The following is a 66,430-nucleotide window of genomic DNA, read 5'->3' as shown; positions in this document are numbered from 1 at the left end:
CCTTGTCAGGAGCATAACTTGAAAACTACTGGTTGGAATTTAAAACAACTTCATACAATGGTCAAGCACAAGAACTTTAACTGTGTCCAGAGTAATTATAGAGTTATTGCCCTTTGTTACTTTTCCATTGCTTTTTTCTTGTCCAGAGTATAACTTAAAAACTGCTAGTTGGAATTCAAAACTATTTCATACAATGGTCAAGTATATTGAGAGGAAGTGCAGTGCACAGAAACCATAACTCTTTTTTGACTAATTCAAAAGTTTTTGCCCTTTGTTACTTTTTATTGTCCAGTGCATAACTTGAAAATGAATGGTTGGAATTCAATGAAACTTTATACAATGGTCAAGGGCAGTGAGATGAAGTGCAGTGCACAAGAACAATAACTCTATTTGGACTTATTACAGTTATTGCCTTTGTTACTTTTTTTGTCCAGTGCATAACTTGAAAACTAGTAGTTGGAATTCAATACAGCTTCATACAATGGTCAAGCGCAATGAGAGGAAGTGCAGTGTACAATTACCATAAAACTCAATCTTCAGTATTTATAGAGTTATTGCCCTTTGTTCCTTTTCCTTGTCTTTCTTATTACAGAGTAATCCAATAAAACTTCATCAATGGCAAACCACATTGAAAGGAAATGCAACATACAAGAACCATAACTATCTTTAATTGCCCACAACCATAACTCTATTTCAATTCCTTACAAGGTTACTGTTACTAGTAACATCCTCATTTCCGAAGCAGTCTTGCGGGGGGTATTAATCACATTATGTGATAGTTCTAGTTGGCTTTCCTTTTATAGTTTTGTATTCCTTACTGCGTCCAGAATTTAATTTTGCCCCCGCCATATAATGGTCGTGGCATATAGTGTTACCCTGTTCCGTCCTTCCGTCCTTCTGTCATTCCGTCCTTCCGTCATTCTGTCATCATCAGTTTCCGTTCATTATCTTAGTAACGGTTGCACACATTCAACTCAAACTTGACAGGTTGATATGTCATGAGAAAATTTAGGTTTAGTTCAAATTTATTCATGGTTCGATTTTTTTTGGCAGAGTTATGCCCCTTTCACTTTGAAAATAATATGAAATTTTCAGTTTCCGTTCATTATCTCCCCAACGGTACAACACATTTAACTCAAACTTGACATATGGATACGTCAAAGGAATGCGCAGGTCAATTTCAAATTTGGTCATGGTTCGATGATTTTTGGCAGAGTTATGCCCCTTTCACTTTGAAAATAATATGAAACTTTCAGTGTCTGTTTATTATCTCCCCAACAGTGTTACATATTCAACTCAAATTTGACATATGGATATGTCAAAGGAATGCGCTGGTCAAGTTTGAATTTGGTCATGTTTCGATTATTGTTTGGCAGTTATGTCCCTTTTACTTTGAAAATAATATGAAATTTTCAGTTTCCGTTCATTATTTCCTCTAGGGTTTATAACACATTCAACTCAAATTTGACATATGGATACATCAAAGAAATGTGCAGGTCAAGTTTGAATTTTGTCATGGTTTGATGATTTTTGGCAGAGTTATGCCCCTTTAACTTTGAAAAAAAGGAAATTTTCAGTTTCCATCAGAATTTATTAATAACTATTACGTATCTTTCAATAAATAGCAAATAATTTGCATTGAAAGTGCATTATGCTGCATATGAGACGGTATGGCTATCATAATTCTATACCAAAATTTAACTATTCGAATTTTGAATAGGAAATCTGTACAAGTACTGCCGAAGTTGCGGACGAACGCCTAAAACTTGTTTTAAGAATTTTAAGTGAACTTTATTAATATCAGGTGAGTTATGAAAGCCCAACATATGTCAAAATTGGTAAAATCATAGTATCGAAAAGCCTAAGCTTTTCAGATACATTCAATGGAATATAATCAAATGAAGAATTCAACGAAAACAATGCTTTTAATGCTTGGTTGGATAAAGATTTTTGAACTTGATAAAAATTCCCATTAGATGACAAGGTAACAACTTTAAGACGTTCGTTATTATAATAGACCACTAAATCATCATTTCACCGGTTTTGAAGGTCATAGCAACAGTTTTATGTACATTAACAACAATTCCGCAATTGTTGCATACAATTTGTTTAAAAGATGTTGTAGTCCTTCTTTAGAATAGTAAAATAACACTGTGTCATCAGCAAATAATAAAAGAAATATTTGTCAATCGTCTATTGTGAAAGAGCCAACAGTGTCATTAGCAAGTCGCTGTGCATATCATTGACGAAAAATATGAATAAGAGAGGTGAGAGTGGCTCCCCTTGTTTTAAACCCACATAACTTATAGTAACTGGTCTGAAATGATGCGACCGGTAGACCGTTGATTTTTTTTATTTGTTTCTTTATTATTTTTTTATTTTGTTACGCATTTTGAACAAAATCTAAAATGTGGGGTGCCTTGATTTAGCGATTTAAATTTTGTTATGAATCATTCGTTTAATATTATTATTTGAATGCAGAAAATTTGCAAATTAAGGCGACAACAGACACTTTCCGTGGTACTACCATAAATTTTAAACCAACTTATTTTGGTAATTATTGTTATTTATATAAACCTTATGCATTAAATGTCTTTGATCTTCATAAAAAAATAACATATTTGAAAAAATGCCTTTGTAAATTATTGATTTTGATTTATTTCATGCTTTCCAGTGTTTTATTACAATATATCAGATGATTATATAGAGGATATTGAATGAGTGTAGGTTTAATACTAAATTTATTGAACGAGTTGAATAAAATCATATTATGCGAGCCTCTGGCGAGCATAATATTGTTTTATTGAACGAGTTCAATAGATTTAGTATTGAATCTACACGAATATAATATTCTATTTATCACATATATAAAATAAGAACGGTAAACTGTTAACAAGAGTCATTTTTCTTTGACGCGCCTACAGTGTAGCGCTAACATTAGCGCGCTTTAACGCTATGTTTATAGTGCAAATGACGTGACGTCAAAGTGTTATTACACTAGTGTAATATCGTCCAGTGTAATATCGTTTTTATTAAATGGCTTTATTACACTCCTGCGCCGCGGTTTAAACCACTAGTGAAATTTATAAAATATAATTTTCACTGTAGCCGGACTAAATCTGAATGCGGATGAAAAGAAAATCATAACCAAATGGAATAACAGGCAGAAAGAAATGCCGTCATACGTAAATTTTGCTTCTTTAAGGAAAAGAAAGTCGATGTCATCATACATCATGTTAAAAATTTAACAAAATTAGAGAAATTTAACAGAACTATATTTCAAAACTTATGATGTAACGTCATGATATAATGACGTCAGAAAGGAAAATGCGCGACGTTACGCGGGAAATCAGTAAAAAAAATACTTAAAATCACTTAAAAAACATAAAATAAAAAGAAAATTTATTTGTTTTACATAAAAGATTGAAATATATTTCATTCGTGAACACCAGCTATTATATTTTCACTCGTGGCTACGCCACTCGTGAAAATATTGCATCTGGTACTCAGTGAAATTATATTTCAATCTTACATGCAAAACAAACAAATATCCTCTATATAAAAAAATTCTATAATTTTAAATCGTTATATCAAAGTCATTTTTTTAATTTTTCTCTTGGAATATAAACATAATTATAATCATTATTATTATAATATTATATCAGTTTCACTCTGCCTGGGTATTCATGTATGAAAATCCGTTAAAATATAAATTAAATAGAGGGTATTTGTTTGTTTTGCATGTAAGATTGAAATATAATTTCACTGAGTGAACACCAGATGCAATATTTTCACGAGTGGCGTAGCCACGAGTGAAAATATAATAGCTGGTGTTCACGAATGAAATATATTTCAATCTTATATGTAAAACAAATAAATTTTCTTTTTATTTCATGCTTTTTAAGTGATTTTAAGTATTTTTTACTGATTTTGCCGCGTAACGTGGCGCATTCTCCTTTGTGACGTCATCACATCATGACGTCACATCATCAATTTTGAAATATAGTTCTGTTAGATTTCTCTTATTTTGTTACATTTTAACCATGATTTATGGTGACATCGACTTTCTTTTCCTAAAGAAGCAAAATTTACGTATGACGGCATTTATTTCTGCCTGTTATTCCATTTAGTTATGATTTTCTTTTCATCCGCATTCAGATATAGTCCGGCTGCACTGAAAATTATATTTTATAAATTTCACTAGTGGTTTATCAGAATATTATCACCTGATATATTACAATAAAACACTGGTAAGCATGAAATAAAAAACGATAAACTGTGCTCCTGACAGAATTTTAAAGTCCGTGCATGTACAAATAAGAACGGGATATTATATATTTTTGCCCGACCAATTCATATAAATGCTTGACATAATTTAATAGAAATAAAAGGTATTTCTCGATCAATGACGTTCTTGACTTATTATCCCGAATTTTATCTCTTGTCTAATTGGGAGAAGATGAGAAAGATTTGCAATGTTTATTAAAATGCACTGAATAATTGTTGTAGCACCAACAATATGTAGAACATTGTTCAGTTTTATGTGTAGTGTTCACACACTTAATATCGTTAATAGATATATGTATTTGGAATTAATGCTGCAAGAAATGTCGCGACAAAGGTTGTAGCTCAAAGTGCAAGTTGGGCTTTTGGCATTCTTATTGCTTAATGTAAATCGGCTGGTGGTCTTCTGTACAATGTATACGGTTTGTCGAACAATCAGTTACGGTTCTGATATCTGAGGTTATCGCTCTTACTGTGCAGTTTTGCGCCATGCCCTTCTTTTTAAAGTGTCTGTAGATAAACGTCGCGGTTTCCGATAAAATGGGATGGATACCCCCAGAAATCAGACAGTGGATCCTTTTATCTAGAATGTATAATATGCTTGATTTTTGAGTAAACAAACTAGTTGCACTTTGATCAATCTGCATCTGCAGCAAATTGGTCATGTTAAAATTGTTTTTTCTATATTATTAACATGTTAATGATGTTAAAAAATTGTAATGCACACCTATATTAGAGAACTAAGAATTTCCATTCCATTCAATAGTGAATTTTGAAACAAGTAAATTGTTTTAAACTGGCTCGAATCTTTAATTAGTGTCACAGGTCCTTCTGGTCGTGGTGGCAACAAGTTGCGTACATATCGACTATTTAAAAAAGGATTGTATTGTACACTTTATTATTCCTCAACTTCATCGCACTGCATTTAGCAAGTTTCGTTGTGATGTGGCGCCTTTACGCATAGAAACTGGGCGTTGTACCACCACAATGCCACATTATGTCGCAATCAACGCTATATGTCACGATATGCATTATGTCGCAATCAACACGATATGTTGTAATCGTCTACCGCTATATGTCGCAACGCTTACGCAAAATGTCGAAAAATTTCGACTAATGCAATATATCGCTACCCTTAACGCTAAATGTTACATATCATATCTTAAAAACATATAAATGCAAATAAACAAAAATAAGCAAACTACAACATACAAAGTACATACGTATGTATCTGTGAATATCAGACCGATGATGCACCTGAGGAAACTTAATCTTAAGTGTATGGAAGCTTGAATTGACCCCCTAGATGCCGTGTTCGTAATTACTCATGTGCCGTCATGTCGACTTATATTGATATAAGCTATCCATACACCAAGTTTGGTGTGAATAGGCCAAAGCAAACTCAAGTTATTGAGTGGAAACTGAATTTCTATTTTTAGTAACAGTGACCTTGACCTTGATCACAGACCCCTGGGTAACATTCCCAAGCTGCATCTTGATATAAGCTATCCATACACCAAGTTTGGTGTGAATAGGCCAAAGCAAACTAAAGTTATTGAGCGGAAACCAAAAGTTGACGCCTGCCCGACCGGCCCGCCCGCCCGCCGGCCCGCCGACTTCGGGCAATAACCCGACAATAACTTCGACAATAACCCGGTTTTCGTTGAAAACATGGTTAAAAACCTTTAGACATCTTCTACTTCAGAACCAATTGATGGATGATCACCAAACTTTATCTGTAGCATTGCTCGGTACTATTTTACCAAGTTTGCCTATACTAATTTAATTAGCCCCTTTTAGCTAAAAACAAGAAAAAAACCTTTGAACATCATTTCCTACTGAAATAATTGATAGATGATCACCGAACTTTGTAGCATTCTTAGGTAGTCTTTCATCAAGTTTGCTCATATTAAGCTAAAGCTAATACCCCAGGTTATGGCATTTCTTCAAATTCTATGCTCAAATTTAGTAATAGAAAATATTGACAATCCAACACTGAAAAGCAGTTGTTTCTGGTGAGCGACTCAGAGTCATCATGGCCCTCTTGTTTAATATTTTTTTGCCAGATGCCATACATTAAACTCCTTCCCTTAAACATGCCTATCAGTTGCCATAACTTCTATGACGAAACCTTCATCTAAAAGAAAGTTCATGCACCTACGGAAACCTTCTGCTTCCATTCTCCCAGAACTGCCTGTTTCAGTAACTTGTACTACAACATATGTTAATATGGCACTTGTTTCTAAGTCCATAACGGAATAAGTACAGTATTTAGCATTATATCCAGGACTGTCACATCTTCCATCACCAGATAAACGAAGTGGCCTACCAGAATCTTTGACACTTTGCAGAAGTTCAGACTGAATCTGTTGCCAAGTATCCAACACAACAGGCATCACTTGATCACGTTGTATCCTATAGAAAGTTGTGTCAGACATAAATCCAAGATTCATGAATTTAGCAAACTCAGCTATATGCGTGTATGTCTGTCCACAAAATAATAATGCAGCACTACATAAAAGATTACTTGCCGGCATCTTACCCAGCATAGGTTGAGACTTCCAGTTCATGATAGTATGACCAGCTGTACAGATTATTTCACATGACAGGAAACTGCCTTCAATATGAGTTCTTTTAATGTCATCTGGGTCAATCGGGCACTTGCAATGGGACACAGGACACTTTAATGCAAGAAATAATTGTTCAAGGGCTGACTCAAACACTATGTACTTCTTTTCACTAACAATTGTATTTTCACTGTCTGTTTCCTCTTGGTCACTGTCTGACTCTGAATCTGATAAACAAGTAAAAGTTGAATCAGAATCATCTCTGAATGAGGCTTCTAATGTTGAAAGATCTCTCAATTCAGAATCGTCAAGACCTATGCTGATTGATGGGATGCTCAGTGCAACTGCAGCATCTTTCTTTTTCGGTGTTGAGAAGAGTACCTTACTACAAACATTCTCATTGGTAATGTCCTCAGTCTGCGTACCAACAGATACGGTACTTATTTTGGCACAGTAATTATGATCCTCAGAAATAGCGTCTTTAATTTTAGAACAATACACACAAGGATGACCACACGTGTTTTTGTAAATCTCCCCATTGCTGTTTTGGCAGGAAGTCTGAAAATGTAAAAGACATACAATAACACATTATAAAAAGAATAAAAACCTACCAGAGCTGTCACAGGAGACAGCGAAGCTTGACTAACTAGAAATGTGTCATCATGCCACGGATGCCCCCGCATGCAACCAAAATTTCAGATGTAATAATATTTAGTTCTAAATTTGTTTGCACAAATTATTTCGAAATTCGAAATTGACCAATGCATTCTTATCATATTTTGAGAAATTTGAGTTGAATATTTACAACTGTTGGGGAGATAATGAATAAGGTTGATCCTACGAAAACAACGACAACTTTGTAAACATAAAAAATTGCTGACTATGGATTATTCGCAGTTGTTTCAAGTAAAGCACCACTGCATATTCTGCACATATAGTGTCAATACATATACACAATAAAAAATATTAAAGATTGAATTTGGATTTAAATTCTGTGTTTACTTCTCGCATTTACTCGATATTAATAGCCAATACTCGTTACACTAATAAGCAATACTCGTGACACCGGCGCAATACTCGGTTCACTGACATGTGTATTTATTCTCAAAATGCGTTGTTGTGCATTTATATGAAATGAATTTGGAAATAAAAAAATTTAAAAAAAAATTTGGTTTCAAAAGCAGCTTCAAATGTCAGAAAGCTAATTTCAGCAAGTCTCCTCATTAGGTCCAGTGACGGAACCAAAAAAGCAGCATGTCTAGAAAATAATCGGCTTTCTAGTGAAGATTTGAGCCTTAGCAACGGTAGATCTACGCCTCCAAAAAAAGAACGGTCCGCTTCCCAGAAAAGAAGGATGCCCAAGGAGTGCAGCAAGTCCAAGAAGCGCAGCAAGTCTAAAGAAGCGTAGCTAGTTCAATAGAGCAGCAAGTCCAAGGTGCGCAGCAAGTATAAGAAGCGAAGCTAATCCAATAGTGCAGCAAGTCCAAAGGAGCGCAGCAAGTTGCTTGTCCAAAAGTGCAGCAAGTCCAATAGTGTAGCATGTCCAATACTGCAGCAAGACAAATACTGCAGCAAGTGAAACCAAAGTTGACAATAATCAACACCAATACAGCAAGATTATTTTGTTATAATTGACGCAGGCCTCGACATTAGCGGTGGTCCGTTGTTCCGAGACCACTTGATTTTGGCAAGGACCACCTTATTTTAAAACCCACTGGTCCGTCGGACCACTTGAATTTTCTGGTTGATGCAAGGCTCATTTGGGAGAATGGCGATTTGGTCAAAAACATGTTATATAATTTTGTTTAAAATCTATGTCCGATGTACATGTATATGGTTCATTAATCTCTGATTAGTTAAAGAAGTTCTTAAGTCATCAATTACTTTCATTTTAAGTCGCTAAAATTTTGTTTATGCAAGTTAAAAGAGTTAAGAATTTGTGATATTAATTTAGCTATAAAATTCATTCAAATGGTGCTAGTAATTATGCATTGGCTGATAACCACGGCGGAACCATTAACATTTATGTTATGTTACATGTTAATCAACCGTGAGTATCCGATGATGGAAATGATATGATATTGGGTAAACTTAAATTTCAGATTCTTGAATAACGGCAGCAAACGAAAGGAACTGGAAAAAAATTCATCTAGTAATTCTATGCTATTTATCTTTATTTTAACTGTTTAATGATAAGAGATCTGTTTCTTCTAGAGTTAAAATTATTTTAATAGGTTAACAATACCCAATGTCAAAAATGAATATCAACCAACAAGCAACAAGGAGGTTAAATTCTGTATTATAAATCTGTGAGAAAAGTAGAAAATAATAACGTTGTCATTATTTAAATAATTTAGATAATAAGAATAAGATAATTTATTCGTTCCATTAAAAATGTTAATCTATAAAAGATGCTATGTTATTATCATGATTATAAGACGTACCACGTATCAGCAATGAATATTTGAATAACAGTAAGAAAATAACAGACACAAATGGTTTCACTATTCCCTAACTAGAGTTGAGGGTGAAATCACTTCAATATAAAAGTTAACATAAATAAGAGCTATGTTGTGTATTTTTGAACGAGATGAAAACAAACAAACAAATAACTCTACGATAGAATACCTACTGACTTGCTCTCCCTTTTCTGATAAGATGAAAAATATATATATCTAAAAATATCTGTTTTCTTTAAAGGTTAATAATACATCTTTGTCATAAAGTATAAACATTTCTTTCTACATTTGCAGTAAAATGATATAATAATAATTGACCACCTGACTTCTTGAAGGACCACCTAACTTTCAAATCTAGTGGTCCGGCGTACCACCTGCTAAAAAAGTTAGTGTCGAGGCCTGTTGACGTAATCCAGACTTAACAGTAAATCAGTCAGTATGTTTGGAGATAATTCTACAGAATCATATAAAGATTGTACAGCACACAACATTTTACCTTTATGCCATACAAATTTTCCATAGTAAATCTTTATTTATATAATCAAGTGGCTTCTTAAAATCAATAAAAGAAGCACATGTAGACAGTTTACGTTTTTTTTCCTATTATCAATTATGTTTGTTGGTGTTATATTATCGAAAGTGCTTCATTTCTTTCTAAACATATTCTGTCAACAATTATATCTCGATTTGCAGCCCAGTTATTTAAAATAGCATACACCAGTTTTATAAACAGAACAAGTTAAAGAAATTTCTTCTATATAATTGTTTTGGCAATTCAGTGGTCATTAGCCTTTCGACGTGCCCGAAAATATCCGAATGAACCCAACATAATTGTGGTATCACACAAAAATTTGTGTTCACTTCTGAATATTATGACCTCTACACCGAAACATTATCAGCTGAACTGAACATAATAATAGTAACACAAAAACACTGAACATAAAGACCTTTGCAACGAAGAACACATTGATTGACTGAAGAAGATATCAGCACACAAGATAATGAAGTAACATTTACCAGTTCTATTTCATGACTGAACTCACCCAACAGCATGTCATTACAACTTAAAATAACGAAAGTATCACCAAATAATACACTGCCTCAACCTAACAAAATGATTGCTACCACTCAACTGTTCATTTTCATGATTAATTTTTTCATTGATGAATTAGCTGTGGCCCTCTGTTGTGGTGGTCGTGTGGGTGTTGCGTTCATTGCATGCTACCATTTCTTTGTTGATCTTGTTTTTATCGTATGTTTGTTCTGGTGATAAGGTGGGTGGTACACCTAATACTAAGATTTATAAGAGTATTAAAAGCCTGTGTCAATTGTTTCGGAAATACTGCATATCGTTTTGAAAATTTATAGAGCTTCTTTAGTATTTAAACACATGAACGAAAAATATCTACAGGCATTACAATTAATTCCTAAGTATTTCGGTTATAGTGATTATATAGAGGATATTTGTTAAGTTCAGTGAAAGATCGGAATATATTTCACCGAGTGAGCACCAAAAGGTATATTTCACGAGTGGCGCAGCCACGAGTGAAATGTGAACTTTTGGTGTTCACGAGGTGAAATATATTTCGATCTTACACTAAACTAAACAAATTTTCTTTTTATTATATGCAAACAAATGTTAAAAAGGACATTTTTACCTAATACTAAATGAATAGCGCGCCAAATAATTATACAACGTGACGTCATTTACGACGTCACGTTATTAAGATGGTTTCCAGTTCTGTGTACACTGGTATTTCACTGAAACAACGTAAAGGGCTTAAATTTAAAACAGTGAAATTATCAAATTGATAATTTCACTGTTTGAAAACAGTGAAATTATCAGTTTTAATTCACTAATATATTTCTATAAACCATCGAAAAGCATGTAATAAACCGTAATCAAATGTTAAAGGTCCCCTAAGAACTTTTCTTTGGAATTTAATACTAAGTGTTAGCACATTTATGAAAGAGAAATCGGGGATGCTACTTATTAAATTATTTGCCCCTAAAAGGGGGTTTTATTTTAATCCTTATTTTCAAAAGCAAAGGTATACATTAAACCTGACAGAATTCATCTACCTGTGAAACTGGATTGAAAATGTGTTATTTAAAGTTGCTAGTTTAGCCTGTTGGTACCCAGTACTGTGCACGCTGGTATTTCACTGAAACAACGTGAGGGGCTTCAATTCAAAACATTGAAATTATCAGTTTTATATCACTGATATATTTCTATAAACCACCGAAAAGTATAATAAAGTATAAATATCACCGATGCACTATTTTCGTCTTCATCCATTTCTTCAAAATATTGAAATTGAAACTTTTCAATATACACCAAAACAAACTTCTTAACAGATATTTTTACTTTGGTTGAATATAGGTATAAATGAACTAAAATAATTTAAAAATCTCAAAGAAAATATTTAGATATAATATCTTTCCGTTTTGTCTAGAAATGTCCGCTTCACTGGCGTTTAATTTTTCAAGGCATCAAAATTGCTATTTTGAATAGCTTCTATACATTTTTTCTTCGTTGTACTCCAGTTATACAAACATGACAGATTATTAAGTGTTCAGAAAAATCAATAGACATTTTGCCCCGTTTACACCGTTGTACCAAAAATCTCCATACCCGATGAATTTTGGGTAACTTCTGTACATGCCTGGGAAAACTTGAATCAAAAGCTTTTGTGAAAACTGCATTTTCTAGCGTAATTGTTGATAAAGGGTTGGTTAAAATGTAGGTTATTGTTATCATAGTTGTGTAATATTGTGATTTGTGGAAAAGATTTTTTTTGGACGCATAATTTACCTGTCGGACCTCAATGGAGCTCCTTTAAAAGGCTTCCGTAGGTTTTCCATCTACGTCATTTGCTTTTCCAAGTTTACCTGGGAATCAAAACTTCGTCGTATCCTGAAAAATGTAAACAATTTATTTTCCGGTCGCATTTTTTAGCACATGTCATAAGCATCTACAAATTCCGGAAAAGGTGTATCAAATACATTGAAACACGTGATCGCACACCCATATTACAACGTACGTGTTTAATTAAACACGTACGTTGTAATATGGGTGTGCGATCACAAGTGCTGCCTACGCATGCCTATAAACTTGTTAATGGGGGTTTGTTACATTTTTCATAATGCGCAAATTGCATGGCTTCCATTGTATTATTTACAACAATTTGCGGCAATTCCGTTATTTTACGCGCCGATTTTATTGAATACATTTTTTTTTAAAAATCGATGAGGACAGATGAGCTTAATTTGAAACTTAAATCGGTATTTGAAATAAAATATTATTCCTCTTTTACTATATGATCAGGAAAAATGGTCATTTATTCTGAACAATAAATTTTTAGAATTATATAAGTGGTTAAGGTATGAGTACTGCATGAGTTTCGTTCAATCATTTTTATGTTCAGCGCCGTGGAACTTTACCGCTGATTTTGTCGCATTGCATTTCTTTATTGACGATGAGAACAGTCTACGGAATATATTTTCTGGAAATATTTTCTGGATTCGCACTATAGTGTCTTTCTTCTTCATTAAAAACTTGTTCAAATTTGGGTTAAAAAAAAAGATAAAAAAAAAAAATATTTTGTAAAGTAGCTAGGTTTCCGTTTTGCAAAGGTATTTTACTCTTTAAATACTTTTACTCGATAAATTTGATATGTATAGATGCACATATGGTTAGAGTCCGATGACTTCTAATCCAGTTACCTCTCTGGCGTGGGTTCGATCCTCGGGAAGATGCTTTGGTAGTTTAGAGCGGAGGAATTTGTAGTCTAGTACTGATGTCACTCTCAGGAAAACGAAAGGTTAGGGAAAAATACCCCCCCCCGCTATATTTGACTTAAAATACGGGTTGGAAAAAAGGCGTAAAAATTGGAAAACTGGGAAAAAATCAGAGAGGCGACCGAGGCCGAGCTGTTTATGTTAAAACCACTAGGGACTTCTGATTTCTTTCGAAGCTAATTGGTTTTCTCTGTAGGTTATAACCATTTTTGCATGAAATAATGCACAAAAAGGCGCAACCCCCAGTAAAACTTTTAAAGTGTAGAGTGAAAGTTTGAAATAAAACCACAAAAAGCATCACCTAGAACAGTACAGGGGGCCCCCACAGTTTTTTTTTCACAAAATGAATTTTTGTGATTTCACGTTCTATATTTTTGCCAAAAAATACGGATAAATTTAAAAAAAAACAAAAAGGGAAAAAAAAATAAGAAAATTGTTTCAAAATTATTATGATAAAAAAGTAATTATTTTTCAATTTTAACCTGAAAAAATTTAGTTTTTTTTTGAAAATTAAAAATTGGGAAAACATGAAAAACAATGGCTTTCTAAATAACAAAAAGAATCAGAACATAAAAATGATTTTAGTATTTTTATCAAAGCACAAAGTGAAAAACCCCCGGAAAAAAAATAGAATTTAATTTTTACTTTGTTTTTGGGTTTGGGTTTATAGAAATAATAAAAAGTAAAATTAAAAAACCCTTAAAATATAAAAAAGGAAAATTTCAATTTGGGTTTTTGGGAATAAAGGGCCTCTTCCCGTTTTTTTCCCAAATTGAAAAATTTCCCAAAGCGTCAAAGAAATGGGTCCCAAAAAATTTAATGACATGAAGGGGTGTTACGGCAACATTTTTGTAAAACGGCCCCCATTTTTTTAAAAATGGTGAAACCATATGTCCAAAAAATGGAAAAAATCGAAATTTTTTCCTTTTTGGGGCCGTAAAAAAAATTTTTAAAATATTTTTTGATATGCCCCAAAAAATTTAAAAAAATATGGACCATTTTGGGGAAAAATGAAAAACAAATCTTTTTGGGATTTAATAAAAAAGAAAGGGAAATTTTATTGTTTAAACCCATTATTATCACCACGTCGTGGGTCCCCCCAGCAAACCGGGCAAGAAATAATTAATAAAAATAATCGTTAAAAATCATAAATTCCATCATTAAAATCACCCCCCAGAAAAGAAATTTTGAAAAGTACGTCTTGTTTGTTTAAAAGTAGCAGTTACTCCCTTTACCCATAGAATTTAGTACAATTAAAGTAGTAGGGGTGGGGGTTTGGGATTCGGGAATTGTGGGGGGTTTGGAAATTGTTTTTGGGGTTTGGTTTTTGTTAATGGGGGTTTTTGGTTGGGGGGGAAAAGCAGGGGCCAACAGCAGCACAACGGCAGCAGAAATTTTCCCCAATCATTTTTTTTTTATTGAAAAAAAAAACAAAAAGGTTTCTTTTTTTTAAAATTTATTGCAATAACTAGAAAATCAAAACTTTAAAACATAAAAAAAATTAGTAAACTCGTGAAACAAAACTTTGGGAAACCAGTTCCCAAGCGAAGTAAAAGTACATGAAAAAACCCCCAAAAAAGTTTTTAAAATAACAAAAGGATAACAGGGTTTTTCCCAAATGAAAGCTTTTTTTAAAATGGGGGGGCCTTAATTTAAATTAAAAGATTTAAAATTCTATATCAAAAAGAAAAAATTAAAGAATATTTCTCGGACAATTCTGTTACCATCTTTTAGTGGGGTTTAATAAAGTAAGATGTTTTGTAAAAATGAAACCCGGACATAAAAACATAAAAAAAGTTTTTTTAACAATTTAATTTAAAATAACTTTGGGTTGTTGCGAGCCCCAAGTTTCCTTTAATGCACCTTTTCTAAAAGGGTGTTTAAATTTATTAAAGGGGGATTCGAATTTTTAAAGGGGGGAAACAGTAAATAAACAAATAAGAGACCCAAATAAGAGTCCATAGCCCCCTGGCCAGAGTCTCTAAGCGGGCCCGTCTGCTTTTGTTTGAAGATTTCTCTTAAATTACAGAAAACAGAAACATTCAACGACTTATTTTGGGGAAATTAATGTTTGGTTGCTTGGTTGAGGGTTCTTTTTAGTCTAGTTTTTAAAAATGTGAAAAAATTTTATAAAGTTCCCTTTTCTGTAACCCAAAATCGGACAATGGGGTGTTTTTCCATCCATGTATTTTTAACCCCTCTTTAAAAACAACCAAAACATTTAGCCAAAAGGGGGGGGGTTCAAAGGGGGGTTTTTAACTTCCGTTTAAATTTGACGCTGCCACTTCCCGATACTTGTATTTTACGTCTCACACTAAATTGGGGGAAAGTGATTTAGGTTTCCCAAAGTCTGGTCTAGGGGAAAGCCTTGGTGGTTCAAAACCCCTTTTTTACGACAATCTTTTAAGGGAAATGATTTACTTGTTAAAGGGCCCAAAACTACTCAATGATAAAGCCCGGGGAAAACTACTCAAATCTACTCTCTGTTTTCAAAGCCCAAAGCGAATTATTAAAAACCCCAAACATTTCATTTGGGAGAAAAATTGAAAAATCTTGGTTTTTTATTTAATTTCCCTATCAACAAAATTTTCCCGGGCAACTTAATTTTTTTTAAATTTTTACTTTTGTTTTGTAAATGTGGAATTTATCTAAAGTTGAATCTTTACAAACTTTTTCGACACGCCTGCGTATGACTGCTGTAGTCGATAATAAAGTGTTGATCTTTTTCTATTTGGAAATGTTCTTTATTCTCTGAAAACTGGCTAAGGGCACATAACTCTGCAAAACCCCCGGAAAAACACGAAAATTTAAAATTTTTAAATTGGGGCACCAAAAAAGGGATAAAATTTCACGAGTGGCGCGCCCCGATTTAAATGTGAACCTTTTGGTGTTTTACCGAGGGAAATAATTTCGGGGGTTTTTACTAAACTAAAAAAAATTTTTTTTTTAATTAATGCAAACCAAAGTTAAAAAGGGGGCTTTTTTACCCTAATACTAAAAATTGAATAGCGCGCCAAAAAAATTTACAACGTGACGTCAAATTTTCGACCTCACGTTAAATTAAAAATGGTTTCCCCGTTCTGTTTTTACACCGGTATTTCCGAAACCAAAAGTAAAGGGCCCAAAAATTTTAAAAAAAGTGAAAAATTTTAAATTGATAATTTCACTGTTTTAAAACAGTAAATTTTCGTTTTTTAAATTACTAATATATTTCTTAAAAAAACCATCGAAAAGCATGTAATTTAAAACCCTAAAACAAAAATTTTAAAAGGGTCCCAAAGAACTTTTTTTTTAAATTTTAATATAAGTTTACCCTTTTTATGAAAAGAGAAATGGGGCACTTTTTAAAAATTATTTCCCCCAAAAAGGGGGTTTATTTTAATCCTTTTTTTTCAAAAGCAAAGGTATACATTAAAACCTGACAGAATTCTTTTAATTTTGGAAATATTGAAAATTTTTTTAAAGTTGCTAGTTTACCCTTTTGGTCCCCGTACTGTGCCCTGGGTTTTTCACTAAAAACAACTGAGGGGCTTAAATTTAAAAACATTGAAACAGTTTTTTATAATATTTCTATAAAACCCCCGAAAATAATAAAAATAAATTCACCGAGCACATTTTTTTTCATCCATTTTTTCAAAAAATTGAAATGAAAATTTTCAATATACACCAAAAAAACTTCTTAACAGAATTTTTTTTTTGGGTTTAATATAGGGATAAAGAACTAAAAAAATTTAAAAATCTCAAAAAAAATATTTGATTAATTCTTTCCTTTGTCTAAATGTCCGCTTCCGGGCTTTTAATTTTTTCAAGGCATAAAAATTGTATTTTGAATAGCTTCTATACATTTTTTCCTTGACCCCGTTAAAAAAACATGACAATTATTAAGTGTCAAAAAAATAAATAGCTTTTTTGCCCCGTTTACCCGTTGTACCAAAAATCTCCCAACCCCGAAAATTTTTGGGAACTTCTGTACATCCGGGGAAAATTTGATCAAAGCTTTTGTAAAAATGCTTTTTCTGCGTAATTTTTAAAGGGTTGGAAAATGTGGTTTTTTTCATTTTTTTTTAATATTGTGTTTGGGGAAAATTTTTTTTGGGGACGCAAATTTACCTGGGGACCTCAATGGAGCCCCTTTTAAAAAGGTTTCCTAGTTTTCCCATCTACGTTTTTCTTTTCCAATTTTCCCGGGATCAAAATTTCGTATCCTAAAAAAATTAAAAAATTTTTTTTCCCGGGTCGCATTTTTTGCACATTCAAAAGCTCTAAAAATTTCCCGGGGAAAAGGTGTATCAAAACATTGAAACCTGTCGCAACCCTATTAAAACGACTTTTAAAATTAACACGTCGTTGAAATATGGGTGGCGTCAAAATGCTGCTAGCATGCCTAAAAAACTTTTTAAGGGGGGTTTGTTACTTTTTCAAAATGCGCAAATTGTGGTTCCTTTGTATTTTTTACAACAATTTGCGCAATTCCGTTTTTTTACGCGCCGATTTTATTTGAATACTTTTTTTTTAAAAAAATCGTAACAGTGAGTTTAAATTTTTGAAATTTTAACGGTATTTGAAATAAAATTTTATTCCCTTTTCATATTCAGGAAAAGGGTCATTTTTCTGAACAATAAATTTTTTAGAATTATATAAGTGGTTAAGGTATGAGTACTGCATGAGTTTCGTTCAATCATTTTTATGTTCAGCGCCGTGGAACTTTACCGCTGATTTTGTCGCATTGCATTTCTTTATTGACGATGAGAACAGTCTACGGAATATATTTTCTGGAATATATTTTCTGGATTCGCACTATAGTGTCTTTCTTCTTCATTAAAAACTTGTTCAAATTTGGGTTAAAAAAAAAGATAAAAAAAAAATATATTTTGTAAAGTAGCTAGGTTTCCGTTTTGCAAAGGTATTTTACTCTTTAAATACTTTTACTCGATAAATTTGATATGTATAGATGCACATATGGTTAGAGTCGATGACTTCTAATCCAGTTACCTCTCTGGCGTGGGTTCGATCCTCGGGAGATGCTTTGGTAGTTTAGAGCGGAGGAATGTAGTCTAGTACTGATGTCACTCTCCAGGAACGATGGTTAGGAAACTACCCGCCTATATGACTTAAATACGGTTGGAAAAAGGCGTAAAAAATGAAACTGGGAAAAAATCAGAGAGGCCGACCGAGGCCGAGCTGTTTATGTTAAAACCACTAGGGACTTCTGATTCTTTCGTAAGCTAATGGTTCTCTGTAGGTATAAATTTGCGTGAAATAATGCACAAAGGCGCACCCCATGTAAAACTAAAAGTGTAGAGTGAAAGTTTGAAATAAAACGCTACCCAAAAGCATCACCTAGAACAGACAGACCAACAGTTTTTTTTTCACAAAATGAATTTTGTGATTCACGTTCTATATTTTTGCCAAAAAATACGGATAATATAAAACATAAAGGAAAAAATAAGCAATTGTTTCAGATATTATGATAAATAAAGTAATATGTTCATATTTAACTGAAAAGTAGCTTTTGCAATGAAAATTGGACATGACTCTGAAATTAGTATATAATTGATTTGAAGGTAAAACGATGGATAAAGCAATATTAACTGCGTCGTATCCACAAAATTTCATAACAATTCTAGCCTGCTTCGAGTTGCAAGTTCGCTATAACTTTTGTTTTACAAAATAGTTTTACAAACAACATATACCGAACCAAACGGAAAATGGTGGAGCGTGTTAATACATATATCTGGGTTTCAGCCATTTCCAACAGAAAGAGTTATGAACAAAAACATACCCTTTTCGGTGTTTGTTAACATTTTGTAGGATACGACGCAGTTTTGATTCCCAGCCCTGTTTTACCTTTTACTTTTTTGACTTTCAAAACAGAAATATCACTATATCAAAATCACCGTTTACAGTGTATTCTGTAAAGTATTTTCGCCATTATCTCTATGAACGTGAATTTCTAGTAAGAATCTTTAAGATGATTGAATAAAAGAAATCCAGAAGGACAGGTTGCTCGCTGGTTGGAGATGCTATCATCATCAGATAAAAGTAGAACATAGACCAGGACGATTGCACAATAACGCTGATAGCGTGAGTCGAATACCATGTAGACATTGTGGTTTAACTGATGAAAAGAAAATACAAAACATCAATATAAACATAATTTCTTTCGATAGTGTGTCTTGTATTAATTCAGTAAACAAAGATGATCTGTTCCAAAATGTACAAAAGCAAGATAAAGATCTCAACATAGTGATAGAATGGGTTTCAGAAGTAAAACAAGCTTCTTTTAAAAATATTGGAGCAGAAATGGAATCAGTTTAAGTTGTTGGAGCTTAAGAATGGTTTTTTGATAAGGGATATTTTAGATAATGAAATTGAAGAAAACTTGTATCGATATCACACCGAAGAAAAGTGTTAAATAATGCGCATGCTGTAAGATCTGCTGGACATTTAGTGAAGACACTTTCAAAAATCAAACAAAAATATTATTTTCGAGGATTGGGAAGTGTTGTTCGATTGTATATTCAGCAAAAACAAGCTTTGCCCGTCAAATATAAAGAGTGGCGTCGGAGAACCATCCCCACTGCCCCTTACAAAACTCTTTGCATATAATTTTATACACTTTATCATGATTGGTACCGCCATCTGCGACGAAAACATTTTTTGTCATTTATTTTATAAACAGGCAAAAACAATATCCCAATATTCCAAATTATGGTTAATTTGTGAAAGTGTCATTGATTCGATGTGATGCCGATGTATTATGGGGTCGTTTTGCACACATTTGTATGTGTTTTAACCAAAATTAGGGAAAAGTGGCGTCCCCTCATCAAACTGTACAGAAGTGTTTGCATAAACGGCAATGAATTGCACCGTGCCCGTGTAATAGGTTGAAAGAGTACATATGTGGGCTCCAGTCTCACTGAGTGTTTCCAGTAAAACATTAAAACATAAAACAAAATTCAGTCATATACTTACCGAATACAACAAACGGCCATATTTTATCCACCGCTTCTGCGACGAATACTCCACCGTCGCTGCGGTAGACCCACCGCTTCTGCGAAAGCTATGGCCAGTGTGATTAACTGAGTCTTTACAAATGACTGAGCTGGTCACAAATCTGCTACCATGTTCAATTGGAATGAAAGATGTTATCTTTTTAGTTTTAACACATTATGTTCCTATTATTAAAATCAAATGAAAAGTGTGTATTTCAAAATGGTGATGTCACTTTGAACACATAATTTTACTTTAAAAAACTTTACCCAAATAATACCATAATTTACTTTCCTCAAGTAAATGTGAAAACTATCGTGCAATATTTACCTGAAAATTTATTGGATACTGAGTTGGTCAAAGGGAATTTTAACCATTTTGCAACTATGTGCATTGTCATATAAAATCAATGTACTTAACTATAACTTTAACAGCTATTTTATTCTATGATGAGCAACAATTGGTCAGTGTGTTTTTGTAAAATCTTGACAGTCAGTCACTTGAATTGTCTCTTTAATTTACAAAGAGTATAATCTACTCAAGACAACTTAAACATTTAATTGTAAAGAGAAAAAATGAACTGTGTGATAGTCATTACTGTTTAAACATAATAAACAAAACAGAACCAACAATTTGCTTAAAACTATGATATTCTACTGAAAGGAGGAAGGATCAGGGTAGGAGAAACGGGGAATTGAGGGGGAGGGAGGAAAGAGGGGAAAAAAGGGAAAATATCAAATAATCTCTGCTGTTTAAAAGACATATCTTTAAACAGTGTTTTGGGTTGGTGGAAAGCTACATACATTGCAAGTTTACCAAATGCCAAGTCTAAATACATAAAAGATGGCTAAGCAAAAGAAAATTAATATTCTGAATTATATTGAAAGACTAAATTATCATACTTCTCTTTTAAAAAAACTCATACTTTGAAGTTTGTTTTGCAGTATATTTTTCAGTCTTATTCAGACTACTATTTGATTCTTAAAATTTTCCAGATTAAGCCTTATTTTCTTAAATCCTACTGTAATCAGAATTATTTTGTTTAAAACAATATCAAGTTTTGTTCTGCCAAATATATATCTGTTACCAGCCAATATTATTATGGAAATCTGTCAATTTGTACATTTGTCTTTAACATAATTTTAACTTTTAACCAAAATTGTTTTTTTTTTAACAAAGTTTCTGATTCATTTTGACAAAATGCATAGGTATAATGAAAGGTGAAATATATTTCAATCTTACACTAAACTAAACAAATTTTCTTTTTATTACATGCAAAGAAACGTTTTAAAAAGACATTAAACCTAATACTGAATGAAAAGCACGCCAAATAATAATACAACGTGACGTCATTTACCACGTCACGTCATAAAGTTGGTTCCCAGTACTGTGCGGGCTGGTATTTCACTGAAACAACGTAAGGGGCTTAAATTCAAAACAGTGAAATTATCAAAGTGGTAATTTCACTGTTTCAAACAGTGAAATTACCAGTTTTATATCACTGATATATTTCTATAAACCACCAGAAAGCATGAAATAAATAGAGGATATTTGTTAAGTTCAGTGTAAGATCGGAATATATTTCACCGAGTGAGCACCAAAAGGTATATTTCACGAGTGGCGCAGCCACGAGTGAAATGTGAACTTTTGGTGTTCACGAGGTGATATATATTTCGATCTTACATTAAACTAAACAAATTTTCTTTTTATTATATGCAAACAAACTTTAAAAAGGACATTTTTACCTAATACTAAATGTATAGCGCGCCAAATAATTATACAACGTGACGTCATTTACGACGTCACGTTATTAAATTGGTTTCCAGTTCTGTGTACGCTGGCATTTCACTGAAACAACGTAAGGGGCTTAAATTCAAAACAGTGAAATTATCAATTTGATAATTTCACTGTTTCAAACAGTGAAATTAACAATTTTAATTCACTGATATATTTCTATAAACCATCGAAAAGCATGTAATAAATGTTCTCAAATCTATCATTTTGAGTTTGTCATGAGATTCATTCCATAGGAATTTAATGAATAAGTTTTGAATTATATTGATTTTGACTAAAGAAGGATTTGGAATACAAAATGTACTTAAAATCAGATGTTTTAGTTTTGCTAGAGCACTACAATTTACATTTAAAGGCGAAAAGATTCTTTTTGATCAATTTGCAAATAGTTTTTTAATTGCTTCAATTTTTAAATCATAGTTCAAGTCTCACTATTTCTGAGAGATAATTAGAAAATTTGACCCCAAGAACAGTAAATACTCATTCCATGCCAGATTATATTCTTGACAAATAATGGTGTAACTATTTTTCCTCGACCCAATCATGCCTTAGTTTTCTCTGTATCCGAAAACAAACTAATATCATCAGTATACTGTGATATTTTATATTCTTTACTCTGAATTATTATGCCTTTAATATTTTTGTTATTCCTAATTAGAATTGAAAGTATCTCCGCATATAAAATGAACAGGTACGGTGACAGAGCATCGCCTTGACGGCATCCTCTATGAAGTAAGAACCAATCCGACATGTGTCCGTTCACAATGACAAACAATTTTATCTATTTTAAGTTAAAGAACTCTAAGACTTGGTGCATGGAATTCCATGACACAGCGTCGAAAGCAGCATCAAAGTCAATAAGGAGAAGTAAACTAAGGATATTATTCTTCTCCGTATAAAATAAAATGTCATATCACATATGTCTGGTTGCTCAGCTTTACACTGAAAGACTTTTCTAACGCAACATAATATTTTACCAGAACCGGTTTGACTACTTTTTGCAAATATTTTCAACGAAATCATTCATCCATGACGGATTATCGGTTCCGCACGTTCTATATTCAACTTTTTGCACGAGGAAAACGATTTTGGAAAACCTTTTCGATTTTATTTCAATATAACTATAGTATTGAGTTAGCAACATTCAAAAATCATAGATATCCTGTGAAACGTAAAATGGTTCGCATGCAATTACAAGAGCGCGCACGCGCAATCGGCATGGTTCAGCCAGACAGGTAAGTTTGTGATATATTTTAAATGCCAAGTTAATACTGCTTTATTTATGATATTTCTGATATGATTAATAATTTGCTCAAAACATAAGAAGAAAAAAAACATCACTCTTGTTTGTATATTTTCAAGTGGCGCGAGTTTTTGGCTGAAATGTGTCTGTCATAGTGTGAAAGTACCAACGCACCGGCCGAGTTGAGGACGAGCGGCGGCAGCCTCGTGGAAGGGTCACAACAACTGTACAAGATGCAAGTCATCTTCAAAACCCATTTAAGACCGCCGAATCGACTGCATTAACAAAAGTTGGTACACATTGCAGACGCATTAGTAGCAAGACCATTATCAGGCGTCTCCGCGACCAGAACATTCCAGCAAGACGACCATATCGTGGCCTGCACGTCTTCGTCAACAAAGGGAACAGTGGGCCCGCCGGCATCAGCGCATGACACGTGCAGAGTGGGCAAATGTCCTCTTCACGGATGAAAGATGAATTTGTTCCATAGTGACGGTCGGGTTCGAGTTTACCGACGGAGATGGGAACGGTTGAACGACGCCGGCATCAGGCTGGTGTGTCCCTATATACCAAGACTTGATCATCACTCGAGGAAATCTGACTGCTAAAATTATCAACAGGACGTTCTTATTCCTGTCACTTTTCCTCATCTTCGAGCTGGTGACGGGGCATGATACTCATGCACGACGGAGCACACATCACATGCCACCCGGAACCTACTACAACAGCAAAACATTCAGCAGCTAGTCTCCAGATTTGAATGTTATTGAACACGTGTGGGATAAGTTGAATCGGCGTGTGCTCAGGCGAGCGGTACAACCGCAGGAATGGAGGAACATTCCACAGCGATTTCTGAGGAATTATGAGACAGAGGTGTATGAAAGTTATACAAGCTCAGGGAGGACATATTGGATATTACATGATTAATATTGTTATATTAATACTCATGCTCTCATTAATACTCATGTTTTAAATACTTTTCCATTCATAAAACAGTGAAATTACCATTTTTATTTCACTTATATATTTCTATAAACCACTGAAAAGCATGTAATAAAAGTATTTAATTCAAGCATATTTTTGATACATTGTTCTATATGATTTTTGATTTTTTCATATAACATAAATTAATCATAACTTAAATAGATAATAGTTAGATCATTTTTATTTTATTTGATCAGCTTTATAAAGATATACTGATTGATAACGATGTTTCTAAATTATTATCCCTTTTTCTACAATTTCAACATGTGATTTCACATTTTTTTCGAAATTCTAAACTTTCACATAGATCTGTTATTTTCATACTTGTAATTATTTACTAATCTAGTTTCTCTTTTGATGCAATTCTTTTCGAAAATTATATATGCTATGTAAAAAAAAATACTTTTATACATACGTATGCACATGTTTTATTGTATAAACAGTAATCTTATTGTAATATTATAACTTTTACATGTATTATTTAATTATTCAAGCAATTTAAAGAAATTATTTTTATTCTCGCAGATGAAAATAATAATAATAAAAATATTTTTAACAAAATGAATTTCTGAATTGCTGAAAAATACCAGGGGTACTCCATGTATATATCATTGCAGATTTTTACTAGATATCATAATACACATGGTTTAATCATATTTTATTGCTATATACAATAAAGATACAAAATTCATATGTATTTTAAACAGCAAAAGCAAACGAAAAAACTATATTCAATACTTAATGGCATATAACATAAACATAGTGTATGTATAATTGCTGATGGAATGAATCGTAAGAAACGATTTTTAACAATATACAATAAAGTAATCTAACAAATAGAAATCAACGTTCATGTATTTTATAAATTTTTGATGGATGATCTAAGGATTCAGTATTACCTACCCCCCACCCCACCCCACCCCTTAGTGTCACGGGTTTCGTTAAGGCTGTTATGTGCATTTACTTTATATTGGGTACAGGGTATTTGTAATTACTTCTTATATAATATGCTAAGTACATGATAAATGTTTAATGTTTAGGTATAAGTGAATCGATTTGTATTTTTAATAAATTTATGAACAGCAGTAAATATAACTTCATTATCTTTCGAAGCTAGGCTATCACTACCAAGTAACAGTAGATTTGTATTCAGTGGGTGGAACGTCCTAGTTTCTGTAAAGAGTGTTATTCTTTGCGTTTGATAACTCGGGCACTTAAAGAAAAAATGCCCAGCATTCTCAACTGCATTTCCGCAATGACATGTGGGATTTTCACTAAGATGATTTCTTCTAACTAAGTCACCGATTTAGGTCACTGCAATTGTTTCTTATACGTGAGTGTAAAACTGATAATTATCTGTCACCTATTAAAAAATGTTTAGGTACAATAGGAGCTTTGAACATTTCTTTCATTCTAGTTTTCAATATGTTTAGTTATTCCGCATTACGAATACTAGCATCAAGGGAATTCCAAAGTTCAGTTGCTGAAGGTAAGAAAGATCTATTATACGTTTCAGTACGACGAGCTAATATTGCATAATTGTTATTATTTCGAAGTGGATAGTTTGATGTTTCTGAAACAGTACTTGGGAAGAGATTTTCAAGATAATGAGGGACAAGGCCATTTTTTGCTTTGTAAACAGTGACTAACTTTTGAATTTTACGTCTGTCTGAAAGAGATACCCAGCCGACTTCTTTAATCAATGAATTTATCGATACAGACCTAGTTAACCCAGTTACGACGCGCGCGGCTTCGTATTGCAATTGTTCAAGTGACTGCTTTTCGTTTAATGTACAACCGACCCATACTACTGAGGCGTATTCCAAAATCGGACGCATGTCAGAGTAGATCGTTTAAGTTTGAATTTTAATGCACGCATTGTACTTAAAACTTTTGACGCTGATAACATTATTTTTTCGATATGTTCATGCCATTTGAGATCATGAGAAATTGTCAAGCCTAAATGTTTGTGATGATCAACAAAGTTATTAAAGAATAATATTGGCTTAGGATTTGTGTTTCAGTTTTATTGGGATTGAAACTCATTAGACCATTCATTAATGATATTAAGGTCACGATTTAAAGTTGTTTCTATGAAGCCGATATTGTTTGAAGAAACAGCTAAAGAGCTGTCGTCTGCAAAAAGACGAGTAATAGAGAGTAAGTTTTCGGCAATATCATTGACGTAAATCAAAAACAATAGAGGCCCAAGGGCTGAGTCTTGAGGGACGCTTGCAGATATATTCAGGATGGCAGACAGATTGTTTCCTTTTAGAGAGATAATCAGTAACCCAACTGAGAAGCTGGTCTTTAATACCATATTGTTTTAGTTTAAAAAGCAGACCTTGATGCCATACCCTGTCGAATGCTTTTGATATATCACAAAAAATAATACAGGTCGATAGTTTTTTGTCATAGGATTCGCAAATTTGATGATAGATATCTATTAATTGATAAACAGTTGAATGTCCAGGGAGAAAACCTGACTGTAAGGGATATTTCAAATTGTTTGAATGTAGATGGTTGTATATATGTTTGAAGATTACTCGCTCCATGAATGATATTGGGCGATAATTAGAAGGACTATTTCTATTTCCTTTTTTAAAAAGGGGCATAACTTTTGCAAATTTCCATATATTAGGATAAACACTTTCTCGAAGAGATCTATTAAATAAAATACATAATGGCTTACAAATAGTTAGTTTTGTTTCTTTTAAAATTTTATGACTTATATCATCCGGCCCAACCGCCTTGTTTACGGGAAATAACGACAATATATCAATTATTTCTTGGTAATTAATTGTAAAATTTTCAATATCGTTGTTTATCACACACCCGTGCCGATTTTGCGACTCCGTAAATATGGTATTGCACGGCCGTGCATATATTTTGACGTGACGTCATTAGCGTTATACAAACATAGTGTAATGATGCGCTAAATGTTAGCGTTATACTATAAGCGCGTCAATGAAAGATGACTCTTATTTCTCTTTAAACGGTCTTTATTTTGGGTATGTGATAAATAGAATATTAAATTCGTGTAAGTTCATTACTGAATTTATTGCACTCGTTGAATAAAATAATATTATGCTCGCCAGAGGCTCGCATAATATAATTTTATTCAACTCGTGCAATAAATTCAGTATTGAACTATCAGTATTGAACTTACACTCATTCAATATCCTCTATTTGATTTTTGAATAAATACCGGAAGTTGAGTAGAAGTTGTATCAATATGCGACACTGATATGAAATATTCGTTTAAGCAATTTGCTTTTTCGGCATTAGTTTCATAGTGTTATTCATTACCATTTTCATCTACTAATAAGGTTGGTATTGAATTAAACGGATTTGAATTTTCTTTAAGCAATAACTTAACTGTTTTCTAATAAAGTTTTGGATCATTTACACTTGCCTCCTCCAACGAATACTCAAGATTATTAAAAAATTGTTCTTTAGCATGTTTTTTTAAATTATTGACTTTGTTTCTTAGATGTTTGAAAGTGTTCCAATCAAAAATCGCATTAGTTCTAACTGCTTTTTTCTTTGAGCGATCACGTTGCCTGGAAGTTCTACGAATTACTGAGTCATACCACGGTTTGTCCTTAGGTCTAATAGTTACTAAACGCGTTGGAATGCAGTTTTCGGCTAATCTAAGTACAATTCGGTGGCTTCATGTACTGAGTTTTAATTTAGAAATGACCAATCATTATTTTGTATGAGATTATTAAGTTCCTGAAAATTTCCTCTATTATAATTCCATACACGTCTTTTATATGTTTTACATGATTCTTTCGTATATTTGGTAAACAGGTAGGTTCCAAAATGGTCAGTGATGTCGCTCGGTGTGGGAATTATTCCAGAATCGTAAACATGAATTGCTATTGGGTCAATTAGTGTTGAGGAGTTTGCATTTACTCGAGTCGGTTCTCTAATTATATTCTTAAGGTCGTTTAATATTAAAACATCTTTAAATTTGTGATTTTCATTTACATCCCCATTATTCGGCTATATTGTTCAAGGGCTTTTTCTAAACAAATATTCATTTTATTCCAGAATTCGACGGGGGCATTTGGTTGTCTATAAACAGTACAAATAAGTTGCTTAGTGTGCTTGTTTCTTAATTCAATCCAAAGTGATTCTTCAAAGTAATAGTCCTCTAATTTAAATTTTCGTTTCGAGATTAATTGGTCTGAAACATATACTTGTGGAAAAATTATCTAGTTTAATATCGTCGTTCGACACTATATTATCAAGATGTGTCTCTGTGAAGCAGAGTATATCAAAATCAAGCCAGTTATCTTTGACATAATTTAACTTATTCCTAATGCTTCTTATATTTTGACTAAGGATAAGACAATCATCGTTAGATTCGCCTGGACCAGGATTTTTTTCAATATCTCCACTTAAGGACAACAATAGAGGAGTGACATATATTAGCTTGGGGCTAAGATAGTTATCGATAGTCGTATACATTTCCATACTGTATGTTTCAAATAGTTTACACTTACAGCTACAGAAGAAAAGCTAACATTATTAACGGATACCATCAGAAAACTGATCAAGGAGTTTAGCGTACGTTTAAACATTAATAGAATAAGCGTTAGCTTGTAATACAAAATAAAGAACGGATAACTAATTATCATTTGAGACTTTTTAATCCCTTGCGTACCATTGTAGAATAAACCAATCCGCCATGCCACAGTACAATTACCCATTAGGGATAAGTAAGCACGAATCCATACGCATGACCGACGACGACAGGTTAGTTATATAGACATGCATAGTACTAATTCCGTGACATCCCCTTTCCCCGATATACTGAATCCTGAACATTTTACATTTGTAGTGATAGCAATGAAGGAAAAAAGACAAAGAAAAAAATACACTTCCATTTCACAGAAAAGTTTTGCTCAAGGCAAAAATGTTGGTTGTTGGTAAATTAAAACAATTTTTTCTTATTTCTTAATCAGACTGTTTGTATGTATAACAATAATATATTCAAATATTAAGATTTGATGTAATCCATAAGTAGTATTCTGCCTGACAGTAAGATAAGATAGATCATAATTGATTTGGTATCTTTAATCATGTTAATGTTATTATGTTCTTCAAGAAATTAACAATCTCCAAAAATGTAAATAAATAATGAAGAAAAAATTATTATTATTATTTTTTTTTAATCTAGATTATGCCAGGCAAACTTTTAAAAAGATTCCATTATGAATAGATTTGTTTTAAGTATCTGCATAACCTTATTTTATAAAGCAAAACAAAATACTATACAACATGAAACATAATTGTTTAAGCCTTTAAAATATGTACAGTATAATCAGTGATGCTTTTTAATGAATGCACATATAAACACTATTTGAATTAGACACACATTCATGTACATAAATACAAAGCAACAAAATCCTTAAAATATGTACAGTATAATCATTGATACCATGTACATAAATACAAAGCAACAAGATCCTTAAAATATGTACAGTATAGACCCTTTCATTTAAGCGATAACAGTCAGGGAAGAGTTACTTCCCTTACCGGTTGTGACGTAAATGGGGGATAAAACTATGCAGGCCGCATAGAATGTTAGCTTATTGAAAAGTTAAAGACGTAAATACTGATCGTTCAATTATGATTCTACCATGTAAAACTTACCCATGCATACATAAATTCAATATCAAAACAATAGAAAAAAAATACAAAAACAAAGATTGAGATTAATTATCGCTACGGAGTGAAACAGCGAAATTTCAAAGTGAATATATTTATTAGATCTAGATTTGCTCTAATGCCAGGATAAGAAGCTAGTAACTAAATCAAATTTTTATATTTTATAAACACCCATACACACTGAAATTGCCTATTATAATATTTTCTAGTTATACTATTTAATGAATGCACATATAAACACTATTTGAGTAAAACACACATTCATGTACATAAATACAAAGCAATTGCATAAATACGTCTTTCCATGACAAAAATATATGTATTAACAGTAGCGATGACAACTTAAAACATATCACACCGGTGCATTTAAAAATTTCAAATAAAATTGAATGTTTTTTTGTGACAGACTATAGGTATGGACGCGATATAATTGCGTGGGCGGATCAGAACAGTATTTTGTAAACAAACCTATATTCGCGTTAATACGGTCATGTGACAGACACTGTTAGATAAACATCAACAAATCAGCTGGTGTCATGGAAAGACTTCAAGTGGCACCTAATAATTATGATAATTCACAAAGCGGTTTACATGATTTCACGGATATGTTATATAAATCCGTGATGATTTGTGAATAACATATCGAAAACGAAGCAAAGGATACTTTAACGTATCTCGTGTACCATGTATTAAAATAACAAGACAAACACCAAATAAATCAAAATATCATTCTATACACAAATTGGAATACAATTATTTCTAATTATATACACATGATAACACTATATATATATAGAAGTATTAATCAGTTTTCATTGGCCTTAAAAAGCAATCGGACGGTTTGCTTAATCTTTGGGACCAGTTATTCATACAACATGGTGTTTATGTAAAAAAAAATAAAATAAAAAAATCATGTTACAGTATTCGTTTTGTCTGTTTAACTGATGTACGGTAAACATGGGTAGTTTGACTAGACCAGAACAGGTCAACTGGCTGACTCGTGCATGACAATTAGTACAAATATATAGTGTGGTATGTAAATACGAGGGACATATTTAAGTAGGAGTATTTTTAATCAGGACATTGATTGTGCATAAAGGATTATGCATGAAGTGTACATACGAAAGGCTTATTGAAATTTAGGAGTATTTTTAATTTAGAGAGTACTTTTGTACTAGTGTATACAATAGATAAGCTGGTTCTAATATAATTTAGATGGACTATAACATGACAATGGATATGATAGGTAAGTGATATCTATACATAAGGGGAGACAATCTTTGTTGACAAATGGTGAGAGAGTGACTTAGATTGTCTTTCCTAGCTTGGTCCAGCTGTTGGACCATGAACTGTCGTGTCTTCTGTTACAAAGACTTTGAACCCAGTGGAACTGTGATGTTTAAGGTTTGACTTCGCCATAAAAAACCCTAGTTTTAGTTTTCCAGCACTTGAATTTACACAGAATCTGCCCATAGCCGCCACGCACCGGACCTATTGTGTGGGACCTCTCTATGTCGTCCACAGATATGGGAGGGGTGACCTTCATCATATTTTTGCAGATATCCAGGACTATTTTATCAGTATCTGGCTTGCTGGTAGTATTAGTATTGGATCCTGGGTTTGAGCCTTGAGGGTTACTAGACGATTTTTTTCCGGCAGGACTTGAAGAGTTAGATTCCCCTGAGGGATAAAGTAAAACCCTATGGAAGCGAATGGAGGTTCTTCTTCCATATTGCTCCAGATCGTCGAGACTTCTTTCTAAGGTGTCTATTCTCTCATCAGCTTCATGGAGCTCGGAGCTTAATTTATGATTCTTATATTCTAGATCTGCCACAGTTTTCTTTTGATTTTCGTGTTTTTCGTTTAAGTTTGTCAAACGACGACTCTGATCATCGAGTTTATCATTGATTGGTTTGAGCATTTTATTAAAGTTATATTTCCGTTGAACGATGACATTTTACCTTACATCTTACTTTTCATAAATTTTCACCTCAATCATAAGTATATCCGCATTAATGATGAACTGCTATACAATTTCAATCTTATTTCGCCGAAACACTCGGATGCAACTGGATCGGTTTCATTCGGAATTAACTAATTTGCATACGGAAAAGTTCGGAAATGCTATAATTACTTATTCCATCATTATTGAACACATAGGAACCCTCAAAGCACGACATATACTTTTATTTACGTTATTCGTTAAGTGTGTAAGTAATACTTTTTACTTTTATGTAAATATTACATACTTAACGATTAACGCAAATAAAAGCATATGTCGTGCTTGAGGGTACCCATGTGTTAAAAAATGAGAGGGTACCTGTGATATAAAAATTCAAATGAAGAGAGGTAGCCCGTGCCGCTGCAAAACCGAAAGTAGGGTGTTTTTATGAATTTTACATTTATTTTTGACAATATACTGCCATTTGTCCGAAGATGATATGTAAATGAACATATTAGATATGTATGATGCATATATAATCAAGCCACAGGTTCATTTCAGCCCGAAAAATATGTTGAGGTGATGGGCGAAGCGAGACATGTCGATTTTTTGTAGCTTATTGTTAAGTTGCAGTACATGAAAATCGGGCACATGACAAATCAGCACATAAATAAAACATCCTAGTGTTCCGTGGTATACATCTTTTCTACGTGACATACCTCCTTTCCTTATTACAATGAAATTTTACTGGATTGGTATCCATCGCTGATTTGTTTTTAGCAGAGAATGACCTGTGCATGTTCAGAGAGGGTACCGTTTCAGCAGATTTCGCAAAGAGGGTACCGATATGGATTTGCACCCTGAATCATGGCTTCATGTAAAATATTTGATTAGACTCAGAAAGGTGAAAGTTCAGATGTATCAACAGACAAGAAGCACCACTGGGCGGTGGCAACGCTTAACCTTTTTACTTTGCCTGAAAGCAAACAAATAAGAAAATTACAGAAAAATATTGTTTCTTCTTTTTTTAATTTAATTGGTCTGTCTGGTCACACTTATGTTGTTTTGTCCAAGTATAAATCCTTTCTATAAATAAATAACAAAGTTAAGAAAATTTATTCAAAATTCAAACATTTGACATTAAATGTCATTTAATGGTCAAGGTCAATTAAGGTCAAGGTCGTACCTAAATAATTCCACATATCTGTTTGGTCACAAGTGTTGTTTAGTCCACTTATGAATCAAATATGTACATAACAAAATGACCACTTTACAAAATTTCAATAATTTGACGTTGACTTTTTTTTAAAGACAATATTAGCAGTAATAAGTGAAAATAAAATAATTTGACCTTCAATATCAAGGTCATACATATGTCAAGGTGAATTTGAGTTTGATATACATGAAAGTCATTGAGTTACTCCATTTATAGGTAACAAAGTTATAGCCAGTTACAAAAAAACAACAAGAGAATTTCATTAATTTAACCATAACATTCAATTGCAAGTTAAGGTTAAGGTCACATCTAAATTATTCGATATGTTTGTTTGGTGGCAAGTTTAAATCAAAGCAATATATAAATAACAACATTATGACAATTTAACCAAAATTCAATATTTGACCTTGCAAGTCAATGTCATATAAGTTCAAGGTCAAGATCGGTTCAACCTTCCTGAAGGCCTAATCCAAAATGTTATTTTGTCAAAGTATGAAGATAATCCATTTATCAATTACCAAGTTATAGTCATTTATATCCAAAAAAAAAAAAAACAGTGAAAATTCAATAATTTAACCTTCAATGTCAAGGTCATAAAAGAGTCAAGGTCAATTGAGTTAGATAAACATGAAGGATGTTCTGCTATAAAATAAAGTCATTCAATAATAACCAAGTTATTACCTATTACAGCACAAAAATGAATATTTCAATAATTAGACCTTCAAGGCCAAGGTCATTTATGAGTGAAAGTCAAGGCCTGTCTGGTTAATTTAAAGGTCTATCCTAAAAGAGTATTATGCTCAAGTTTAAGGGCAATCTATTTAAAAATAAAGTAAGAGCCACTAATAGCAATGACAAGCAAATCCAAAATTTAGACATTTAACCTTGAAGGTCAAGGTCATTAATGAATGAAGGCCAAAGTTAGTCATGTCTTCTTAAAGGTCTTGTTGCAAGGGTTGTGGTGATCAAGTGTGTAGACAAAACAGTAAGAACTTATGAACAAGGTTTAAGTTAGCAAATGGCAATGCTTAAGTGACTGTAACCTTTATTTCTTTAAAAAAAATAAAAGAAAGATAGAAAAGTTGAGCTAAAAATGAATGACATACATGTATATCAAAAGGTATAATTGAATAATACTTATAACTTTGTTTACCACATTAAAGCTCATGACAGCACTTATAGTTTGATAGATTGGATAATAATTTGCACATATATTAAAAGTAGTGTCATTTTTTTCTCTGACAAAATGTTACAAACCTTGAGTCATGACAAATGAATCAAGAGATTTTTGAAACAAGATAGATACAGCTCTATATCTAAAAAAAATTCATAAAACTATCATGAATACCAAGTATTCAATGTAAGCTTAAATATGTTTGAATAGTATGGCAAACAGTGTAACATATTATTTATCATTCTTGTCAATCAAATCTTGATTTATGTTCCTCATGAATGGCTTGGGTAGGCTATGGGCTAACTTTGGCTAAATGTTTTGAAAGTCTGTGGGGGTCATCTTCTTCTAACTTTCTTTTTTATATATCCCCTTTTTGTCATTAATTCTCAGGGTTATAGCATCATGTAAAATGGTATCCATATAATGATACTTTTTCTTCTTCTTTACTTCATAGACAGACCATCTACAACTGTTTTGTTTGAGATTCGCTGAAGTCTAAAATGAGAAATTCACAAGCCTATTATAACAAAAGTCATTAGTGTATACAATTCTCAAAGTGCAGAACATGTTGAAATCCAAAATTTGTAAGTCAAGTTATTCAGAGACTGCAAAATCTCTTTTGATTTAAAATAACATTATATAGGCAAGGAAAAGCACCATATTTTGGAAGGCCAAGGCAAAATTAAGGATTATGTGACTCCAAGACTTCCACTTTCAAAAGCCATAGTTGATAAACTGCAGGATGTAAGAACTGACTTGATTAGATTATATTTTTAAAAGACCATAAAAATATGCATGTATTCACTACTACTCATCTGCATAGTGATCACTCTTTTCATAAAGATATCATTTTATTCATAGAGACAGGACTGTTTAATAGTAAGATATGCAGCATTTATATTCATATGCAAAAATGAAGGAAATGTTGAGAATCTATAGGCACAAGGAAGATAAAGCACAACTTCATTAACAGATTTTGATCATTTTTGCCTCTTTATATGTTTCTATGAATAAAACATGAGGGCCATGATGGCCCTAGATCGCTCCCCTGACCCATTAACCGCATCCAAGCAATGTCTTAGACAAGCATCCTGGCCAAGTTTGATGACAATTGAGTCAAAAATGAGACCTCTAGTGTGTTAAAAAGATTTTTCCATATTTGGGCAGTGTGACCTAGATTTTGACCGTCAACAACCCATATTCGAACTTGACCTAGAAGTCACCCAGGGCTTTTTTTCACAAGTTGGGGAAGCAGCCCAGCCCTTAATTTTGGGGAAAAATTACATGGTATATTTGCAAAAGGGGAAGAAAAAACTTGATGTAAATTCAATTTCTGGGGAAAACTGCATGATTTTAAAGAAATTTTCTTTGGGGAAGCAGCCCTATACCGGCCCCTGTTATAGAAGGCCCTGTCACCAAAACAACCTTCCTGACAAATTTCCAGAATATTTGGATCAATACTGCAGCAACTAGAGTGTTAACAAATTTTTTCTATTATTAGCTCCTGTGACCTAGTTTTTGACCCGAGATGGCCCATCTTCGAACTTGATCTGTATTTTATTGAGACAAACATTCTGACAAATTTTGATGATGATCCAATCAAATCTGTGACTGCTAGACTGTTAACAACCCAATTGTTGACGATGCAAGGCGACGGAAGCCGGACATGGCCCCATCACTATACCTCACCTTGACCACTTTGTGGTCAGGTAAGCTAAAAGGAACTGACTTGTTAAAAAATCTTAATTTAAAATTTTTGATATTCAGGATAAGTACAAGTGTTGAAATTTTTGGCCATGTATGTTCAACCTTCAGAATTTCATTATCATAATTCCTTTACTTGTGCAAAATAGAAAATACTTGACCGCTTCACATGCAATATACATTTCTGTAATACAAACCAATGATATTTTCAAATGTTTCTAAAACCAAATAATTCATAAAATTATAACCCCTACATATTTATAGTAATTTTGAAAGGTATTGGGTAAATTACAACCTGTCATCACTTAACTCCTTTCCAGACACCTCCGACAAAAATTGTGTCCTTACTTTCCCCTGCAAATGCATTGAGGTTGAGGTCATCTTTAATGTCCTTGGTATTGTAACACGTGATGATGATGATCATGTAATTGATCTATTTCTGTAATTGAAAATATAGCATACTATAGTACCAAGGCCTAAAATCTTTACTATTCAAAGCCATTCAAATAAGTGAATTGAAGCAATGCTTATTAGGAAGAAGGGTTGTCAAATGATTAAGAATCATTTAACGCTTTCAGGACAATCACTTTTTTGATCTTGCTGTTATCTTCCATGATTACTGTTAAAAATGTTGAAATTTTACTGCGGAAATGACTCAAATAATACAAAACAATTGACTTTTTAACTATTTTCCCATTGACTTTTTTTTCTTTTTCTACTTTATGTTTTTGAATATTTGTCAACCCTGGATCACTGCGGTATACCGTACCCCGGATATTGCTCGATATTATGAGGACTTTCATCCCATTTCGCGACTTTGAACGGGAACGAAGGTAAGTTCAGCGACGATATTTTCCAAACAAATGGCTATTTCATTTATCTCAACGGGTTTTATATATCTAGAGTTATTTTTGTAGCTCTAAAAGACGTAAAAGTATTACAGGTATATGTAAACTTGATTAAACTACCACTAAACGACCCTCTGCTCACTAGAAAATAGTGACCGCGATACTGTAGAATCGTTAGAAATTATTATATTACTAATATAAAAAAAATTGAATCGAGCAATTTTTTTATTCACAAACCAAGTATGCTTTGTCCAAATTTCAGGCAAAAAGTGTGCGAGTACAAAAAGATACAGGCCAAAAAAGAAACAAGAAAGTGTACGGAGTATTGATTTTAAGTGTACAGAGTATTGCAAAATAGCCCAACTTTAGTGTACAGTGTATTGCAAAACAGAATGAGCACATTAGTATGGAAAATCAATATTTTTGTCTTTTTCACGTCTGTTTATCATTTTGCTGATGATGTACTGTTTATATGATATTTATTCAAATATTTCAGATTTAACAATGCATTTTCAGTGTTATTACTGTTCTTTTCCTACGGCAAATGCATAGATTTAGTTTCCCATTTGATTGAAAATCACACTATGGATGAAATAAAGTGTGCAGGGTCGGGAGCAGGGTAGAACCATCAAAATTGACGATAATAATCTTTAAATACATGTCTCAAGAAACTATGATCAAGAAGACCCATCTCTGAAAAGAAGAAGAATAAAAGAAACATATTTAGATGACATTAATAATAGGGTTTTACAGGGCAAGTTTGCCATAAGAAACATATCGACACACTTAGTAAAATATTGGCCAGAGGGCTTATGCCGTCCAAGCATGCCGGTATCGTCTTAACCTTTTACTGCATGAGCATATTGCGAAAAATGTATGTTTTCATTTTATAAAGCCTCTTGTTACAAGTTCAAGCTGCTATGAAACTATAAAAAAATGCTTCAATACTAATCAAACTGGGACAAATGTTGGCTGGACCATAGCCTGTGAAATAGCATGCTCAATTTTAAATTTCCAGTTACCATGTGGCAACGGGTGGACCTCTCAAAATTACCAAAAATCTCTATTTTGCGTTGTTTTTTTCAAATCAAAACTGATTTCAAGGTGCAGCAACTTCTCATTTGATTGAGATAAAGTCAAAGGTTTTCGGCGGAGTTTACACGGTATCTTTAATTAAATCGACCTGAGGCCATTTTAGCCCCCCCCCACAAGTCCAAAATCTTCTCGGCGATTAGAGGGGCCTACTGCCCAACTTCAAAATCCCAAACAGAGAAGGGGGCATCAACCCCCCTCTGTGGCATCCCCTTGATGAATCTTTTTAATGGGGTGGCGCCGAAAAAGTGATCACTAGCTCTTTTGAACAACATTTCTCAAACGAAAAAAAAACAGTGTTTGGGGTCTTAACAGCGCATGTTGGCCTCAAAAGATATGGGATGTAAAGCCTTCAAAACACGCCTTAATGAGGTAAAAGGTTATAAGAAACATAACCTTTTTATTTCATCTGCTGTCCTTTATCATAATCTTGTTAAAATGCATTATTCGGTTTTTTAGCTGTGCCCGCTCGACAGTCATAATGGTAACTCATTGCTAATGGCGTAACAAAATTTCACGTGCAGACGGTCTGCCATTGCTAGAGTGCAGGTGCAAAATGACCGAAAGTTACCTTTATATGGATTTTTGGCATTTGTAGGAAGTCGGTTGATATTAGATATTGGCACACTTGCTCAATACTGTCTACAATCTTGAGGCAGCATTAACACACTTTGGATGCATTTTTTTACTATTTAAAGCAATAATTATTAACAAATTCTGGAAAGGTTGATCCTTCGATAGCAACGAGAACTTTTTAAACACAGAAAATTGCTGAGTTCGTTCGACTGAGATTTTTCATGAGCAGGAATAAAAATCTGGATTATTCGCAGATGTTTCCAGTAAAGTACCTCCGAACTCTGCATATTCTGCACATATAGTGTAAATAAGTATACACAATAAGAAATATCTAAGATTAAGTGTAGTAAATACTATTTGTTTACTACTTGCATTTACTTTATATTGATAACCAATACTCGTTACACTAAAAAGCAATACTCGTGACACCGGCGGGCAACTCCAAAGCAATACTCGGTACACTGACATGTGTATTTATTCTCAAAATGCACTGTCATCTGAAGGTCTATTGTTGATTGAACATTTACAACATAAACATTAACATCATTATCACATTTCACTCGATTCAAGTTTTTCTGTTAAGAAATTATATGCACAAAAACATCAAATTTGGCTGATCCGAGCTCATTTATCACGTGAGCAAAGAGACGAATTTTACCTCATAATTACATTTCAAAGCTATTTCTCAGCATTTTTGGGGTTTCAGTAACTAGAGAAATTATCGAAGTATTTGTTTTTCTATAAAATTTATATCAAACCAATTCAAAATGACTAAATATCGTCACTGAACTTACCTTCTTTCCTCGTTCAAAGTCGCGAAATGGGATGAAAGTCCTCATAATATCGAGCAATATCCGGGGTACGGTATACCGCAGTGTGGATAGTAGTCCAATGCAATCTGGTCAACTCGTCCCCTGGTCAACTCGTCCTCTGGTCAACTCGTCACCTTTTTGGTCAACTCGTCCCCTACTTTTGGTCAACTCGTCCTCAAAGAGTCAACTCGTCCCTAATATGGTCAACTCGTCCCCTACTTTCGATCTTTTCGTCACTATTATGTTGTAAACCAATGTCTTTAAATAGTTCTTTTATGTAAAATTAATAATGAATTTGATTGATATCGAAATATTATTAAAATAACGTCTTTTTTACGTACAATTTTAATGATCTTTATCTAAGCGCATGTGCATAGCTTTGATGTAAAACTACAAAGAAAGGTAAGTTTGCAAACATTCAATTAATGTTTAATCAATCGGAATTTTAATGTTAATTAAAACTAAAATTAGGTCCAACTCTTTGATTTTTAGATTGTATACACGATGGCAGTCATACTTCTCATACATAAAAAAATAAGTCTTAGACAAAATTGTAGCGAATTTGAGAAATGCCTTCATGGATTCATACATCACCGCATTAAAGAGATAAATATATCCATAATAGTTGACCAGTGCCTATCTTATTGGTATTGTTATATACTTCTATTATTTTATAGGATGGCTTAGAAGACTGAATGGGAGGGCCGGGGGAACGCCTCCATTCTACCTTTTGGTTAGACTTTTGTACGATGAGGCCCAGGCAGCGGTAAGGAACTCTGAATTGGTTAGTGAAGGGAGACTTCGCCGCTACCAACGGAAAAAATACACCTTTCTCCAGGGACAGACGCACCAGCTGTGTGACAGGTACAGGAATGGGGAGTTGTCATCAACGGGACTTCTGAGAGAATTCGGGAAAATATATAACCCCAAGAGTCGTAAGATGTAAACAACAAAAAAAAGACAATATGTGCATGCAAAAAAAATGAAAGTGAAAGTGAATATATATGACATAATATTGACAAAAAAGACATAAGTACTATATGATATTTTATCATTGCATATGAAACATATTTTTATACATTTAATGTTGTTGCTGTTGATAGTCTTTGTGTTGTTTTTTTCTGTATGTAATTTAATCAGAATTATGCATATATATACTTATTATTAGAAAACAAACTCCAAATATTCGCATACAAAAAGCGTCAAAATATGTCCAATTCAGTCATTTTATCATATATTTTAACAGTCTATAATAATTTATGGAATATATGATAAACAAATAATAATAAAATATAAGGGACGAGTTGGGCACGAGTTGACCAGGGGACGAGTTGTCCAAGGGACGAGTTGACCAAAAAGGTGACGAGTTGACCAGAGGACGAGTTGACCAGGGGACGAGTTGACTCTGAATCAGTCCAATATATTCAACATTATGGGCTTGTTATAGATTATGTTGGTCAAGTTTGCTTTTGGCTCAAAAGCAAAGATATCTCAAAATCAAAGTGACGTCACAATTATAGATCAACACTTGATAGTATAAACATGCTTTGAAGAAATGCCTGTTCTGCTAGTCAATAGTTCTACATGTAACCCTCTTTGAGTCATGTGTGCCTGGTCTATAACACAGTAGTGTAATTACCATGCCAGTTGTACAGTTTATCTCACCATTTACACTAACAGTAAAAACAATAAATTAAAATTTAAATGTGATGGGTAAATCACAGGTAAACGTTGCGTGGCCATGACTTACACTATACCCCCGTTCCCCCTCTACAACCCAAAACCCTAAAAAAAAAAATTATGAAAAAAAAAAAATTTTATGACTAAAATATTATAAAGGTATTTTACTCTACTTTCATTTTGCATAGAAATATCACTAGCATCTCAATTATCAGCGCATATATTCATCAATTTTTCACCAATCTTAACAATCTTGGTCTCAAATCTTAGATAAATAAATACTCTTTAAGAAAACAACACTGGCACCTTCGCTGATTATACGTAGCAAGAAATATCCAAGCCCAAACTGTCAACAAATGAAACTCGGAAGAGATCTGATTGCACCGTTTCGGTAAAACTCTCACGAGTAAAACACACTAAATTCACCGTGAAAGAATATTTCTTTGTATTGCGTATTTAAATATGATAAAATTAAGTTATTATTTATAATAATTGTTCAATCAAAGCATCTTATGAAACTATAACGCACCTTTTTTCCTATATGTCAAATTCTCAATCAAAAATGAAAGTAAAATGGGCCTGCAGATTGTTTTCAAATGGAGTATTTTCATTGGTCACAGGAAAACCTCGGACCAATGAAAATACTTAAAGGGAAACAATTTACTTTCATTTTGGATTGAGTCTCCATTATATTCCTTTTCCTACTGGCATTTGGTGTCATTTGGTCATTAGATTGTTTTTAATGTGCCATCGTTCACAATATATGTTAATCCATGGTATGATACAAGTAATAGAACAAATAAATGTTAGCAAAAATGGACATTCGCTCACTCGAAAACACAAAGGAAACAACAAAGAAAATTTTCGCGCGCTTCGATATATTCACTAAATATCTATCAATTCCAATATTCTACCAAATATAATCCATTTCCGATTGCATTTAATTATATTATTGATATATCCACAGTTTTTATTACACATGTAAAGATAATAGTGCAACAAATAATAATTATTAGACAGATAGATGTGACGAACTTGACCATTCCACAATGTTAAAGCTAAGATGTTGACCAAGTATATGGTAGAAAAATACTGTAGCTACAACTCTTTACGTAGGAAAAAAACAAAACAAAAAACAACAACTTGATAATAGTGATAATATATAAATAACACATGGGTTTGTGGGTAACAGTAAAAATATCATCCCGAGGAAAATACTGTTACCCGAGGCGTAACTCACAAACCCATGTGTTATTTATTTTATTACCCTGAACAAAAATACTGTGATGATCTCCTACTTGAGAAGTTTTTCTTTTCTTTTATTCTTTAAGCATGTGATGATATCTACTTGTCATAAACATACAATACCTCAATTGTCTGCACACATAATTATTTACATTGCAATTACTTCAGTTGAAAACGGATGTTTACTTTTTGACTATTCAACAAAAAGATATTGTATACGCGAAAAGCACAGCAGGGTGCAAACAACTAAATTTTATGGGTGTCATAGTTACTCCAGAGAAGATGTTGATGTCCTATCGGCGTTTTAAAATTGAATCGAGAAAAAAATGGCGGCCATTTTATTTAGAAAATAAACCACGTGACGAGATTTTATACTGTTTAAATTATGTAACAGTACAAAATTCTTTGTCACGTGGTACACTTGCATTAACAGTAAGAATATCTCCCAGAGGCCTACTGTATGGGAAATTAACATTACGAAAAAAGTGAGGGGTAATATTAATTAGAATCTATGTAATTATTACTGTAAGGAAAGGATAAAGACTAAATGATCTGCAGAAGGATATACACTGAACAAAAGTTCTAACCGATCACCCTGAGTTTTCGTTTATATATGAAAAATAAAAATACCAATAGATCCGACTTTTATTTTATTTCGAAGAGAATGAACACATTGAGAACAATAAAATTATAACATTTTCTATTTAAATAATACTTTATCGATATTTTAAAAAAATATTTTTATGAACAACCACTGTCTGATAGAGGCTCCAGCATTTAACATTCCAACTGCTACGGCACGATCCTGCATTGACATTCTGGTCATGTTTTATGTTTTTTCACTTATAAAATTAACAAGTATGTATGCAATGTAAAATTTAATACTCACCACGCTCTGCACGAACATTTCGTGCCAAAATGTGTAAACCGTGCCCTGTCTCCCGCGTGAGTGCATGTTATTTTTCTTTCCACAAATCCGTAGAAAATGATACAAAAATCACCTCTGCAAAATTTTATAAGGATCTATTGACCCGTTATAAAATAATCAAAATTTAAAAAGTGATCGGTGAGAACTTTTGTTAAGTGTAGTTCGCGGGAGTTAGGAAGAAACGAAATTTAAAAAATAAATGTAAAACTTTCTCTCAAATCCCTTTTATTCATTGTACAAAACGACTGGACAAACAAACAAATCAAAGCACTGAAAGTACTGAAGTATACATTGCTTGATAATATAATCCATTTTTGTCATCAAGGCCATGTTGATTTTAACCTACTGACCTCGAAAACAATAGAGGTCATCTTCTGACCAAGGTCAATGTCCCTAACAAGTGACTCACATGCACCAAGGCTTTTTTCTTCCAAAGTTATTTATGAGACAAGGAAGATGTCATGTTCCATCTAGGCAAGCTGATAAATGAGCAATAAAGAAATCATTTTTTGAAAAACCCGTTAAATGGACTGCAGTATAGAATATTGAAACAGTCATATTGAGTTTCCAGTGATGCTATCTAATAAAATACATGATCTGGCTTGAACTCTATACAAAGTCAATTAATTGAATCATCCTACAAGACTTAATTACCAGATTATAGTACATCCTTTTGTATAGCTTTCCATATTACAGATCTATGTACTGTACTTTGATGCATTAATACATATATTCTGGTGTGTTGTATTCATTTTCAAATGTTTATTAATAAAAATGAAATTTATAATCAAAACAATTCAAATGTACTGTAATATTTTCATTATTCAATAATTGTTACATATAGTCTTCATATACAACCTTTCCAAGAAATTCATTTATATTGGAAAGGGTTTTTCCATAATCAGGCTGTGTTACCAACTTCTAAACTTTAGATGAACCATTGAGCTAAAACATTTTTTCTATTTTTTGGCTTCTGTGACCTACTTCTGATTTTCAACCATGTTCAAACTCGAGCAAAACCTGTCACACACATTTGAAACACGTTCACAGAAATTCGTTATTAACTGAATCATAATTTTACGTATTTTTGACTGTGCCAGTTGGTAGGACTCTGGATCGTGTATCAAATCAGTACGGCATGACCAATAAAGTCCCTAGGATGATCCATAACAAAATTTGGACCATAAATATTTTGACATTTTAATATCAAAATTATCTTATTACCGTCTCTATTGCGAATCTAAAATTATAAAAGTCAATGCCATATGGTTTTCGTTCTTTCCGGAATATTTATAAAATTATATCCTTCACTGGTTCTTTGAAATATTTTTTATACGGCATAATGAAAAAGAATCAGTAAGTATTGACATAATGCATTATGTTATTGTTCTTGAAAAACAATCATTAAAAGACATTGGCAATCTTATTTTCAGGTGTCACAAATACGCCGGAATTTTCTAAATGACAGAAAATAACACAGAAAACTAGAAAATATCCATTTAAATTTATAATAGGCAATTTGATTTCAGTGTGTATGGGTGTTTATAAAATATTAAAATTTGATTTAGTTAGCTTTTTACTAGCTTTTTATCCTGGCATTTGAGAAAAATCTAGATCTAATAAATATATTGACTTTGAAATTTAGCTTTTTCACTCCGTAGCGACAGGGATTTATAAATCCGTGGTAGCGAGAATTAATCTCAATCTTTGCTTTTGTATTTTTTCCTATTGTCTTGATATTGAATTTATGTATGCATGCGTAAATGTTTACATGTTATAATCATAATTGAACGATCAGTATTTACGCATTTAATTTTTCAATAAGCTAACTTTCTATGCGGCATGCACAGTTTTATCCCCCATTTACGTCACATCCGGTAAGGGAAGTAACTCTTCACTGACTGTTATCGCTTAAATGAAAGGGTCTATAAACTACAATTTTATCAATGAACTGTTATTTTTTGTTTTCTTTAAAGGAATGTAGAGTCTATTATTTCATGAAAATGAACGATTTGGAACTTTCAAAGCATTTAAACAACTTTGCAAACACTATTTTAATGATGTGTAGTCGGAATGTAACGCTACTGCAGAATGAAGAACTAGTTTCTATAGCGGTTTTTATCCGGGAGTGGATGTTGTTCGGTAACGACTTAAACCTGTAACAATTTCTGAGATATAGCTTATAACTCTGTATACATTGCAAGCAAAAAATCACAAAATTGCACGAGATACAAACAAAGCCGTATCTGATAAGAGTACGTTACGGAACCATCCGATACAGTGCAATAGCAGACGATAACAGACGCCATGGAAACAAACGACAATTGCCGCATGCATGGGCATCCATTTACATTTAATTTTTCCCACCTCTACAATTTTTAGTGATGTTCATACTAATTATTGGTGAGAGAAAAAACCATACTACAACATATGTCTGAGAGAACTACTATATATTATCTAAAGGGTTGAGAGACATGTCATTATGTTCCTAATGCATTAGAGAAGAGCTCCATATTACACATAATGACTGACAGAACTATTATATTTAATCGTAAGGGTTGAGAGAGATGTCATTATTTTCCTGACTTTGCATTGTAAAACACAAATTGACTGAGAAAACTATTACAGATATTATCTTAAGGGTTAAGGGGAGATGTCATTATTTTCCTAAGAGGAGAGCACTAAAAACACATAATGAGCGAAAAAATCATTATATATTATTATAATGGTTGACAGAGAAGTCGTTATTTTTCCTAATGGGTGAGAGAAGGGCACTATAAAACACATAATGAGTGAAAGAAGTGTCATATATTATCATAAATGCTGAGATAGAAGTCATTATTTGTCCTAATGGGTGAGAACACATAATGAGTGAGAGGAGTATCATATAAGGGCTGAGAGAGCAGTCATTATTTGTCCTAATGGGTGAGAGAAAGGCACTCTAAATCACATAATGAGTGAAGGAAATATCATATATTATCATAAAGGTCAAGAGTGAAGTCATAATTTGTCCTAAGGGATGAGAAAAGGGCACTATAAAACACATAATGAGTGAGAGAAGTGTCATATAAGGATTGAGACAGAAGTCATTAATTGTCCTAATGGGTGAGGGAAGGGCACAATAAAACACATATAATGAGTTAGAGAAGTGTCATATATTATCCTAAGAGTTGAAAGAGAAATCATTATTTTTCCTTATGGGTGAGAGAAGGACACTATAAAGGAAGGACACTGTGCCCTTCCCTCGCCCATAAGGACAAACAATTATTTCTCTCTAAATATACAGGATAATATATGACACTTGTCTCACTCATTATGTGTTTTATTGTGCTCTTCTGTTACCCACTAGGACAAATAATGGCTTCTCTCTCAGCCCTTATATGACACTTCTCTATCTCATTATGCTATTAACAGTGCCCTTCCCTCATCCATTAGGACAAATGACGAGTTCTCTCTCAACCTTTATGATAATATTTGACAATTCTCTCACTCATTTTGTTTTATAGTGCCCTTCTCTCACCCACTGGGACAAATAATGACTTCTCTCTCAACCCTTATGATCATATATGGCACTTCTCTCACTCATTATGTGTTTTATAGTGCCCTTCTCTCACCCATTAGGACAAATAATGAGTTCTGTTTCAGCCTTATATGACACTTCTCTCACTCATTATGTGTTTAATAGTGCCCTACTCTCACCCATTAGGAAAAATAATGATTATGATTTCTTTTTCAACCCTTAAGATAATATATGACACTTCTCTCACTCATTATGTGTTTTACAGTGCCCTTTTGTCAGCCGTTAGGACAAATTATGACTTCTCTCTCAACCCTTATATGACACACATTATGTGTTTCTATGTGGCCTTGCCTCACCTATTAGGAAGAATAATGACTTCTCTTTTAGCCCTAATATGACACTTCTCTCACTCATTATGTGTTTTAAAATGCCCTTCTCTCGCCCATTAGGAAAAAAAAGATTTCTCTTTCAACCCTTAGGATAATATATGACACTTCTCTCACTCATTATGTGATGTAGAGTGCCCTTCTCTCAACCATTAGGATAAATTATGATTTCTCTCCCAACCCTTATATGACACTTCTCTCAATCATTATCTGTTTAATTGTGCTCTTCCCTCTCCCATAAGTACAAATAATGACTTCTCTCTCAACATTCAGGATAATATATGACACTTTTCTCACTCATTATGTGTTTTATTGTGGCCTTCCATCACCTACTAGGATAATGAATTACTTCTCTCCCAGACTTTATATGACACTTCTTTAACTCATTATGTTATTTACAGTGCCCTTCCCTCACCCATTAGGAATAAATTACTAGTTTTCTCTCAACCTTTATGATAATATTTGTTACTTCTCTCACTCATTATGTTTTATAGTGCCCTTCTCTCACCCATTAGGACAAATAATGACTTCTCTCTCATCTCTTTTGATCATTTATGGCACTTCCCTCACTCATTATGTGTTTTATAGTGCCCTTCTCTCACCAACAAGTACAAATAATGAGTTCTGCTTCAGCCCTAATATGGCACTTATCTTACTCATTATGTGTTTTAAAGTGCCATTCTCTAACCCATTAGGAAAAAAAATTGTTTTCTCTTTCAACCATTAGGATAATATATGACACTTCTCTCATTCATTATGTGATGTACAGTGCCTTTCTCTCACCCATTAGGATAAATTATGACTTCTCTCTCAACCCTTATATGACACTTCCTCACTCATTATGTGTTTTGATGTGGCCTTGCCTCACATATTAGGAAGAATAAGGACTTCTCTCTTAGCCCTAATATGACACTTCTCTCACTCATTATGTGTTTTATTGTGCTCTTCCCTCGCCCATTATGACAAATAATGACTTCTCTCAACATTCAGGATAATATATAACAGTTGTCTCACTCATTATGTGTTTTATTGTGGCCTTCCATCACCTACTAGGATAATGAATTACTTCTCTCCCAGACTTTATATGACACTTCTTTAACTCATTATGTTATTTACAGTGCCTTTCCCTCACCCATTAGGATAAATTACTAGTTTTCTCTCAACCTTTATGATAATATTTGTTACTTCTCTCACTCATTATGTTTTATAGTGCCCTTCTCTCACCCATTAGGACAAATAATGACTTCTCTCTCATCTCTTTTGATCATTTATGGCACTTCCCCTCACTCATTATGTTTTTTATAGTGCCCTTCTCTCACCAACAAGTACAAATAATGAGTTCTGCTTCAGCCCTAATATGGCACTTATCTTACTCATTATGTGTTTTAAAGTGCCATTCTCTAACCCATTGGGAAAAAAAATTGTTTTTCTCTTTCAACCATTAGGATAATATATGACACTTCTCTCATTCATTATGTGATGTACAGTGCTTTCTCTCACCCATTAGGATAAATTATGACTTCTCTCTCAACCCTTATATGACACTTCCTCACTCATTATGTGTTTTGATGTGGCCTTGCCTCACATATTAGGAAGAATAAGGACTTCTCTCTTAGCCCTAATATGACACTTCTCTCACTCATTATGTGTTTTATTGTGCTCTTCCCTCGCCCATTATGACAAATAATGACTTCTCTCAACATTCAGGATAATATATAACAGTTGTCTCACTCATTATGTGTTTTATTGTGCCCCTCTCTCACCCACTAGGACAAATAATTGACTTCTCTCTCAGCCTTATATCACACCTCTCTCACTCATTATGCTATTTACACTAACCTTCCCTCACCCATTAGGACAAATATCGAGTTCTCGCTCAACCTTTATGATAATATATGACACTTCTCTCATTCATTATGTTTTATAGTGCCCTTCTCTCACCCAACAAATAATGACTTCTCTCTCAACCCTTAAGATCATATATGGCACTTCTCTCACTCATTATGTGTTTTAAAGTGCCCTTCTCTCACCCATTAGGACAAATAATGAGTTCTGTTTCAGCCTAATATGACTGTGGGGGCCTTGGTCACTTTCTCTCACAGACACTTGGGATGTGGAGGTAAAAACGCCTTTAAAATCCAAATAAAATGTACATTTGTTAATCCCAGCACATGTACTGATCATATATATCAAAAAAACTTAATGTTAGCCGTTTTGAAAAAAAAAATTATATCATCAAACCGGCTTATAAAAAATGTTAAGTTTTTTTGATATATATGTCTGTGCTTTCTCTGACTTTCGTTTTTAAAAGTCACTTTCGCATTTTAGGCAAAAAATCTCCATTGCGTATTTTAGTGGTAATCGGAGAAAATCGGAAACGCGGGAAATTGAATGGGAAATTTGTAGACGGTTCTGATAAATAAGGACAAAATGGCAGAGGTACATTGTTTTACCAAACTAAAATTTTGGAATTCTTATAATTTATTCACATGAAATCCACTTCCTCTAGACATAATTTTGAACCTTAAGCCAAACGTTTCGGCCAAAAACCAAATCGGCCCAGTGCAAAAATATGTGTAAAATATGTTAAAAGGGCAAAAATCGGCCCCTGATCGATCAGGGGCCGATTTTTGCCCTTTTCCGCGAGACTTCGGGTCTACTACAGTAGGATAAAGGATCGCAAATACGGACAGATGACAATTTCGGACACCAAACTGTATAAATCTAATATCTTATAACTAATACGCCATAGGATTAAATTAAATAACCTACTTTTACTTTGAATACAAATATCCTTATCTACAATGTGAATTATTATGTATTCTTAAATCCTAATCAAGCAGGCCCACTGGGTTCTTTCCCTTTTCGTTACCGAGTCGGAAAGTTTAAAACCGCGAAAATTCAAACAAGAATCACGGTGAGTATATTTCTCAACGATTATCCATAAAACAATTATTCACTGTCTTATTTGTGCTTGACATATGACATACTTTGTCTTTAAATGTAGAAATTGTCGAAGATATGTGCAAATATACTTTAAAATCCCTAAAAATAAGAAAAATTAAGTGTCCGAATTTCCCCGATCATGTTCTGAACATTTGAAATATGTCCTCGTATATTAAGGTTGGTTGCTATTAAACCACATTTATTAAGCATAGCTTTCGGTTTCAGATCTTTGAGATGGCTAGAAAATCTAAAAACATCTATAAAAAATACGACGACAATTTGATTAAAGCAGCAATAGATGTCATAAAATCTGGTCAAATGTCATTGCGTAAAGCGTCACAACATTATGGGATACCAAAATCAACATTAAGTGACAGATTAACAGGGAAGGTTGCCTCTGATGCTAAATCTGGTCGTCCAAGGCGAGATTTCTTGATAAAAACAGGCTGATTATGCCAAAAAATGGGTCTCAAAACTCCATTCAAAAATGGAATACCAGGCAAAGGTTATTTCCAAGGTCTTAAGAGAAGACATCCATCTATTGTAATCCGTAAGCCAGAGAAGTTGGGTACATCTTGAGCCAGGTGCCTTAATCCAACTATTGTTAACCGATATATAGATGATCTTGGTAAACTCCTTATCAGTCTTGGAATTGAGAATAAGCCATCTCAAATATGGAACATGGACGAGACAGGCAAACAATTTGAGCACAACCCAGTCCGTGTAGTTGCAAGAAAGGGGGTGAAAAATTTGCCGGGTCGTACTAGTAATCAAAGGACCAACACCACCATCCTGGCATGCGTAAGTGCAAGTGGTCAAGCTATGCCTCCTCTTTATGATCGTGAAAGGTAAGACCCAACGGTCACTATATTCATGGAACACGGCTGCAGCGCCCCAAGGGACTAAATGGGCCTTCCAAGAGAATGCATGGATGACAGAAACTATATGTAAGGACTGGTTTGAAGAAATATTTCTTCCCTTCTGCGGCAGTGCTAGACCCCAATTATTGATTTGTGATGGTCATTGTCACATGAAGCACATGCACTCCTGGAAATTGCCAAAGATAACAATATTGAAATTCTGGCTCTCCCTCCCCATACTACTCACAAACTTCAGCCACTTGACAAGAGTGTGTTTGGCCCTTTTAGTGCATATTACAACGAAGGTTGTACTGAATTTCTCTCAGCTAGTCCTCATCACACTATAAATAAATGGTAATTCCCTGAGATCATTGCACGGGCTTGGGAACGTGCCATGACTGAAAAAAATATAACTAGCGGATTTTCATCATGTGGTATATACCCCTTCAATCCACGTGCTTTACGTACAGAGGATTTGTTACCATCGACTATGTTTGACAAGCCTTTGCATGCCATCACCTCATCAGTTACACCCACCTCTACCAGGGCACTCGTTTGGCCATTTTTGGGGCCGAATATCGGCCCCATTCCCCTCTTAAAATCATATGCTTTTTTCCCCTATTTCAGCAGAAAATTCCCCTAAAAAAATTGTAGTATAAATGTTTGATATTCAACAAAAAAGTGATGTTTTCATTTCATAAAAATAAAATATATTTCTGTTTAACTTTCAATGGATTGAAAACTAAATTACAGTTGTCAATAACGCTGTATGTTAAAACCGAAAGTTGCAGGAAGTGAGAAATGTAGAAGGGAGGTAACTCTCGTAAAATTATTGACAAAATTAATGTGGCAGATAATCATCGTAGGAGTTTACCTTATATTCAATTTGTTTAGAGAATAGACATACATTGTCATATTCTGCTATTTAATAAACAAAACTATTTTAATTTCTGTCAGTTGTTGTTGGAAAAAACTTATTTCTCTTGCAGTTTTGTACTCAAATATTTTCGTACCCAGTTTTACAGTTACAGACAATTTTCTCTGAAACCAAACCCTTTTTTAGAAAAGGCATAAAACTTTCTTGTTTATTTTTATTAATTCTTATTTCAATTCTCATTGTTATAATTGTTTCAATCTAAAGAACAGGCAGAAATATTTAGAAAATAGATTAAGAACTGACCAGTGCAGATTGCAAAATAGTGTGATACATTTTTAACTTTAAAAATAAAGAAACAATTAATGACTATAATAGGAAATAATTTTCCTGTGTTTCCATCACTTGGGTACAACATACCCTTGCCTAGGAAAGTCTGCCTTTCCAGAGCTTGTTGCACTGATTCAATTTTTGTTGTACAAGTTTTTTTTTAAAAAACAACAGCAACAAAAACAACTGTCAGTTTTAATTTTTTATCATAAACAAAAATGCTTTATGCTTGTTATAGATTTTAATATAACCCTAACGTTTTTCAGAATTTGCACTTCACCTCTCACTTTAGAATTTGAGGGGTATAAAACCCTTGGCCAAAACATATATCTGGAGCTCTGATTGATGTCTGAGTCAGTCAAGTACAATAACAAAGCAATAAAGAAAATAATGAGATAGCCTATCTCAAGAAAAACTTCATGTGATATGTTTTATTTGTTAGGTCTATAGTAATAAATATACTAGCTATTGTAAGTAATGGTAGGAAATTGTGCCAAGAGTTAGTGTAAAACCTTAATTTAAAGAACTCATATATGGCTTAAAATTCCCCTTTTTGTCTTAAAATGACGCAAAATTCCCCTTCCTGAGGGTATGGGTACCTGTCCCCAAAAGTTGTCTAGTGCCCTGTCTACAATGACTTCGACTGCGCTTGAAGAGAATTATGTTGGCGTATCAGAAGTTAATACTACACTGAACCTAGCTTCATCAAGTACGTCTATCCCTTATGAACCCTTGCCTGACCAACAGTATGAAATGCCTACCCCCTGTGCAACACAGATTGTACCATCCATATCATCTACGAGCAATATATCTATCCTTACTCCAAAATTTTACTCGGACTACCCTAATGAAGCCGTAGAACTTCATGAAGCCACTGATCAAGAAATTTCGTACATTCTTCCTCTATTTCCCGAGATTATTATTGAAGATATAAAACTTTCTGGTGGGGATTTTTGTAGTGAAAATTATTTGCCCAATGAAAATCAATCCCAGAATGATGAGTTGAATGCACTTGCTCCTTTGCCACAGTGCAATTGGAATGTTGACATTGATTCCATATTTAATGTCCCACAAAATGTTAATGTAAATGAAAGAAAGAGGAAAAGTACCGTTAGTACTTCGCACAGGCTTCTCACGTCCAATGAAGTATTGGCTGAAAAGAGGCAGAAGCAGCTTGATAAAGAAAACATCTTGCAATTAAAAGAGCAACGTCGCCATGCGAGAGAGGTAAAAAAGGCCGTGAAATTTATTCAGGATTTAAAAAAAGATCAATGTTAATTTAAAGGTGGGTTTATTTTATTACAGAATCAGTTTTTGCACATTATTCTTCGACATTTTCTAACATTCTAAGATTGAAAATTACATAACAATATACAATAAAAACAACGCTACGATCAGGAAAAAAAACGTAAACTAATCTATTCCAAATAATTCTGTTTAATATTCAGTTATGTTATTCTTTTTTAAAAAGCTCTTACTTATACATTTTAAATTATATTCTGAATTTTTGTGAGTGTTTATTTAAAGAAAATATGAACACGCCAACTGCTGCTTACCTGATATTCTTCGATCGACATTTTCAAACATTTTAAGATTAGAAAATACATATCAATATACATTACAAACAAAGCAACGATCAGGAGACAAACTGTAAAATAATCTATTCAAAATGAATATATTTAAAGTTCTCACTTACGCATTGAAATTATATTATGTTTTTTGTCTATTTACAGTAAATATGAACACGTCAACCGCTGCTCACCTGAGAGATCAGTGATTTTTCTCACTTAATTGGGAAGAGGCCTGAGCCTCTTGATTTTGGGAAAAATTATCGCTAAAATTGCTAATTTGGGAAGTAAAAAAGCTGGTTTAAGTTCAGATTTTTGGGAAAACTGCATGATTTTAAAGAAAATTTCAATTGGGAAGAGGCCTTTTTTCGGAGTCTGTTATACAAGTAAGAAAATCACTGGAGATAGAGAACTTTTTGGAAGTTTATCATTGTATATGAAAATGAAAGCAATACTAGACACTATGGTCAATTGTGAATACCTTTACGACCATCCGCTGATTGACGATATATTTGTTTATCTTAGAGACTTCGTCTGCTCCAATATTTGTACATTAAGAATGTTATATGAACGGTACAAGATTTTATGTGACATTTGTGAAGAGGACCAAAGCATTGTTTGGGTGGCACACTCATATGCCCTAGAAGTTAATGATTGTTACTTGTTGAATTTAACAGAAACTGTTAAAAAAGAATCACTTTAATGTTGTGCCTTAAGTGAAATGAACTGATACATATGTCAAAAAAGAAATAAAATATGTTTAAGTCTCTTCTGGCGACGATAATGTTACTTTTTAAAAAAATGAAAATGTGTCCGAAATTCCCCGCTTCTGTTCGTATTTCCCCGATTTTACTCGATTAACAATTTGTGAATTTTCTAAATAAATCAAACATGTAATTTGCAGCTGGGAGCCAGTATAAAATCCTTACATAGCATAGTTCCCGGCTAAATAGGCTACAGACGGTTAAATACATATTCGCAGCTAGACGAATGAAATTGGTCGCAGAATGCAAAAAGTGTCCGAAATATGACGACATTACCCTAGATCTATTTTGCTTGATTGATTACACAAACAATTATGAATATAAATTCTTTAATTAATGATTCATTATCAATTGATCTCTTGAACATTTAGATAGATCTATACAGCAGACTTCCCGAAATACGTCGGTCCGACGGACATGTCCGATAAATTTTGATCAGGTCCGACGATTTTTTATTCCGGATCGGTCCGAATGTCCGGCTTTTATCCAAGCCGCATGTATACAAAATGGCGTCGCTAAAGCTGCCAAACCTGGGAAAAAACGAAAATCTAAGTCAGAGGAGCGCGCAGAACAGCAAAAGGATGAAAAGAATAGACCTGAGACAAAATTTAATGAAAAATGGAAGCAGGACCATGAATCGTTGGTGTATGATAGGGAGGAGATGAAAATGCACTGTACGGAATGTGCCCATTTTTACGGCGAAAAAATTAAAAACAAAAAGTGTCTTAGAAATACAAACACAAGTTTTTCTTTGATTTTGATCAGTTTTATTTGGTCTGACAGATTTCGTTTCGGTCCGACAGATTTTCATGGTTTGTCAGACCGAATGTCTGACAGTTTTTTTAACTTTCGGGAAGTCTGATACAGTCGTTTAGGGTGTTCCGGATCTTAGTTAGTTCGGGACCACTGTCAGTAATCTAATAAAATTGTTAAACATGTGGTAAATATTTCTTGAAATGGTTGTTTGATTTTGAAAGAATGGTCTTTTCTGGAGAAATTGTCGGTTATTTATTTACCAAAAGCGATTTTCATGACATGATTTTTTTACTGATGACAAGTGACCTTCACATTTACTCCAGAAAAAGTACGGGAAAAAAATGGCGATTCTGTGAACAGGGCCTCGTGAATCGGTAAATATTGAACCAATACATCATGTTTATATACCAAAATGTTCACAAACATGTCCTCTGTCAATCAAAATAAGCGAAAATACCATCACCTGTTCTTGACAATAGTCACATGCCGTGAAATGAAAGCAGTCGTTCGGCTAGTTTCGGATCACGTGACCTTCCATACTGGGGGTGTTCTCAAAAGCACTTTGGACTGTCAAAACAGCTGATTTCAAGTCACAATTGATGTTTAATAATGTTGTAAATTAAAACGTGTTACTGTTTTGATAATTGGGATATTTTTCCTGAATTATAGCTGATTTATTGAGGATTTATTTGTTTGAAATGTGATTTTTTGTTAGAATGTTATCTGAATGTATTTAAATTACAACTTTATTTAACAGACTGACAGAGTTATTCATGCAAAATATATTTATGTGTTTCATTTTTTATTTCCTGTTGTATGGTGAAATTAAAAGCAATTTCAAATAACATCAGTTGCACTTAAATATGTAATTTATTTTCAGAAATGGGGAAACCAAAACATCAGAGTCCAGCTGTCAAAAAAGCAAACGCAGTTAAAAAGAAGTACAACAGGGGCTCACTTGGGAAATCACTCCGGTGCAAGAGAGCAATTCTGGCCATAGAAAAAAAAGAGGTAACTGTGACTATCAGGAAAGCATCAGAACTGTATGGCTTATCTTATGGTTATTTACATAGGCGTCTTTCTGGAGAGGTTGAATTAGATAGTCGAAATGGTCCACAGCCGATTTTCACTAAAACTGAAGAAGAGGCGATGGCACATTGGCTGAAAGAAATGGCCAGTCGAGGCATGGGGTTAAAGCCGGGAGATTTTTTGGACTTTGTTCAGAAATTAGTCACCAATGAAAAGAAACAAACACCATTTGCAAATAATAGGCCTGGATATGACTGGTACTATGCATTCATGAGGCGTAATAGTCACATCGTTGAAATGAGAACTGAAACCCCACTGGAAACTTGTAGAGCTAAACTTACAAAAGAGAAGACAGACAAATGGTACAGTTCATTTAGAGAGTTTTTGTCATTGAAAGGATTGATTGATAAGCCAACCCGATAGGCCACACTGCACTGTTTGCACTGTATTATTGAGTCATGGTTATATTATTATGTATGACTGCTGAAACACTGTTGAAAACGGCATACAAATGAAACCAACCTTATTATTTTAGGTAGAAAAACAGCTTTCCTAGCAATTCCATTATTCTGTATACTGTATTGACTATTTTCAGGCAAAAACCAATGAACCAGTTCAAGGCCCTTGAGAAGCAAGTGATCTTGCTTTGTTAAAAACTATTGTGCTGGAAAATAGTGTTGTTAAGGGATACCATGCATACCAAATCAAACCACCAATTACAGATCCACCAACTAAACTTAGGGTGGACAGAGAGTACACTAACATTGTTGATCGAGATGCCTGTCTAGTATGGTTGCCAGAACTTGAGGAGTTCGATGAAAAACTGCATGACGTGATTACAGACCACCAGAGGCACTTAAAATTATCAGATATTGCTGGTTTGCCTATTGGACATGCACCCAGAGTGTTAGCAGGGTTTTTCAGGACTGTGCTAGACGAAGATGGCAGTGTGTATGCTGTTGCTACTGGTGAACCCTGTCAGAGCTTTCCTCCCTGGCCAGCACCTGAGGACAAAGGTGGTGGAGCAGTTATCCCTTGCTCCTATTATATTACAAGTACACCAAGCAAATTCGAATATAACCTTTCCTTGTTGAGCTCTACTTTGGAAAAAATGGCAGAAGGTTCAGTTATGAAAGTGTCATGTATGTAGTTATTTGTACATGTAGATATATCAGTTTTGAGCACACTCTGTGACATTGATCTGAACATTATAATTATATAATGTGTACTTTTCTAGTCCTTTTGTATGTTGTCTATTTGATTATTCTTTGATTTACTGTGATTGCCCTGTTCAACCAATTATTTAAGATCATGATCTCAATCAGTGTTTACATGCTTTAAAATCTAGTCATTTTGTATGTTGTCTATTTGATTATTCTTTGATTAACTGTGATAACCATGTTAAACCAATTATTTAAGATTATGATCTCAATCAGTGTTTACATGCTTTATAATCTAGTCATTTTGTATGTTGTCTATTTGATTATTCTTTGATTAACTGTGATTACCCTGTTAAACCAATTATTAGTCCCCTACCGGTTTATCGGAGGGGACTTTAGGTTTACCCTCCGTCCGTCTGTCCGTCCGTCCGTCCGTCAGTCCGTCCGTCCGTCCACAAAACTGGATCCCGCGATAACGCAAAAAGTACTGAAAATATTTTAATGAAACTTGATATATGGATAGATGGCAGTATGGAGATTATGCACGTCTTTTTCTTTTCGTCCTATGTTGAAAATTCTGGTTGCTATGGCAACAAATAGACTGAAAATATGGCAAATTTTACACATAACCTGGATCCCGCGATAACGCAAAAAGTACTGAAAATATTTTTATGAAATTTGTTATATGGATAGATGGCAGTATGGAGATTATGCACGTCTTTTTCTTTTCTTCCTATGTTGAATATTCTGGTTGCTATGGCAACAAATAGACTGAAAATATGGCAAATTTTATTTCATAAATAAAAACTTACCTGGAATAACAGTATGAATACTCTTTTTCTGATCCGCATAATAAACTTTCTCCTGGAAGTTGATAAACTTTTCGTGAGGCGCATGCGCACTCTCGGTAAGTTATCTACTTCCTCCTCCCACAGTAAACGTCAGTTCTCTTTTTCTTGCGAAAGTATTCGCTTCGTCCGCGTTTAATTTTTAGTTTTGAATAGTTTCTTCAGTGGAAATTAGTTTTTCTACTTGAGATTTATCCAGTTTTGTCTTATGGCGACGTGTCATCATTCAGAAGAGGGTGAAATTACGTCTGAAAACGACAGATTTTCTGACGAGCCTCATGACGAAAATATGTCGTCGCCAACACGTGGAGATTTATCGGGTAGAAATGACACCGTTTCTTACGTGTCGGCAGAAGAAAATACTGCTAATAAATTGCTATTGACTAAAGACAAAGGCAAAAAGAAAAGTCGTTCGAAAAAATACGACGAATTGAGCAACAGAATGTGTAATTTGGAAAAAATGTTGCAAACTTTTTTAGATAAACAATCCGGTGAAAAAAATGAACAAACTGTGACAAATCAGTTAAATGATGATACTAATGGACAAAGAAAAAAGTCAAATTCTAAAGGAAATCGTGACAAATTTTTATTTGACTCCAGTGAAGATGATTCTGACTCTGACATGTTGTCAATTTTTGCTGGCGGTCAAATTTCTCCTGCTCATGAAAATAATGATAGCGCCATGTTGGACAAAAACAACAATAGGGAGGAAAATGTGGAAAATCTCTCTGAAAATACAAGAAAATGTTTATTTGAAATGTTCGGTGAAGATGCAGTTGTTAAAAAAGTTGAACAGAAAAAGGGTTTAACCTTGGACAAATCACAGATTGAGGTTATTGATAGTGGTTATAGATGTAAACAACCAAACTTTTTGTCTGCTTTTGCCGAGGAAAATTTCGACCTTTTTCCAGTTGATGCAGATGCTGAAAAATTGCTAGAGGTGCCATCACTGGATGATATGGTAGAAGTATGTCTTACTAAAAGATATGGGCCTAGGGCTTCTTTTGCTAAAGGAAAACAGTTATATACACAACCAGCTAAAATGATAGAAAAAGTTGCATATAAAGGGCAGCAAGCTGCTCGGTTAGGACTCGTTATTCAAATGTATATACAACAAAGTCTCGGTAACCTACTTCAAATGCTAAATTCTACCGATTTTGAAAGAGATCAAGCTTCTCAGATGGTCAAAGATATTTTTGCTATGAGTACGAAGTGTTTAGACCAAATTGGAAGAACTGGTGCTTTCCATCATATTGTTAGAAGATCATGTTGTATGAAGGATACAGGTCTGCATGAACAAACTGATAAATGGGACTATTACAATTTACCTTTGTCAGGGGATGGTGTTTTTGGCAAAGAACTAGAAACTTTGTTGAAAGACAAGAAAGAAAAACGTAAACAAGTTGATGATCTAATCCCAGATCTGAACAAGAAACGGAAATTATCAGCATCTGGTAATTTCTCTGAGTATAACAAGAAACAACCGATCGAGAAATTGACTGAAAAACCAAGCACTTCTTCGTATGGGTTGAACAATTTTCGTATCCCTAAGATCTCAAGATCTGACAGCCGGGGAAAGTTTCGTGGCAGAGGTTATAGCTCCGGGACGAGACGACCCCCATCTGGTAGAGGAAAGCCAGTGGCAAAAACAGATGAAAAATGACTTGGTAAGTGTAATAGTAAAATATCCGGAGATACCTGTTGGGGGCAGACTGTCTCATTTCCTATCACATTGGCAACAAATCACCACAGACAAATGGGTGTTAGACGTGATAAGCCAGGGTTACAAGTTAGAATTCGAGGAAAAACCTCAGTTTTTAGGCATAAAATCAACACGTGTCCCTGCAAAAAGTCAAAATATAATCAAACAAGAAATAATATCTCTTTAAGAAAAAAATGCTATAGAAGTTGTCAATCCAAAGCTAGCAAATTCAGGTTTTTACAGCACATTATTTTTAGTTCCAAAAAAGAACGGGGAAATGAGACCAGTGATAAATTTGAAACCCCTCAACAAGTATCTCCGCAAACAACATTTCAAGATGGACACTTTGGCAAAAATATTAAACCTTGTAGAAAAAGAAGACTGGGCTTTTTCAATAGATTTGAAAGATGCTTATTTCCATATAAAAATTTTCAAAAATCATCCCAAGTATCTGCGCTTCCATTTTCAAGGAGTAACTTACCAATTTCGAACACTATGTTTTGGCCCAACAAGTGCTCCTCGAGTCTTTGTCAAAATAATTTCAGTGGTAGTCGCACATCTGAGAAAATTCAATATTCGTCTAGCAAGTTATCTAGACGATTGGTTAGCAGTAAACAAAACAAAAATGTTATTGTTGAAAGATCGTTATCAAATACTCAGTCTTCTCTTTCATTTAGGGTTCATCATAAACAAGGAAAAATCACAACTTGTTCCAATGCAAACTCTCAATTATCTGGGCAGTTATTGGGATTTAAAAAAAGGGCTAGTGTTTCCAAGCATGGAAAGACTGGAAAAATTAAAAACAGCGGTGTCAAACATTCAAAAGGGTCAATGCACTGCAAGACATTTTTTAGTCCTACTCGGAATGATAGCCTCATGTCTAGAGCTCATTCCAAATGCCAGGCTGTTCATGAGACCTATACAACTTCATTTATTAAAAAATTGGAGCCCTATCAGAATGAATCTGTCTACAAAAATTCCTTTAACACCTCAACTGATCCAGGATCTGAATTGGTTCTTATTGGATCAGAACATTGGCTTGGGCAGATCATTACTGAAAGACAACTTTCAAATAACACTGACCACAGATGCCAGTGGCTACGGTTGGGGAGGTCACATGAACAGCTTGACATGTCAAGGACAGTGGACTTTGTCAGAAAAAATGCTTCATATAAATTGTCAGGAAATGTTAGCAGTTATGTTCAGTCTCAAACATTTTCTATCAAAGCTGAAGGGCAAAAATGTTCTAGTCCGATCAGACAATACAACTGTTTGCCAATACATCAATCGGCAGGGGGGCACGAGATCAGCCCAATTATGCAATATGACTATGAGCCTTTGGCAACTGGCCCTGGAGAACAATATTTTGCTGAAAGCTGCTCATATTTTGGGAAAGAAGAATGTGTTGGCGGATACACTGAGCAGGGAGAGAGTATGTCAGACAGAGTGGTCCTTGAACAAGACAGTGGTTCTGAAATTGTTCGAGCTTTGGGGTCATCCAATGATGGACCTGTTTGCTACTTTCCAGAACAAAAAGACTCCACTGTTTTGCTCTTGGATACACCATTCTCAAGCATTTGCCCTAGATGCTCTGTCAATTCCATGGGAAAATCTCTTTGCTTATGCGTTTCCACCAGCACAACTTGTTCCCAAAGTACTCAGTCACATGCAAAAATATCATTGTACAATAATATTAATAGCAAATCAGTGGCCAAGACAACATCATTATCCACAGTTACTGAAAATGTTAATTGCAAATCCAATCAATCTGCCATGCAGCCAAATGCTCTTGACTCAATGCAGGGGTCGAATATCACACCCTTATCCAGAGTCTCTTCATTTGACTGCATGGCTGTTGTCAACAGACATTGGTCGTCAAAGGGCCTTTCTGGAAACACAAGAAAATTACTGTCTAAGTCATGGAGATCTGGCACACGTAGGGATTATCAAAGCAAATTCAAACAATTTAATAGCTGGTGTTGTGAAAGACAAATTGATCCGTATATTGCCACTTTAGCGGAATGTGCAGATTTTTTGACATATTTGTTTGATAAAGGTCTCAAATACAGAACTATTAATGGTTATAGATCGATGTTGTCTTCAATTTTGGGCCCAGTTGATAATACACCTATCGGACAACATCCTTTTATTATAAGATTGTTAAGAGCTGTTTTCAACGAACGTCCTCCTTTAAAAAAATTAGTACCTGAATGGGATCTTCTTTTCATTTTAGATTCATTGAAGAAAGCTCCATTTGAACCGCTGAAGGATGCATCTTTACGTTACCTTACTTGGAAAGTTTGTTTTCTGTTGGCGATTACCACTTTTCGGCGTTGCAGTGATTTGCAATCGTTACGTTTAGGTGAAAACTATGTTAATGTCCAGAAGAAAGGATTGACTTTTATAAGAACTGGCTTATCAAAGCAAGATAGACCGAATCATTCGGATAGAAATATTTTCATTCCAGCATTACCAAAAAACAGGACTTTAGATCCTAAAAGAGTGCTTTTTCATTATTTAAAAAGAACAGAAAAATTTCGTAATGCAGGATCTGACCAAGAAATTGTTAAGTTGTTCATTGCAACAAAGAAACCCCATAAACCTGTTTCAGCTCAGACCATATCCAGATGGTTGGTTAGCATTATTAAGTTTTGTTACAAGTCACAAAGTAAAGACATAGGTAAAATAAAAGGTCATTCTACTCGCAGCATTGGGCCTTCCTTTGCATTGTTTAAAGGTGCTTCACTTCAGCAGATAATGGAGAGTGCCGATTGGTCAAGAGAAACTACGTTTACTCGGCACTATTTAAGGACTATAAATACAGATTATATGAATGTGTAATCACTTCATTTGGAACTTTTCTCTTAATTCTTGCGGATCGCAGGATATTTTGTTTATTTTTATGTTAAGACATTGAGAAAGATGTCAAGACATCGAGGAAGATGTCCATTACATGATGATGTTTGTATGTAAATACAGTGGGATAGAACTATTTTGTAAATATACATTTGTATATATGACTGTTAAGAAGCAATAGGAATTCATCATTTATATGTTTGGAAGAAACAGATGATGAAGATCATGCTCTTTTCATTCTACTAAGGTGAGTAGGAATGAATTTCTTAGTTTTTTGAAGTATATGATTATTTATGAAAGATTCCCACCACCAGTCTTACATTGCTGTAAAATCTGGTTTTATTCATACTGTTATTCCAGGTAAGTTTTTATTTATGAAATAAAAATTATAAATTTGTTTTCAAATTGAAGTTTTATGAATAAATAATACTTACCTGGAATAACAGTTACCCTCCCAACCTCCCCTCTTTCTTTCAGTCCTGGGGCGAATACTTTCGCCAGAAAAGGAACTGACGTTTACTGTGGGAGGAGGAAGTAGATAACTTACCGAGAGTGCGCATGCGCCTCACGAAAAGTTTATCAACTTCCGGGAGAAAGTTTATTATGCGGATCAGAAAAAGAGTATTCATACTGTTATTCCAGGTAAGTATTATTTATTCATAAAACTTCAATTTGAAAACAAATTTATAATTTTTACACATAACCTGGATCCAGTGATAACACAAAAAGTACTGAAAATATGTTTATGAAACTTGACATATGTGGCAGTAAATTATTCCTTTTTTTATCCAGGTAAGTATTATTTATTCATAAAACAAAGTTCAATTTGAAAAAGACAAATTTATAATTCTTCAATCATGATAGGATTTTAAAAATGTTATATTTTGATAACAGGGATGTTTAAAAAATAACTTTAGAGTGTCTTTCAGTCCGTCTGTCTGTACATAAAAACTGTTTCCTGTGATCACTTTTAAAGAACTTTTTCAACAAATTTACTTAAAATAGGAACATAAGTGAATGGCCCTTCAAAATGTTGCTTGGGCTCTTACCGGTAGGGGACTTATGGATTGCTTGCAATACTATGATAATTGCTTGTTTAAGATTATGATCTCAATCAGTGTTTACATGCTTTATAATCTTGTTAGCTACTGTGTCAATTGTTACCATCTTGTTTAATAAATAATTCTGAATAATAATAGTTTAATCATTATTATGCCCCCATTTCGAAGAAAAGGGGGTATATTGCTTTGCACTTGTCGGTCCGTCGGTCCGTCGGTCTGTCGGTCCGTCGGTCCGTAGACCAAATGGTTTCCGAGTGATAACTAAAGAACCCTTAGGCCTAGGAACTTCAAACTTGGTATGGTGATTGGTCATGACCAGTAGATGACCCCTATTGATTTTGGGGTCAAGGGGTCAAAGGTCAAGGTCACATTGACCTTGTAAGCAAAAACGGTTTCCGATCAATAACTAAAGAACCTTAAGGCCTAAGAACTTCAAACTTGGTATGATGATTGGTCATGATCAGTAGATGACCCCTATTGATTTTGGGGTCAAGGGGTCAAAGGTCAAGGTCATATTGACCTTGTAAGCAAAAACGGTTTCCGATCAATAACTAAAGAACCTTAAGGCCTAAGAACTTCAAACTTGGTATGGTGATTGGTCATGATCAGTAGATGACCCCTATTGATTTTGGGGTCAAGGGGTCAAAGGTCAAGGTCACATTGACCTCTTGGGTAAAAACGGTTTCTGATCAATAACAAAAGAACCCTTAGGCCTAGGAACTTCAAACTTGTATGGTGATTGGTTATGACCAGCAGATGACCCCTATTGATTTTGGGGTTAAGGGTCAAAGGGCAAGGTCACATTGACCTTGTAGGTAAAAACGGTTTCCGATCAATAACTAAAGAACTTTAAGGCCTAGGACTTTCAAACTTGGTATGGTGATTGGTCATGATCAGTAGATGACCCTATTGATTTTGGGGTCAAGGGGTCAAAGGGCAAGGTCACATTGACCTCTTGGGTAAAAACGGTTTCTGATCAATAACAAAAGAACCCTTAGGCCTAGGAACTTCAAACTTAGTATGGTGATTGGTTATGACCATCAGATGACCCCTATTGATTTTGGGGTTAAGGGGTTAAAGGTCAAGGTCACATTGACCTTGTAGGTAAAAACGGTTTCTGATCAATAATGAAAGAACCCTTAGGCCTAGGGACTTCAAACTTGATATGGTGATTGGTCATGATCAGTAGATGACCCCTATTGATTTTGGGGTCAAGGGGTCAAAGGTCAAGGTCACATTGACCTCTTAGGTAAAAACGGTTTCCGATCAATAACTAAAGAACCCTTAGGCCTAGGAACTTCAAACTTGGTATGATGATTGGTCATGACCAGCAGATGACCCCTATTGATATTGGGGTAAAGGGGTCAAAGGGCAAGGTCACATTGACCTTGTAGGTAAAAATGCTTTTCCAATCAATAACTAAAGAACCCTTAGGCCTAGGAACTTCAAACTTGGTATGGTGATTGGTCATGACCAGCAGATGACCTATTGATTTTGGGGTCAAGGGGTCAAAGGTCAAGGTCACATTAACCTTGTAGGTAAAAACGGTTTCCGATCAATTAACTAAAAACGCTTAGGCCAAGGAACTTCAAACTTTGTAATGATGATTGGTCGTGACCAGCAGATGACCCCTATTGAGTTTTGGGTCAAGGGGTCAAAGGTCAAGGTCACATTGACCTTGTAAGTAAAAACGGCTTCTGATCAATAACTTAAGAACGCTTAGGCCTAGGAACTTCAAAACTTGGTATGGTGATTTGTCATGACCAGCAGATTACCCTATTGATTTTGGGATCAAGGGGTCAAAGGTCAAGGTCACATTGACATTGTAAGTAAAAACGGTTTCTGATCAATAACTAAAGAACGTTTCGGCCTAGGAACTTCAAACTTGGCATGGTTATTGGTCATGACCAGCAGATGACCCCTATTGATTTTGGGGTCAAAGGTCAAGGTCACATTGACCTTGTATGTTAAAACGGTTTCCGATCAATAACTAAAGAACCCTTAGGCCTAGGAACTTCAAACTTGGTATGGTGATTGGTCATGACCAGCAGATGACCTATTGATTTTGGGGTCAAGGGGTCAAAGGTCAAGGTCACATTGACCTTGTAGGTAAAAACGGTTTCCGATCAATTAACTAAAAACGCTTAGGCCTAGGAACTTCAAACTTTGTATGATGATTGGTCGTGACCAGCAGATGACACCTATTGTGTTTTGGGTCAAGGGGTCAAAGGTTAAGGTCATGACCAGTAGATACTTGATAACCCTTATTAATTGTTTGATCACTGGGTCAGAAGTCATGCATAATAACCTTATCACATGACTAATTGGCTGCTGATAGGGGGCATACATGTTTTACAAACATATCTTGTTCTCTTAAATTGACCCTTTTTGTCTGTTCTTCTGATAATTAATGCCAATGGCTCTTACAAACAAAGAATATTTCTGAAACACATCACAATTACTGATTAGTAACCCATTGGGAAGGTTTTTGAAAATGTTTTGAGAAGATCCCCAATATGGTCCGAAACTGCCTAAACTGAACCGGAAATAACCGAAAAGGTCATGCTGCTCGAAGGTACAATCAAGAATGAAAGCTAACAGCTTTTTGCAAAAACTTATGTTGGTTAAAGAGAGGAAGAATTTATCTTTCTCTTGAAACAAATAAAATTCCAAAATTTCAGATAAGTGACAAACATAATTGTTGTTAGCGATCCAGAACACCCTAAACGACTGTACAGTACACACTGAA

General features: G+C 34.0%; 5 protein-coding genes across 5 annotated transcripts; 4 read left to right on the top strand and 1 right to left on the bottom strand.

Annotated features, from left to right (window-relative positions):
- Window positions 1-5,709: 5,709 nt before the first annotated feature.
- On the bottom strand, window positions 5,710-31,725 carry LOC132737932 (uncharacterized). Its single transcript, XM_060725313.1, has 2 exons — window positions 31,291-31,725; window positions 5,710-7,409 (listed from the first exon to the last, which is right to left on the bottom strand). The coding sequence occupies exons 1-2, from the start codon at window positions 31,723-31,725 to the stop codon at window positions 6,375-6,377; spliced, it is 1,470 nt and encodes a 489-aa protein (XP_060581296.1). The 3' UTR covers window positions 5,710-6,374.
- Window positions 31,726-55,202: 23,477 nt separating this feature from the next.
- LOC132737956 (uncharacterized) lies at window positions 55,203-56,711 on the top strand. Its single transcript, XM_060725351.1, has 2 exons — window positions 55,203-55,399; window positions 55,906-56,711. The coding sequence occupies exon 2, from the start codon at window positions 55,908-55,910 to the stop codon at window positions 56,475-56,477; it is 570 nt and encodes a 189-aa protein (XP_060581334.1). The 5' UTR covers window positions 55,203-55,399; window positions 55,906-55,907; the 3' UTR covers window positions 56,478-56,711.
- Window positions 56,513-57,574, top strand: LOC132737964 (uncharacterized). Its single transcript, XM_060725359.1, has 2 exons — window positions 56,513-56,528; window positions 56,687-57,574. Exons 1-2 carry the CDS (start codon window positions 56,513-56,515, stop codon window positions 57,202-57,204), a joined length of 534 nt encoding a protein of 177 aa, XP_060581342.1. The 3' UTR covers window positions 57,205-57,574.
- A 557-nt stretch (window positions 57,575-58,131) lies between these two features.
- Window positions 58,132-62,134, top strand: LOC132737949 (uncharacterized). Its single transcript, XM_060725336.1, has 2 exons — window positions 58,132-59,729; window positions 61,998-62,134. Exon 1 carries the CDS (start codon window positions 58,271-58,273, stop codon window positions 59,723-59,725), a length of 1,455 nt encoding a protein of 484 aa, XP_060581319.1. The 5' UTR covers window positions 58,132-58,270; the 3' UTR covers window positions 59,726-59,729; window positions 61,998-62,134.
- LOC132737942 (uncharacterized) lies at window positions 60,009-63,257 on the top strand. The gene is made up of 2 exons (XM_060725325.1): window positions 60,009-62,867; window positions 63,098-63,257. The coding sequence occupies exon 1, from the start codon at window positions 60,260-60,262 to the stop codon at window positions 62,603-62,605; it is 2,346 nt and encodes a 781-aa protein (XP_060581308.1). The 5' UTR covers window positions 60,009-60,259; the 3' UTR covers window positions 62,606-62,867; window positions 63,098-63,257.
- The last annotated feature ends 3,173 nt before the right edge of the window (window positions 63,258-66,430 follow it).

This window comes from Ruditapes philippinarum, unplaced genomic scaffold (genome assembly GCF_026571515.1).
Source record: "Ruditapes philippinarum isolate M1 unplaced genomic scaffold, ASM2657151v2 ctg4051_1_1_1_1, whole genome shotgun sequence".
In the NCBI taxonomy this organism is placed as follows: Eukaryota; Metazoa; Mollusca; class Bivalvia; order Venerida; family Veneridae; genus Ruditapes; species Ruditapes philippinarum.
Note: the sequence above shows the minus strand (reverse complement) of the source record. Positions and strands in the feature narration are given on the sequence as shown.

Bases quoted from the DNA above. Each gene is read 5' to 3' on its own strand.
- LOC132737949 (XM_060725336.1), top strand. From the start codon at position 58,271: ATGGCGACGTGTCATCATTCAGAAGAGGGTGAAATTACGTCTGAAAAC.
- LOC132737956 (XM_060725351.1), top strand. From the start codon at position 55,908: ATGGGGAAACCAAAACATCAGAGTCCAGCTGTCAAAAAAGCAAACGCA.
- LOC132737942 (XM_060725325.1), top strand. From the start codon at position 60,260: ATGTTTTGGCCCAACAAGTGCTCCTCGAGTCTTTGTCAAAATAATTTC.
- LOC132737932 (XM_060725313.1), bottom strand. From the start codon at position 31,725: ATGCTCAAACCAATCAATGATAAACTCGATGATCAGAGTCGTCGTTTG. The intron at 7,410-31,290 runs GTGCGTGGCGGC...TTACATTTTCAG, and splicing joins GGTCCCACACAATAGGTCCG to ACTTCCTGCCAAAACAGCAA.